Source organism: Leptosomus discolor, chromosome 12, assembly GCF_034619465.1.
Source record: "Leptosomus discolor isolate bLepDis1 chromosome 12, bLepDis1.hap2, whole genome shotgun sequence".
In the NCBI taxonomy this organism is placed as follows: domain Eukaryota; kingdom Metazoa; phylum Chordata; class Aves; order Leptosomiformes; family Leptosomidae; genus Leptosomus; species Leptosomus discolor.
The window spans coordinates 364,281-428,159 of NC_141402.1; the positions used below are offsets into that span (position 1 = coordinate 364,281).

The window sequence follows — 63,879 nt, forward strand, 5'->3', positions numbered from 1 at the left end:
AGAGATAAAGGCATGAGCATTTAACAACATCAAAATCCTGTTAGACATGAAAATCTGTTTAGAATCAAACATACTCCTTTTACAAAGCCATGTCTGAGACCAGCCAGAACAATGACAAGAAGCTGGAGGAAACAAAAGTTATTTGGAAGGTCTGTCTGGAACACCTCAAAGACTCCACCACAGGGCAGCCTGAGAAAGGCATTGAACGAGTCCGTCAACGGTTGTGGGTTTTGTTCTGTAGACCTGGCAGAACAAGCTCAAGTCCCTGCTTTGGACACAAGATAGTAGAGGATGAAGAAAACAACAATCAGTCCCGCTGAAACAGAACAGAGCAACTTGCGATTATCCCTCCCGGACCGCGTCATGGTGGAGAAACGCTTCACGCTGCCGGTCAGCAGGCCAGTCACACTCATAAAGTCTGAATCCTGAATGAGAAAGAAAATGAAGACGGAGGCATTATAAACAGATGAAGATACCCCCGAGGAAGCTCCCACTCCCTGTCTAAGAAACGTCTGCAGAGGAGCAGCACAGTAGCTGCCCATCCTTCCGCACCCATCGCGTCTCTCTCAGAAAGTCCTTCCCCTCCTGCGCTCAGGCTCCAGGAGCAGCACCATTCCCACCGCCCTCAAAACAGGGAAGGAAAAAAGACAGGGGAAGGTCTGCTCCAAACACAAGCCAAACTGCCTCCCCTTTTTTGAAACAGGGTCAAAGCACCCGCTGCCGGACTGTCCCCATGCAGCTCGCTCTGCTGGGAACAGCTGGTTAGCAGCACCCTACGAGTGAAGGCTTCACCCAAAGGAGAGGTCCCCACGCGAGGCTCCTGCCATTAACGCCATTAACGCGCCGGGGCAGGCGCACAGGCACAGAAAAAGGGGCAATTTCTTGCCATTAGGTCTGTTTTTCCATCAGCCTGGGACGGCAGGCGTGCACAACTCCACCAGAGGGTGGCAAACAATTCCCAAATTAGTGCAGTTCAGGCATTTTCGTTTTGACTTCTGGTCTGCCTTCCTTATCCACAAACTACTCGGAGCTTCTGCTCATGTGGCTCCTGAAATGCTTCAAAACCTTCTCTGTAACAGAAGCACAATTTCATGCTGATGGAAGGCTCCTCCTTTAAGGTCTTTTGCCATTGTACCTCTTACTCTGATTCTCCGTTCTCCTGATTTTCGGGCTCAGCAAACACCCGTTTCAGACACTCCAACACTGTCAGGGTACAAGGTTATTAAACTTCCAAGCTGAGCTCACACCTTTGTCTCAACTGGTTTCACCACCACAATTATCTTTTCTCTCGCTGCCACGCACCAGCCCTCCAACATCCGGCACGTGCGGAAAAGCCTCCCCAAGCACCAGCGTTACGGTGCTAATCTCTTTCTCCAGTTTCTGGGCTTGACTCCCTTCCTCTCACAGCTCCATTAACAAACGGCCTTTCTCCCAAAAAGCCTCAGCAGGTAACCCCTCTGCTGCAGGAATGTGCTCCTCTGGCCTTTCCCCAGTGCACTGTGATTTTCCATCAGATTACTCTGGAAAGCGATTTTGGCTTTATCGGGCGTTATGTGTCAGAAAGATGGCAGAACAGGCTCCGAACAACCTGAGTGGACCCAGAGCATCAGCTTCGCTCCTTCCAAAGACATCAGGGCACTACCAAGTCCTGACAGGCAGCCTGTGTTTGGCACAGAAGTAGCCCTGACAGATTTATACAGCAAGACCAACAACCTCAGGAGCAGCTGAGGAACAGGCCCATCTCCCAGCATTAGCCACAGGAGGCAGCTCTTTAATCCTAGGAAGGAGGTAATCTCCAGCTGTATTTCTGAGGTGTGCTGTCCTACATCAGCCTTTCCCGACGCTGGATACCATCCGGGTCACCCATTTGGACAAAGTGATACTAGCAGTAGCTGATGTTTATATACCGAGAAGTCCACTGGAAATGGCTTTCATTACGTTCCCTGGTTTGCCAAACCGACCGCTGGGATCTAACTTTGTCTGCTAACTTTAAACTTTGACGGTTAAGGTAACAGCTGAGAGCCAGCACAAAAGCAGTCGTGCCTTTTACATTTCGTTGGTTCCTTACCATGCCGTCCAGGTAACGGTTCTGTTCGTCAGCGTCTTTGTCGATGTCCAGAGCCAGCTACAGAGGATAAGGGAGGAAACGGGTGTTAATGAGCTACTAATGTAGAGAGAACCTCTAACGCGTCTACTGTTGGTAAAGTCTGAAATGCCCATTAGAAAAGCAAGCCGCTGCTTCCCTGTCTCCTACATAGACAGACACAGGCTTGCTCGGTAGAGGAGCAAGATTCTCACTTCGGTTTCAGGCTGTCGAACTTTTTCAGCTCTGCAGCACTGAAAATAAAGTTTGACATTCGGAAATTGTCATATACAGGACAGGAACATTTAAACACTGGGACACAACAGCAGGAACTCAGAGTCTTCTCTTCTACAAGGCAACTCACTGGCTTCTATTAAGCTCTAAATCAAAGTATTTGATGTTACTAGGAGCAAACTAGCTTTAAGAACACCACTTACATAGAGACATGTGCATTTTTCAAAACTAATTTACCTGCGTTTTTATTGTGACTTTTCCCCGAGGAGGTGCCCTTAGCAATACACCTCTGTGCAGCTTTTATGTTTCTCTCTGTGCCTAAAACTCCTTCCCTGAGTGCTGCAAAACCCACATCATTCCCACGAGATGATGTTACTAAACCTCAAAAGGAAAGTGGAAATTCATAAAGCCAGCCCTACTATTTCACAAGGGAAAGTTGGCCATTGTATCACCAACAACTAAGAGTCATTACTACACAGGAACCACTCCGTATTGACCCCAGGCCTGCATCTCCCGCAAGACCCTGCACACACAACCTCAGTAACTGATGCCCTGTCCCTCCTTCACCGCGGCACCTGACGCGAACTCGGCAACTCACCGACTTCAGCCTGGTGACCTTGTTGGCCAGGCTGTCTGCCATGCGCTTGTTCTCAACATCCAGCATATCCTCCACGGCACTCGGACTCTGACCTGGGGCGGAAAAAGGAGGAGGGTGGTGTTTTATCTGGCCTGGTCCAAGTACCGCTGTATTGGCTCACCCAACGTGGCCGGCAAGGCTGAGTGAGCTTGTTGCCCGACCCGTCTCTGGCTTGCCACGAAGGCCATTACAGCTGCCTCCTCGCACCGCTTAGCGCCACGAGATGCTCCTGAAGTCTTTTTGACACAAACGTACCAAACTTTCCCCAAACGGACGGGGTCAGAAACCCCGACGGGTGCCCCGAGGCGCTGCCACCCGCAGCAGCGCGATGCAGCGCAGGGGCTTCGCCTCCAGCGCTGTCCCAGTAGGGATTTGGGTGAAACCCAGCAAATCCGGGCCACTTCGCCCCTCAGTTCACTTCGGGGCTCTCCTGGCTTTGCCTCCGCCCAGGGGCGCCGGGCGGACGGGCCGCTCCCCTCCCCGGGCCGGGCCGCAGGCCTCAGGAGCTCCCAAATGGCGGCGGGAGCGCCCCGCTCCCCCTCCAGCGGCGGCGGGGACGCTCGCCCAGCCGCCCCCAAACGGCAACGGCGGGGAACCCTCCGCCCGGCCCCGGCGCCCCCCAGCCCCTCACCTCGGCCCCACTCCGCCATGGCGGCCGCCGGCCCCGCCTCGCCGGGCGGAGCCGCGCCGGCCCCCGCCTCCACAAAATGTCCGCCGCCCTCCTCCCCGCTCCCCCCCGGCGGGGCTCCTCGGTCCCTTGCGGGGCGGGGGGGGGCAGCTGCCGTTCTCCCGGGTGGCACCGGGCCCCCTCGGGCCTATCGCACCGGGCCGCGTCCTTCCCCAGGGCCGGGCCCGTCCCCGCTGCCCGGCTCGTCCCCGGGGCCGCCCCCCGGCCAGCCCCGGGCGCAAGGCGGCGGCCTCCTCCGCGGAGCCCCGTCGGGGGAGGGCCGGGGCCAGGAAACGAGGCAGGAAGACGGAGTGGCGGAGAGGAAGGTAACGGCGCTTCCCTCCCCGCCCCAGCTTGGTGACTGCCCCTCTCCCCCACCGGCGGCCCGGCCTGGCCGCCCCCGCTCCCCGGGCCGGCCCTCACCCGCAGGGCTGAGCCTCCCGCCCCGCTGCTGGGGCCGGCGACGCGGGAAGGGCGGCGGCGGGAGGCCCGGGGTACCCCCGCCCAGGCGGGCCGGGGTCGGGCCCAGCCCCGCCGCCCCGGCCCGCTTCGGCCGTCTCCGGGGGTTTACGTGCCGCAGGTACCGGCTGCGCTCTGCCCGGCTCTTTTGGGGCCAAAAAAAGGGCTCGAAGGGGTTTTGAAAGGTGCAAAAAGTGGTAGAGGAAGGAGGTAACAGTGTGAGGAGGCAGCTGGGGAGGGGTATGGAAAGGTGAGGGGGGAATATGATAGATGCTGTGATCTACTCTTGCCGTTCCCCCCGGAGAACGGAGAGGAGGCCGTCTGGTGCCCCGGGCCCTTGGCGCTGGGGGTGCCGTGCCCCCTGCCCCCGGGGAGCTGATCCGTCTGTTCTCGTGGTTTTTCTGGCTTTCGAAATGCAGGACTTGCCCTTGGTCCCCCAAACCCCTCTTTGGCTGCGTTGGGGCAGGAGGGGATGGGTGCCCTGGTGCTCCCCTGTGATCTCCCAAAACCCCAGGGGCTCTGGGCGCAGGGTCCCAGGGTCAGCGCGCTTTCTTGTCCTTGGGTGCGACCAGCGCTTGGCCGTATTGCAGAGCGCGGCGCAGAGCTACACGGAGTCTAAACGGGTGTGTGAGCTCACGTACGTGCTCAGATTTGACAGGTTTTCCACCATTAGGAGTTACTTTCCAACACTGGGGACTCGCGTGGCTCTGCAAGCTGTTAAACTTGTGCCCGTGTCTAAAATAATCTCGTCATCCATGTCTTTATGCGCATCTGCTCGTTTACGTTGTTATCATGAGGCACATTATCTCGTGTAATGGTATGAAGGTTTGAGCTGTGGAAGCCAGCCGTCCCCGGGCTGCGTGTGCGGCGTATCTGCCATAATCTGCTGCGCAGCCGGTCTCGGGCACTGACCGCCCGAAGCAGCGACGGCCACAAAATCCTCATCATCTCTTTCTTTTCACCACCTTAAAAGGTAGTTCCGCCTCAAGCCAGGAGGATGCTTTCCTGTCTGTCTGTCCTTCCTCTCCATCCCTTTTTACTCCACAGGAATGTTTCTGGATATTTTATTTTTTATTCTGCTGTGCAGTAACAGAAATCAGGCCAGCCAAGGGAGGAGGAGGCAGAGAGCTATTTCAGGGAGCTGCTGTTATCTGCTCTGTGTTAATCCCCTGGCTGGGTGGGGGGAAGGTTTTCCCCGAGTGCTTTACTGGGAGGGCATATATTAAACATTGAAAAGCAAAGAGGAGAAGAGGATTAGAGGGAGAGAGAGGAAGCTGGCTGCTGGTTTTACTCGTGTTATCCATCTGCTCTGCGTTTATGGATGCAGTAGCATGAGCAATCTCACTTGGGTTTTTTCTGTTGTTTTTTTTTTTTTCCTTCTTCCTTTCCCCACCCCTTTCTCTCTCCTTCTCAGACATCTGTGTGTCGAGGTCCTTTTGCATCACCGTTATCCAGAGCCCTGGAAGCCCTCTCGCTCCCCTTCCTCCTGGTTTCACCTCCCGCTGTAGCTGAGCTGTGGCAATAATGGAGCTCAGGACTGTGGTAGCCACCGTGGAAAGCGGGGAGCAGGACACAGTTCTCAAGGTGCTTCAGATCTACAACCAGGAGGTGAGTGAGCGCTGAACCTCTGCCTGACACCAGCTGCAGCTGCTTGCTGGCCTGCAGGCAGGTTGGCCATGTTGTGGGGTTTCTGTGCCACCCGCCCAGTCTGTCTCCTCCGAGCGCATCTGTCTGCGCGTTACTGCCATGAAAATGTTACAGACTGCTTCGTCTTTTGCTTGCAGATGGTGTGTTGCTTGATGTTTTGCTAGGAAGCAGCTAAGCAGCCTCTCTTTATCTTGTTTCCTTTGTATACTGGAAGTAAAGCATGTAGAAGGGTTTTTTTTTTTTTTTTTTATTATGATGATTACTATTTGGATCGCAAGTAAAACCTGTTGGGGAAATAAACCTCGGTGTGAGGACTGAGTAGGAGGAGCTTTTATGTTAAGGCAAGGTTTGAAGGTAATAAAGCTGAGGCCTGGGGAGGAGCTGCAGGTGAATTGGTTGTCGTGATTTGCAAGTAAAAGATCGTTAGGGGCGGACAGGGACGGGCTGCTGGAATTTGATACAGGTGCCTGATCTGAAAGCTGGCAATAGGCAGTGAATAACAAATACAGCATATCAAAAAAGAGTGGTTGGGAAGCAGAGACGGAGGTGTTTCTAGCCTTAAAGTGGCAAAAGGTTGTCTGTGGGGGTACATCCCTTTTGAAATAGACTTTGTCAGGGAAATTTCCTTCGGAGTGTTTCCACAGGGTAGGGCTGGCCCTGCAGATCTCCGTGACTCATTCTGCACCATTCTTGAGTAGGTGGGAAACCAGCGGGGAAAACCTGTGAATATTTTGCACGAACGTGCAAGAGGGAGAGCATGCAACTATTTCCAGCCATCGGTTTTGAAACGGGGGAGGTATTGGCTAAGAAGGAGTGGGTCACTGTTAAAGACAGAAGGATTAACATCACCTACAGCGGGTGTAATGCTGGAGAAATCGGGAGTGCAAACAGAGTTTGATGTGTAACCAGCTTGAGGCATCAAACCACAATATTTTCTGTCAAACTCCTCCAGCTGGATCCTTTGTCAGTGTATCAAGCGTAGGAAACTTGTGAGAATGTCAGTGGGTTTGCTAGCCCGTCTAGAAGTGGAGCAATCAAAGAGGATTATGAAACTGCAGATAAACTCGGCAACTTCCTTGCATCATTTTTTACAGTAAAAATTTGTGGTACTGTATCCTTTTCCCACTGTTGCATGCGCAGTTGGTTTTTGATTGCCGGGAATAAACTGCAGCTCAAGCGAAACCAGAGGCATGGCAAAAATGTACACGAAGGAGGCTACAGGAGCCGGCAAAGAGGATGCGATGGGAGAAGGACAAGCGGCGTGGCTGTCTGCAGAGCACGTCGGTGCCGGGGCTGAACCGCCAGCTCCTCCTGACGTGGTGCCACAGCGCTGAGGCACGAGGGGGCAGCCCCTGGCACGGCACCACAGGGCACAGCTCTCCTGCCTCCGCACCTGAGGCTTCTCGAGCGGCATGTCGGCATTGCCTTGCCCGTCGCGGCTGCTTGTCGGCTAGAGAGAGCGCCGCCATCCCTGGGATCTCGGTGACTGTCACACAGTTAATCTGCAAACTGTCCTGCCTAAAATGGCTTTGGCAGCACCTAAAAAGGGCAGTGAATGGCACAGAGGACCGCATTTGCAGAGAGAGGAGGCAGGGAACACCTGCAGTCTCCAAAAACTCAGTGCGGTCTGTCCTGGGCTTTGCTGGGTGGGAAGTCGGGTAGAGCTGGACAACGGACGGCTCGTCAGGTGATCAGTACAGTGGGAGGTGAGCTCAGCTGCTTGGAGCCGTAGATGGGGTATCCATGTATTGTGGTCACTCAAGAGAAGAGTAAGTCCAGAGTATATGAATGATGGATTGTGGTAATGGAGCATTATTGAGCAGCTCCATAAGTGTAAGCAGTGAAACTCAGTAAAAGGTGACAGTGAGCGCTAAGAAAATGAGGGGAGAACTATGATACAGTTATATCTGCACATCTCTCCAAATGTAGCTGTATCTGTGTGTACATAACTAGTGTTTTATAGATTTTAAAGATTTTTGTTCTCAAAGCTTGGACCAGCTGCTCTTGTGAGGATTGCATCGTTCACTGGAAAGTGCTGCTTTTCACCAGGGTGCCTGTGATCTCCTGTACTGTCCTGTTCACTGGAGGCAGGTGTAGCCAGAAGGGCGACTGTCTATCGAAGAACAGCCAGAATAGTGAGAAACACAGAAATGTTTCCTGTGAACAAAGAGCAGGATTGTTTATTGAGGGGAGGGACATGATGGAGGTGTAGAGATCACGTCTCTTGTGTTAAAGAACGTGACCTGAAGAACCGCAAGGATCTGTTTGCAAGTAACAAGGGGACTCTTTTGGTCAGGAGAAGGAACAATAAATATGAAGGGGAGAAATGTGTAGGCACAGCTTGGTGGTGTCACTGAGCAGAGGAATTGCCAGCTATTACAGGATGTTTGGATCGTGATGAATACCTACTTTACTGCTGCCCCATTTAAAAGTAAGTCCGTCCGTCAGACGGGCACAGCTTTGGCCTGTGGCAGTCGGGCTCTGCCATGGAGGGCAACTGATAATATTCATCACAGACAGGCGTTTTTCGAGGATGAAAGAGAAGCAGGGGCCTGCAGAACAGCGGGGACCTCAGTCAAGGAAAAGCCCTTCAGACCTGGTGGCGTGGTCCATCTCTCTTGCTTTTCCCACCAGATTCGTGTCCCCCCCAGTTGTGAAGCACGTAGTTGGAGTTGCCTGGAGGAACGGTGTTGGAAAGAAAAGGCAGGACTGAAGCGAAAACCTCAGTGGCAGAAAAGTTCTCCTTCTGCCCCGTTCCTGGGGAGCTTGTGCCGCTCGTCACAAACCCCACGAACGCCGTGGGCTCTGAGCCCTGGGGCCCTCCTTGCCGTGCCCATTCCCTGCCTCTCTGCCGCGGGGCACTGTTCTTCAGAAGCAGCGCTTGCTTCTGCAGTATGTTTTTAGCCCTGCTGCTTTCCAGCTGAACAGCCCTCCCCTGCCTGGGGGAAACTGTTTTGTGGGGTTTTTAACATATTACTTATTTTGATTGCTTTTGTTTTGCCCCCACAGAAATCTCAGTGCTTCACCTTTGACGATGAGGAGCGGGAAGAGAGGAAGGTAGGCACACTCTTTTCTCTTCCTCTAGTTGGATGTGTAAATCTGCTGCTCTGTGCTTGTGTCCAGCAGGGCTTGGTGGTGGCAGCTCCTGCAGGGAAAGAAATGAGTGGTTTTTCATTAACTTGGTTAGGGAATGGTGTGCTCAGAGTGTCTGGTTCCATCTTTTCCATCAGTAGTTGCTGGTTTAGGATAAAGGTCAGCATCCTTCCAGCGTTAGCCAGCTCTTTGGGTTGTGTGACGTGTATAGTCTCAGCCATGGGTGTATAAGATCGTGATCCTTTGTGTTTGTGGCACGAGCCTGCTAGGCAGAGGTCGTAGCAACACGCAGGGCTCTAGAAGGTCGGTGTTTCTGCTGTGAGCCAGCTGCAGGATTTGGCCGAGGCTGCACGTTCACAGATCCTTTAAGCTGGAGTAATCTGGCGCTCGATGGAAAGAAACACTCCTGCCTGTTCATGCCAGGGCAGACCTTGGCATGGCTGCACGTGGTTGGTGGGCTGATCTGCCTAAAGAATAACTTTTTTTTTTTCTGGATAATCTTCCAGCTGGATCAGTTTTGTGGTCCAGCACGTTGGTTGATTGTGCTAACGCCTGTTGTTAGCACAGCGAGTGTGGACCAGGCAGCCTGGGTAGAGGATGAGGCCTCTGTGGTCTGTGCCATTGCCAGCTAACGCTAGCATGGAGTTTTCCCAGAGGCGTGGGACTGACTCTCATGAGATCTGAGCTCTTTGCCTTGCACTGACTCGCTGTTTGAGCTGGGACAGTCACACAGGCTGTGAGTTCAAGCACAGCCTTCGGGTGCTCACTTCTGGGGTGTGTCATGAAATATGAAGTGAGCATCACTATCTAGTTCCTGGTGCTCAGTTCTTTGGCAGGTTTAGCACTGGGCACATGCTCTGAGACCTCTTTAACCTGAGTCAGTCGGAGGCTTTGGTTACTTTTGACTGTATCTTTGACTCCTGTCTCTGTCTCCTCATGTGGAAGGAGAAGAGGAATGACTGTGCTCCCTCACTTCCCAAGGACGTGACCGTGGGGCATACTTCATGAGCTAAAGCTTGTTCAGTTCTGCTAGCCTCACATTAAGGACTAAAATTGATTGTTTTCTTCATTCCTTCCCTCAATCCTTTTCTCACTAAGACGTACAACTGGTTAGGCTGTGTTAAGCCAGTTACACAGCATGGTAGCAAACCTTGCACCCTTGGATTCCTTCGCTCTTGTAACAAGCATGGAAAGCTGCGTGCTCCGACACAGCGTTAGGTTAGAGAGATCTGGTGAGAGCGTAGCTCACCAAGGTGCGATTGTTTGGGCTGTGGATGACTGGTGTAACGTGAAGTGCTGCTGTGCACGGTTCAAACGCCGCTGCTCTGGGCGGCGTGAAGCATTACCTTTGCTCTTGCGGCCTCGCGTGGCTCGCTGACATGTGCGATGCTGTTACCCACAAGGCTTAGATCTGCAGCTCTGTGAATTGGTGTTAGTGGAGCTCTGCCAGTCTGTACCTACTGAGGATCTGGGCTAGTAGGTCTCCAGACAGCACTGAGGTTTAGGGAGATACTACTTATTTGAATCTCCTGAGGTCTTTTCACCTCCTTTCCTGGGGCATCACGTGCTCTTCTCGCCTCGCTGGGGTCCTTTTACCCTCCCTTGGTGATTTTCTGACGCATCTCTCAACCTTCTCAGTCTGTTTCTGGAGCACCTGAAGCAGATGCCTCCTTAATCTTAAGGCTCTCGGAGGAAGCAGAGAACTGCTGTTGAGTTGGGGCTTGCTCCTCAGTGAAGCCATAAGGCACGTTTTTGCCCTGCCCTCTCTTTGCTTGCAGCTGTCAAGTAAACCGTGTCAGCCTGGACCACCCTGACAGTGGGTGAAGCTAAAACAGGCGATAGTGGCATTGCCTGGTCATACTCTCCCCGTTGTTGTTTGTTTCTTGTCGGGTGTCCTTGCTCGAACCAGGCCAGGATGAGATGCCGGAGCCAAACGCTTCCCGAGTGCTGTGGAGCGCACACCCGAGCCGGAGCCGTTAGCAGGCCCGTCTCGAGATGACGCTCGCGTCTTCCACGGCAGAGCATTACGGGGCTGGGGGGAGCGCGGGGAAGTGTCAGTGTGTGAGGCAGGACTTGTTTCCAACTGCGCAGAAAATGGCCCAGCTGCTGATCAAGTTCCTGGAAAGAGAGCTGCAGCCGTCCTGCCAGGTCGCCTGTTTGGAGAGCATCCGCATCCTGTCCCGGGACAAGTACTGCCTTGACCCTTTCACCACCAGGGAAGGCCTGAAGACCCTCTCCAGGCACGCTGGCATTGATTACTCGGAGGAGCTCATCCGGGAGGTCCCAGACTTGGACGTAATCCTGGAGTCCCTCAAATGTCTCTGCAACATTGTCTTCAGCAGCCCGAGGGCGCAGGAGCTGACAGCTGAAGCCCGGCTGGTGGTGGGCCTGGCCGAGCGCATCAAGCTGTACAACGAGAGGAGCCTGCCTCACGAGGTCAAGTTCTTTGACCTGCGTCTCCTGTTCCTGCTGACGGCGCTGAGGGTGGACGTCCGGCAGCAGCTAGCCCAGGAGCTCAGGGGCGTCAGCCTGATGACAAACACTCTGGAGCTGACCCTTGGTGTGAAGTGGATGGACCCCTACGAAGTGGCCACCGAGGAGGGCCTTCTCCCACCTTTGCCTCGGCAGGAGACGGAGCGAGCTATGGAGATCCTGAAAGTGCTCTTCAATATCACCTTTGATTCCAGCAAGAGAGAGGTGGATGAGGTGAGCTCCTCAGGGGTCCCACCCCACTGCATTCGCGTGTCTCCGGGCGGTGGGTTGGCTACTGGTTTTGTCATCTGCTTGTCTTTCCTCCTGTTACACGCTGGTCCTTGTGCAGCCCGCGGGTGTGTGTCAGGGCAGCAAGAGACTTGTGTCCGGACCTTCCTCCCTAGAGCACTGCCTCTATCCAGGGCATTATTAAGCCTTAAGACTTCTAGAGCATTGCAATTTAAAAGTTGGGTGGTTTTCCTTCAGGATAATGTGGTTTGTAGCACAAGTGGGAGAGCGGAGTCCCCCGATAACTCACTTCTGAGTGTGGCCTGGTACTCTTTCACCTTCTGGCCAAGGTTGAAGGAAGGTGTGGTGGAGAACATCTCCGACTAATCCGTGGGCCTGTTTTGGGGCCTTTTCCATCCCTTGACTCAGTGTTGTAGAGTGAGGGGGAAGGTATTGGGCAGCAGGAAGAGTGTGTGTTGACATCAAAAAGAGGGTTAGGAGGCTGCTCCACCCTGCTGTCAGCCCTGCTGGAGGGAGGGACGGGGCTGTGGGCTGCGGGGGCAGCAGCCTCTGTGGTGTGGAGGATCCTCTTTCCTGATCAAGGTTTTCGTTTTCTGTTTTGGGACCAGGAAGATGCTGCTCTGTACCGGCACTTGGGTGCCCTCCTGCGCCACTGCCTCATGATCTCTGCGGATGGAGAGGACCGGACAGAGGAGTTCCACAGGTCTGTTAGATAACTGGGCTGTGACCTTCACTGGGAACAGGGCTCCCCCAGGCAAGTCCTGCCTGGCCTCGGCATTGACATCCCCTGCTTGTCCGCTAACGCTCAAGCAGGCGTCTTCGGTTTGGCCTGCAGGTTCCTCGCGCTGCGAGGACTCAGAAGTGGCCCTGCCCTTCCTGCGGCCGAACGAGACGTGCCAGTGCCGCCCCTCCCGGCCTGCCCGCGGGAGCAGGGGTCTCTCCACGCCTGCCCGGCCCCCACGGCCATGTTCAGTATCCCGTGTCAGGCCTCCTCAGCAGTGCCGCCTGCTTCAGCGGGCGACTTGCCAGAGCAGATGTTTGGTACTTTAATTAAAGAGTTCGTGGGGTGGCCTTAATTAACTGTCTGTCTCTTGAACCATGCTGAGAAATTGCCTGTGTCACATTGCTGAGCATTATTGGTTGAGGGGTGGCAGCTTTAAGGAGGTGACACCATCCTGTCCCCCAGAAAACTATAGTCAGAGGATTCCTAAGCAATGCACTGCATCGACCATCAAGGTGAGAAGGACTGATGCCGCAGGAGACCCTAGAGAAAGACCTTTGACCACCCAGATTGGTCCCACTTGGCCTCTGTGTGAAGATCCATGGTTTCTCAATTGTCACTGAAGTCTCTTTGGACTCCCAGCAAATAGTTCAGCTACCCAAAAAGCGGTTTAATTTATTCCCTTTTAGTGGTGTGAGGAGCTTGGCATGCAGACAGCTTGGGTCTTGGGGTCCTCACGCTCCTGGAGGATCGTAACAACGTTCATGTCTGGATAGCTGAAGAACTCCTGCAAGCAGAGATCCATGACTGTGTGTTCACTTCCCTTTTATATGTTCAGTCATACAGTTAACCTTTTGGGCAACCTGCCCCTGAAATGTCTGGATGTCCTTCTGACCCCGAAAGTCCGGCCAGGCTCGCTCGAGTACATGGGTGTCAACATGGACGCAGTCAACATCCTGCTGGATTTCCTAGAGCGGCGCCTTGACAGGGTAAGCTGTGTGGCTGCTGTGTGAGTTTGTCACCGCTCGTTTCCCCGTGGTCACTGCAGGGCACCTCTTCCTCCAGCCCGGTGCCGGCACCCCAGGAGCACCAGCGAGGCACGGTTGTTTGGAAATATCCCGTTACAGAAGGGGCGGTTTTTAGCAGAGGGAACTGTTACAGGTGGTAGGACTAAAACAACATCTGTCGACTGGGAGGGTGACTGCGTCATTGCTCTGTGAGCTGCAGGGAGGGAGGCTGGCTGAACAGGGGGTGGTTCGCCGGGTGGTGGAAAGGCCGGTGCTCTGTTTCACTCAACTCAGTAGTGGTCGGGTGGGCAGCTTCAGGGAACCTGAATTTGCCTTGTTTTCAGGCTGGCTGTGGTTTCGGGTCTCGGGAGTTATTCCAAAGGGTCTCCAAATGTTACCGCTGCACTTCTTTACTCTGGCTGCCCTGCGCAAGCATTTCTAGCGCTGCCATGCCACAGAGCAGGGCTTGGGAAGCCGTGTGGTTTGAGGAGGGATGAAGCACTGAAGCGCCTGTAGCAGAGGCTGGAAAGCTTCGGTGTCCGTCTGTTTCCCTGAGGGTGTGCGCTCATGTTCTCCCCTGCAAGCCAGACAAGTTGAGCTCAGCGTGACTAACGTGTTGGTGGTTTTGTGGACGCTTCTGCAGGGACACAAGCTGAAGGAGAGTTTGACCCCTGTGCTGAACCTGCTGACTGAGAGTGCCCGAGTCCACCGCCAGACGAGGAAGTTCCTGAAGGCAAAGGTACGCCGTGGTTCAGCCACAAGTGGAATGATGCTGTGCTGAGGAGAGAGGAGAACAGCGAACTGCCTGATCATGGCCATCCTCCAGGCAGTCCTCCCCTGTCTCTTTACTAGGTTCTGTTGTATGGGTGGTTGGGGTCTTTGGTGCCCACAGTGTTTTTTTCCACATCTCCCGCACTCTGTGGATTTGTTAGAGCTGATTTGTAAAATGCACGTGTATTTTCCTGTCTGACCTGCCGTTACTGCTCCAGCTCTACTGATCACTCCTCGCTGTCACCTTGTAGGTGCTGCCTCCGCTCCGGGACGTGAGGAATCGGCCAGAGGTGGGGAACTTGCTGCGGAACAAGCTGGTGCGTCTGATGACCCACATCGACACCGACGTGAAGCACTGCGCGGCGGAGTTCCTCTTTGTGCTCTGCAAGGAGAGCGGTGAGTTGCAGGGGCTTCTTGTGGGCTTTGGTGGCCGGCAGTCCTGGAGCTTGGCCTCTGGGCAGGCCAGGGAGCGTGGGATGGGTGACCCCCTGCAGCCAACAGGAACTTCTGCCTTCCCTTGGGCCAGACGCTCTCCGCTTGTCCCTACTCGGTGTACCCGAGTGCTCGGTGGGAAGGAGCTGCTGCCTCTCGTGGCAGCGGTGAGTGAAGAGCTCTGCTGGAGGACACCCCAACACCCTGCAGACAACCTGGCCAGCGTTCAGGCCCCCACCCCGTGGGTGTTGTCCCTGCCGCTCCTGGTGGCAGTGTGGGAGCCGTGCTCCCTGCCAGAGCTCGAAGAGGCGTTGGCGTTTCTGGGTCTCCGTGGCCTTGCACCGATCTTGCTGTTGCGGGGCACAGGAGCAGACGGGGCTGGAGAGGCGGGAGGGGAAGCACAGGGTGGTCTCTCTCCCCTTCTCCCGGCAGTGTCGCGGTTTGTGAAGTACACGGGCTACGGGAATGCAGCTGGGCTCCTGGCAGCACGAGGCCTCATGGCTGGCGGTCGGGAAGAGGGAGAGTACTCGGAAGACGAAGACACAGACACTGAGGAGTACAAAGAGGCAAAGCCCAAGTAAAGAAGCCTGCTCCCCCTCTATAGCGCTCTCTTCCTACGCCTTCTTCCCACTCCATCTGCCTCCCTGCCGTCTCCCTTGTCCCGCTCTCAACGTGCGTGTTTCCTTCCGCATTACTGAGCAGTCTCACCCTGACCTCGGGTGTCCCGTTCCACCCTCTCTGCCTGTTCCTCGGGTGAAATGCCTCCATGGCCGAGCTGCTCACGTGCGGGTGGTCGCCAGGGTGTATATGCAGTCCCTGCAGCTGGGCACAGGCTCTACAGCAAAGTGGGTTCCTTCAGCTGGAGCCCGTTCTGCCCCAGTCCTGTTCGTGGTGGGCACGTGGCAGTTCATCTCTCTCCAATCCATGTCTTACACCCTTCTTGGGCGTCTGCAAATCCCAGTACGGTGGCAGGCTCTCACTGTGCGCTGTGGTAAGGGTGCTCCCTTCTTGGGGCAGGCTGGAAGTGCCAGTTACTCCTCTCCGTCTCCAGAGCCCTGTGCTGGAGTGAGCTGGTGGTTTGGGTTTTTTGTTTGCTTTTTTTTTTTTTCTTTGCCTGCTAGAGGGTGGTGGTAACTTGAGGGTGAGGGGTGTGCAGGGAGAGCTCCAGGCCTGTGCTCAGCTGTGGGTCCCATACTTTCTAGCATCCTCTCCAATGTGGTCTACAGGTTGGGGTTTTTCCTGTGTTAGCTTTTTGCCTCCTGACTTAAGGGAAGAGAGGGAAGAAGTGTCGTCTGCCTTTGTGTGCCTGGTTTAAAACTGCACCGTGGAAGTGGCAGGATGGGGGTGTTGCTCACACCAGAGAAATGGGAGGGATTTGTAAGGGGGTCACACCTGTGTGTGGGACGTACAGGAAGAGGTCGGAAGCACCACATTGCACTGCGATAGCACTTGGGGCTAATGAGACGAGCAGCAATGATGACCAGCCCTGCCGTTGCGTTCCTCTGCTCAGCAGAGGTGAAAGAGGTTTTTAAACAGCCCTTTTGTCAGTCCTCTGCTTTACCTCCCTCCTTCACCCCAGCCTCGCTGTTCTTCTTGCAGCATTAACCCTGTGACGGGACGTGTCGAGGAGAAACTACCCAACCCCATGGAAGGGATGACTGAAGAGCAGAAGGAGTATGAAGCCATGAAGTTAGTCAACATGTTTGACAAATTGTCCAGGTACTAGAAGATGGTGTGTGCTCACGTCTGCGCTAGCACCTGCACATCTGTGACTTAGATTACTCACAGACCTTTCTTTGAGGGTGTTCCCAAGGCCACTGCTGATTGAAGGGGTGCGAGAGAGAGTGGGGAGGTGTGTGTGGAAATACTGCCTTAAGCTGCGTCCTGTCGTGTGGAGAGGAAGGCACTGCAAGCCCCCCCCGCCCTTTGGCATGATGGCCACTGCGAAATTCCTCTGCGTGCCTGTGCTGTGTTTCCAGGCACCTGCTGCCTCGCCGGGCTTGGCCAGGAGCTCCGTCAGAACAGCAGCGCTGTCCTGGCAAGGCTGCTCAGTAGGAAACGGCGTTTTGGGGCCAGATGGCAGCCAGTGCCACCAAGCCCTTTCCCTGCAGGAGTGCTTTCTTCAGTCAGCTGTCATCTGTCATTAATAGGTGCCATAGGGGATCCCAGAGGCTGGCAGCTGCATTCAGACCACCCCCAAGGGTGGGAGGGGAAAGGGCAGCGCGTTTATGCCTGTATTTCTATCGCGTGTTGGTGGGAGAGGAACACTGATGCCAGCGCTGTTTTCCTCTGGCAATCCTGTACCACGCAGAGCAGGACCCCAAAACTGAGCCCGTTCCAGGAACCCGAGAGCAACCACGCCTGTGGATTGTGCTTCCAGCCATCGCCTCACCGCGCTGGAGGCTTTATGGCTAGAACTGCCCCCCGCTTCGAGAAGGGGATTTCTGGTGGCGGCCTGGGGTTGTTCTGGGCTGCCTCCGGGCAGGTTCCCTGAGCCCCCCGTTTCTGCTGCGGTACTAGTCTGTTCTGTGTCTGCCGCAAATCTGTGTTACCTTCCCCCCTCTCCTGCCTGTTGCAGAGAGCAAGTCATCCAGCCCATGGGCATCACGCCGAGCGGCAACCTGGCCCCCATGGAGAACGCCATCCGCGACATGGCTGACGAGAGGTCGTCGTCCGACTCGGACCTGGGGCTGGACTGATCCAGACCTCTCGCCCCAGCCTCGGAGAGCTGGGGAGCCTCCATCCCCTCTCCCTCCAGAACTGGTGCTGCACCCAGGCTAGTTCTGGGCCAGGACTCTCCCTGTGGGATCCAGATCCGGCCTGGACCCCTCACAGTCCGCACCAAGGAACACCTCCTGCCTCCTTCCTGGCTCCGTACCACCTCTCCTTCCAGAGGGTCATCTTGGCCTGGCTCCACCTTGGTCTCCCCTGTCAGCACCCTTGAGGATTTCACACTCCACATTGCTTCCAGGACTTTCCAGTAGGATTTTTTTTTTTTTTCAAATACATGAAGTTTGGGAAGAAGGGGTGGGGGGAGGATCTTTGTCCCACCGTCAGAGCATCACGTGTATGTGCCGGCGCTCGTGCGGCCGCTTGTCCCCGGGGAAGTGGGACTGCGGGAGAGGGGCGTGAGCGGCTGTGGGGGCAGGTCTGGGGGAGCGGTGTCTGCGGGGTGTCCCGGCGTGGTGCAGCCGTTCCGCCAGCCGGTAGCTGTACCTGTGTGTGTGCGGTGTGCGGCTGCGGGTGTGACGGCGGCTGTGCAAGAACAGGAGTGTGTGGACGGAGGAGTGCGTAGGTGAGCGCGGAGGGAGCAGCAGCGTGTGCGCTGCGGGGGCGAGCGAAGCCTTTGGGCGAAGCTTCCAGCGTTCCCAATGTGCAGGTGAGTGCCAGGAGCCCTCTGCCGGGCAGCCTCTGGCGCCGCGCAGCGTTCCTGTCGCCACAGAGTGTAGTTTTCGGCATTAGCCTTTCCCCATCTCACGCTTTCCAAATGAAAGGCCAAAACCTGTGCTTTGTCTGCTGCCTCCTCGTCTGCCTTGGCTTTCCCACGGGTCCACCGCTGTTTGCACCCGGGGCTGGCGTTGGTCCTGTCCTTCACTGTGGCTTAGATTTGTGTCTCTCTTTCTGTTTTGTTTTTTTCTTTTTAAAGAAAACTGTTTTAAAGAAAATCTCCCAGTCTGTCTCATGTACCAGAGTTCCAAAACTTACTATCACAAGTAGGAATGCAAAAGTGATGCTAGAATAAAGAAAACCTGACAAAAATGGCAGTGATTGATCGAACGTGACAGCTCTGAGCAAGTAAGGAAATACCTTTGGCTTTTTCTGACTAGCACGTGGTTCTACTCCGATCACCCTGAACTTCACCTTTCATTTGGGAGCTAAAATTGTAGCATTAAGCTGGGGCGAAGCCAGAACCTTTCCCTGCACCACGACCAGCGAGTATAACCAGGCGGAGCATCCCAAAGTTAAAGCGAGCACCGGAGCTTGAGGATTGCAAAACGATCCTCGCCCGCCCCCTCGGGCCCCGCAGCACGCAGTTGTTTGCAGGACTGCTCCTCGTTTCCTTCACAAGCGCTCCGTAGCGGCTGCAAACTGCACACCAGCTCTGGATCTGTCTGTGCGGGCGGCGTTGCTGCTCGGCCTTGGCAGGGCGCGGGCCAGCCGCGATGATCGCTTGGCTGCGTGGGTCTGCTGAGGTGTGACTCCCCACGAGGCAGCGAGCGGGGCTGGGGCTGGGGCTGGGGCTCTGGTGGGGAGGCAGGACGGGCCGGCGGGGCTCCGCAGCGGGGCACCGTGTCGGGCACCCGGGAGGTCTCGGTCCAGGGAGGCCGCAGGTGCGCGGCGGGGGCGAGCGGGGGGTTGCCGGCCTTCCTGGTGTTCCCGCCTGGGTGCTTTGAGGAGTTGGCGCTTGTTTTCTGGAGATGGTCTCTGTGACGTGACAAGCTGACGGAATGCTTCACCCAGTTCAGTTCTTCAGTGATTAAGAATTTTTGTAGTGGCTGTGATTAAAGTGCCAGGCTCCCCCAGGGGTCTACAATATTTATGTAAAGCTGACCCACTGACAGGCGAACAGCTCCGGTGCGTCGCAGTTGGAGTTTTTAGGCCAACTGCACCTCTCGTTTATCTTTTTTTTTAGTAACTATTGAAAAAACCCCACCGCAGACCTGTGTGAAAGTGCAGACCTCGGGTCTCTTTCCAGCTGTTACAGCTCGGGGAACCTTTCCAAGGGGAGGTGTATTTCTAATGCAAAAGGAAAAGGGGGGGGTGTATTTCGAATGCAATGCTTCTGATATTGTTGTATTCGGACTCTCCATCGTGCTTGAAACCCTGGCTTGTGACTGACAGGCCCTGCTTCGAAGAGCCCCGGAGCAGGGGCTGAAGGAGGCACAGGCACTGCTGCAGTCGGGGTTTATAAGCAGGGTACGGTTTAAAAACAACGCGCCGCCATCATTTTCGGTGTGACGCGATCTGCCACAAGGCTCCTGGTGCTCTGCGAAGCGGGAGGACAACCCTCCTGCTTCTCCCGAGGCGCCCGCCGGGCCGGGCGCCAGGGGGAACACGCCGCTGTGCGGGACTGTGCGTTTGGGTGAGCGTCCGCCCGCCTGCACGGGAACGTGCTCAAACCTTCCTTCAGGGAAGCCGCTGGGACACCAGCGCCGAGCTGCTGTGTGGCGTCAGCGGTAGATGGGCCAGGCTCCTGCGGGGTCCCTAGAGCTAGGCTGAGCTACGGCAGAGGAGCGTTGGGTCCGACCGCCGCTAGCTATGCAGAGCGCGAGCCCTAAGGCTGCCCGAGGCGCTGGCTCTGCCCTGGGGAGAGCTCTTAGGCACAGGGTCAGTAACAACGTGCCGGGGTTGTGTCGGTGAGGCCCAGCCGTGTGCTCAAATCCTTTGATTCCCTTCCCTTGGTGTTTTTTTTTTTTGCAGTTTAGCGTTACCCATGACAAAGTGGTGGCACACAATGCTTTGTGTGTTGCTGTGGTGGTTTAGAGATTGCCTCCACAGCAGTTGCTGTGATCAACAGCCGGGTCCGCCAGGGCTGCCCGGGTGCAGCTGCCATCCCCATGGCCGGGTGTGGGTGATGGACTCGTGCTGTGCTGCAGGGAAGAGGCTCTGCTGCACCTGTGATATCCCAAGTACCTGCCCGGGCACCTTTGGGAAAGAGCAGGACATCCTGCAGTGCCCTGCCACTGCCTCTCCTTGGGATGGCACTTATGGGGAGGGAAGGCACTGCGCAAGGTTAAAAAGGAGGAAAAAACCCCAAAAAGGCGGGTGAGAGGAGTGGTGATGGGGACAGAATGTGTTTGGACACTAGGGAAGGTGTGAAGTTTACAGAAGAACTCTCAGGTGCCATCAGTGAAAGAATTAGAACTCTCTTTATTATTAAATAATTAACACCACACTGATTCAGAACTCTCCCAGCAGCTGGAGGTGGCGTTCCTGAACAGGACTGGGGGACGGGCGCCCCCCAGACATCATTTGTCCCCTGATTAGCAGAGATTTAATCCTAGGAATAAACACCAAGTCTGCAGCAGCTGAAAGATCGTGACTGAGAAGAGGATCTGAGGAGGAGCTGTGGAAGGAGTTGGTGGATGCTCAGGCTGGTGGGGGGAGCTGGAAAACTCACTCTGGCCTGTCCCGCCTTACGGCCTGACCTTCCCGGCGTTTTCAACCTCGGCTCCTTGCAAACCTGGCCCTCCGCGGGGCTCCGAGGTGGGACAGCTCGGAAGGAGGGAGACCCGAGGGGCAGCTGCAGACGCACGGCTCGTCTGGCGCGCTGGCACCAGCCCACGAGCTCCCGGCCGCGCTCCGGCGAAGCTGTCGTGGCCGGACGTCATCAGACGGCGTGTGGATGGGTGACAGCCAGAGCCACGGCGGAGGAACAGCTCTCCGAGGGGGTGCTGAAATGAGGCAAGGCGAGGTGGGAGCCGTGCTCGGTGGCTGCATCGACTGTTCCGAAGTCTCGGGCGGGAAAGCCGTCCTGTGCAGAACCAGTTTGCAGTGTGGCGTTGGGGCTTCGCTCCCTTCAGCTTCCCGTCAGGGGCGAGGGCCTCTCCGCTTCCAGGCTGGCTGGACCGAGCCACCAGATCCCCTCCTCCAGTGCCAGTCCCGCGGGGGTTTGCTGCTGCGGAGCCGGACGGCCTCTTCCACCGCTCCCGGCCCACCTGGCCACGACAACGTCTCCTCCTCCCGGTGAACACCGCTCTCCCGCAGGAGCCAGCTGTCCTATTTGTCTTCTGCGTCCAGCTAAAACCAGAAAGACCACACAGCGTTCGCCAGGGTGTTCAGACCTTCCAGCCCCGCTGGCTCAGCCAGCAGTGCTCCCCACCACCGCAATCCCCCAGCCGGGAGGAGCTGGGTTTTTCATGCTCTACACACTTACATCAGCTTTATCCCTCGGTGATTTAGAGCAGCGCGAGCGTTAAACCGAGGGCTGGCTGATCTCATGCAAATGCAAAAGGGCTTGTAGTGACACATCAAAAACCTGACCCAAAGGCTATTAATTCCTGTTCATTCTTACCCCGTAATCTGATGAAAGTAAGAACAACCTGAATGCTAAAATTGGAATTTTGAAGCCAGCTTTTCTCTTGGGTCAAAAGTCACGTAGGGACAGAGTGTCTGTTAAAAACACAACGGGCTTGCTAGGGCCCTGCTGCAGCCAGCGGAGCTGTGCCTGTTTACACAAGCGGAGGAGCTGGCCCAGCTCACAAGTTACAACTTCTGCCTGAATTTAAAAAAAAAACAAAAACAAGAACCAGTTTAAAAAGCATTTGATGCCAAATGTGGAAAAATCTTCCCCGTGGGTCTAAAGTAACGTAACAACATTAGCACTAAACTCGAGTAATTAAGAACTTGCTTTCCTACAGTTTCTCGCTTCTGAAGATCTCAGATGACAGATGTAAGAAGAATGGCACAGGGAAATAAACGGTCAGCGGGGGAAGAAAGTCGAGCCTTTAGTTAACAATTCGGCACTGTCAGCGGGAGTCCCTCGCTCCCGCCCGCTGTGTGCTGTGGTCGCACGTCTGGCCGCTGCAGCGCCTCCGTCGGGCTCACACAGCGCCCTCGGAGCCTCCCTTTCGTTACCGCCATTACTTCTGTCTCACAATGACCAGAAAAGCCACTAGAAATGAGCCCAGAGCAATTAAGCGAATGCACAGAAAGAGGAAAGCTCCGCTCAGGTGGTGCTCGGCTCGGCTCCTGGTTCAGTTCAGCAGTGACTCACGTTAACGTGCCAGTAACGGCGTCGCAGGCTCGAGCAGTGCAAAACCCGACGCCTGAGCAGCAGCAGCTGCGTGCCTGCACACGCAGTGCTCTCCTGTCTCCTCGGGCACAGCCGAGGGAAGCGCTGCCGGAGAAGGGAACGCCCGTGTCCGGTGCTCAGTGCAGAGGTGAGGCCTGTGCTGAGGTTGGGGCTGTGCTGCATGGATCTGACACGGGGGACAGGGGACTTTCTGGTCGCTCACTTCCAGCTCCAGGGAACTGTCCCTTCACCCACGGGGCTCTGCCAGCGTTTGGGAACAAATCGGACAAGCAGATGAAATGGACAGAAAGCTGCTCAGCAACTAGCGGCTCACTGCGTGAAGGAGCCCCGAAGTGCTCCCGTTCAACCCAAAGCCTGGCCGCCTTCATATTCTTCCTGTCTCACTGGAGGCTGGCAGATCCGCGTCCTCCCTTCTGTGCCATGAAACGTTCACCAGCTCGGCACTCTGCTCTGTGGCACCTTCACTGTGAGACAGCACTGAGGTGCAGGTTTGGTTTGGCTTTTTTTTAAGCCTTTTTGCACTTTCCTGTGGTCCTTCGCATGCAGACTGCGAGCGTGGCAGTGTCTGTGGTGCAAGTCCAACCCCAGCGAGTGCAAACCTGCTCCCCCCAGCATGACCCCAGCACCGGGAACGAAGAGGCCGAGGGAGGGAGGCAGGGCTGGGAGCCCCTTCCCACCTTTTCTTTTTCCTTCCGAATGAGTGTTCGCATCTCTTCAGTCCAGTCCAGCAGCTCCACCAGCTTCTCGACCCCGCTGACCACGTCCCCCAGCTGGGCCACGTCGCTGCAGCGCTGCTGCCAGGCGAAGGGTCCTACGAGATCTCGGTTGATCAGGACTCGGGGGACGGAGCTGCGAACGGCTCCTGCCAGGCTGGCAAAGGGCTCCACCTGAAGGGAGGCAACCCGAAGGAGCAGAGTCACCCCGCGGAGGGGCACGGCGGCCACGGGCACACGGCACGCTGAGCGCGCCACCGCTGCGTCTAAGGGTTGTCCCAGCGTGGGCTGAGCTGCCCCAGCTTTGGAACGGTTACGGGTGTCACCGGCTGTCTGGCAGCTTTCCTCAGCTGCAAAACTCATCCCTTGCTCTCCAGGTGCCCACCTTTACCAGGGGGCTTTCAGAGGGTCTCTCAGAGTGCATGCGCCCTATTTCTTACCCCACCGCCTCGAGTTTACCTCGAGAACCCCATCCTCGCCTCCTCCGCTCAACCCTCTCTCTCCCCCAGAGTCCCCTCGGCCCTGTTTTCTGTGTGCCTTGTCCTTGTGAGCGGGGGGTCCCCTTAGCCCCAGACCTCCAGGGACGTCCCGATGACGAAAAGCAGGTCTGCCATGGGGAAGTCCGTCACGTGCAGGAGGAAGCGCTGCGGGAGCTCCTCGCCAAAGAACACAATGTCGGGCTTGACGACTCCAGTGCAGACGGGACAGTGAGGGACCTTGTCTGCCATGACGTCCCCCTGCAGCAAGAGCACCCAACACCGCTCGTTACAGGGCAGCGCCTGCCTGCGCAAGCTGGGTCAGAACCACCGCGCATCCCTACGGCAAGACCCAGCCCCAAGCCTGGTCCCCTCCAATAAAACCTCCTGGCCCTGAGGGCAAAACAACAGGCCACAACAGGTTCTCCTCCTTGCCTTAGTTTATGGTTGACGCCCAGCTGGGACCACTCACCCTGAAGTCCTCTCCTGGGAACTTCCTTCGACAGACTGTGCAGGTGGCGGTGGCGAAGGTGCCGTGGGCTTCCACCAGCCTGTCGGGAGGGATCCCAGCAACTGCAACACAGCGCGCGGGAGAGGGCCGGCTCAGCGTGAGGGGACTGAACCAGAAACTCCATGTTCGCTGGGCATTTCCCCAGTCCTGCCTCCTATTCTGCTCCTCACCCTCTTCTCTTCCCGGCGCTCTGCTGCTGAGAGGCAGGGAAGAGGAAACTCACCTCTCTCCAGCCCGTCGATGTTCTGGGTGTAGAGGCGCAGGAGGAGCCCTTTGTCGTGCAGGAGCCTCAGGAAATAGTGGGCGTAGTTGGGTCTGTAGTTGCCAGGGTAGAGCTCCTTGGCCAAAGTGAAAAAGGGCTTAGGGTTGACAAAGAAATACATCAGCTCGAAGATGGCTTCTGGGTAAGGGATGTTGTACTGCTCGAGGTTACTGTAGAGGCCGCTCCCCGGGGACCTGCAAAGAGAGGAGAGCGCGGCTGGCAGCCGGAGCAGGGAGAGATGCCGCCCGCCGCAGAGCCAGACCGAGACGCGACGGAGCAGAGCGCCAGGTCCTCGGGTTCTCTCTGGGTGCTTTGTGCTGTCCATTGTGCGTTGAGAGAGCAGCCGAAACTGCCTCTGCGCGGGAGGAGAACCTGCCTTGCATCCCTGCCCTGCTGCCAGCCCGCGTGCTCCCGGCTGCCGAGGTGTGCGCGCAGCCGGAGGAGGGAAGGCCCGTGCTCTCTCCCGGCTGGGGCGCCTCGAGCCTGCACCACGGCCACATTGGCTCTGCTCTGGTGGCCAAGGTGGTGCGTGAGCGCGGCCACAGAATCAAGCAGCGGGTGTGACTTCACCGCCTGGAAGGCCTGGGCCGAGGGCCAGCCCAAAGCCCGGCCGGTGACACGCGCCTGCCTTCGGCCAGAGACGGATGGTCGGGCACGGAAACTGCTGTGCCTGGTCTCGCTTGGCACCGATAAGCAAAATGGAGGGTGAGAGGAGCAGCAGGCAGCGGCGTTGCCTGAGCTGAAGACCCCTGCACTGGAAAAGGACAAAGGAAGCGAGGGAGGCGTTACCTGAAGTCCGGGATGCCGCTGGGGGTGCTGATCCCAGCGCCAGCCATCACCACCACGCGGCGACACTCCTTCTTCCGAATTAGCTCTGCCACATCCCGCAGGGTGAGCTGCTGCTTCCCGCCGTCGCTGCCCCACCTGCCCGTTCCTAGAACGGCTCTGGCAGCGGCAGCCAGAGAGAAGGGCCTGGTCCCCGGGATCCTGCTCGGAACAGAGAGGAAGCACAAGTAGCAGCGTACCGACAGCGACTTCAGCTGAAAACTGCTCGGGGGAGAAAACCACCCCCAGAACTTTGCAGAAAGCTCTTCGATCGGCAGGACTGTGCTAGTACTTGACAAGGAGAAAGCTGAACCGTTAGTCTAATCCGTACCCCAGGAGCAGATACGTTCCGTTGCACTTTCTTACACATATCCAAAATACCCAATTGTGGTACCCCTGTGAGAGGGCTTTTTTGGACAGGGGGTGGACACGGGGCTGTGGGAACAGCAGCACCCAAGTCTCACGGTCAATTTACACTGCTCTTGGGATTCGGAAGACTCTTTTCTATGTCCTGGGTTTCAAGACGTTTCTAACAGGGTGGTGGGGTCACCCTGGGACAGCGCTGCCCAGGTTGGCGCAGACATTTTCATTTCTGGATTTCCTCCAAGGGCTCTGCCTTGAGAGAGCTCCATGTGTGGATGGCAGACGCCTAAAGGCGTCACGGGTCAGCACAGTGTACAGAGGGGGCTGCAACAGTCATTGCCATCCCAAGGAACAGCTCCTCCCCAAGCAATCAGTGCTTGCTGCTGCGGGACAGGACGAGCAGCCCAGGGAAGGAGCCAGGAGAGACCTGCTGGATGCTGGCAACCCGCGCACAGCAGTTACCGAGCTCCAGGTGTCGACTGCGGCCTCTTGGCCGACACTGTCTTCGCAAGGCCATGGCTCTGCCTCGTCAGAGCGGGCTCCTGCGGAGCTGAGCTCGCACTGTGGCACAGCCCCGTGTTTCTCGGGTAAATCGCTCTACTCTTGGAGCTCCCAGGCCAGCCCTGGCTTACAGAGCGGGCGACCCATCTGCCTGTTCAGACAGGGGAGGTGATGTCCTCCATCCCCTGCTTTCATCGTGACAGCATCGGTCCCCTCCCTTCGGCATCCCGGTGGGCATCAGGCAGCAGCACCGGCCGGGGGGCGCGGGCAGGCGGACAGCCCTACCTCCGTGCTCCGGAGCCAGCCGCCCCCTCGCTGTCCCCGGGGCTAAGGCAGAGCCGGGACAGGCCCCCCGCGCCGCCGCCTCCGCCGTCTCTGCGGCCGCGCTCCCACAGGCTCCTCCACGCTGCGAGAGAGCAGAGAGACGGTGAACGGGCGTGGGGGTAGAACCGGAGCGCGGCCGCGGGCGGGTGACCGCGGGGTCTGCCCTCGGGGCCCTTCCCCGCGCCCGGCCGCCGGCCTCAGCCCCCCCTCACGGCCCGCTCCCGCCCCCAGCCCCCCTCACGGCCCGCTCCCGCCCCCAGCCCCCTCCCCGGCCCTCACCCGCCGCCAGCAGCCCGCCGCCGCGCCGCGCCCCCCGCTCCATGGCCGGGCCGGCGGCCGCGCTCCCCGCCGGGCACCCGCCGCGGCGCTACCGCAATGCCCCGAGTAGGCGCGCCCGCCTCTCCGGCCGCCGCCCGGCCTCACCGCTCTCCTCCCCCCGCCCCCGCTCCGGTTTGGGTCCTTTCGGGGATTTTGGGGCGTTCGTTTGCAGGGAGAAGGCCGCGGGCAGGGCGTTGCCATGGCTACCGCGGTGGCGGCGGCGGCGGCGGGGGGGGGGGGGGAGGCGGTCGCCGCGGGGGCCTTACGGTACCCAGCGTGCCCCGCGCGGCGCCGGAAGTGAGTGTGCATTTCCGGCGGGCGCCAGCGCGGGGGCGGGCGGCTGTCGGGGTCGGTGCCTGCTCGCTCGCTCCTTCCCGCCGCCATGAAGGACGTGCCGGGCTTCCTGCAGCAGAGCCAGAGCTCGGGGCCGGGGCAGGCCGCCGTGTGGCACCGCCTGGAGGAGCTCTACAACAAGAAGTGAGGGGGGGGCGGGAGCGCCTGCGGCGGGGAGGGGGCTGCTGCCCTCGGCCGGGACGGGACGGGCCGGGCCCGACCGGGCCTCGCCCGCGCGTCCTGGGGCGCTGCTGTGGGGCCGTGCCGCTCCGCGGGGCCGAGGGTGCGCTGGCCTGGCCCGGCCCGGCCCATGGCGAGAGGGGGTCCGGGCTGGCGAGCCCGCCCTGGGTGGGCGCGGGCCGCTCCCGGTGTCCTCGTCCGCACTCGGTAGCCGTTTAACCGGCGTGTGCCTGGCTGCGGAAAACCAGGGAGCTGATTTCCGCGTTATTCTCCTTGGGGTCGCTTTATGTCAGCGCCCGGGGCGGGGGGGAATGTGTCTCTGCCGCCGGTGTTCGCTTCTTGTTTGTCTCCGTCGACGCAGGGGGCTCCACAGACCCCGGGTGGGAAGCACAGGCCGTGGCACGAGTTGGGGGGGCTGGTGTCATGCGTGAGCTCACGGACCGACTCTCTTCTTTCTTAAGGCTCTGGCACCAGCTGACCCTGCAGGTTTTGGACTTTGTTCAGGACCCCTGCTTTGCCCAAGGAGATGGACTCATCAAGGTGCGTGCGTGGCTGTTCCCCAGGGTTTTGGCTTTCCGTGGTGAAGACAAGCGACTGTGTCTTTGTACTGGTGGCAAATAAGCAGCCTGTGGCTTGTTTCTGGAGAGTCATTAAACTGGGTGAATTTGGTTTTTGGGGGTTTATGCGCTGGGTGTGAGTGTGTGGGATTTGGCTGGTGCATGAAAATGCAGCTCAAATCAAATGCATCAATTTTAGACGCTTCAAAACGATTCTTTATTTTCATTCACTTAAGACTTTGGAGGGCACAGGGGAAGTGTTTTTCTTTCCCTTTTGTAACAAGGGGTTTGCAGCTGGAAGCATAGGATGGATTGTCAGGTGTTCACAAATGCTTCCAAGTGTTGGGGGGGTTATTTCACCCACTGACTGGGGACGTATTCTGTTTCTGAACGGCCTGCTCGGTCCAGAGTCACATGTTCTCTGTATCCTACAAGTAGTTGTGTACGTTCCTTCTTGTGTTTTTAGGCTAAAACTTGGTTTCCCAGCAGGTGGTTGTCTCCACGGTAGCGAGCTGTGGGTTTCTAGAGCCAGTCTCTGCCCCAAATGCGTGCCGAGAGCGATTGGGAAGCTTTAGGCCTGTGCTCGTACAGCGACGACTGAGGACACGCACCAGGGCAGCCCACAGCAGGGGGCCTCGTGCTGTGTCTTGAGTCACTCCTTGCGGTGGGAAGAGATAGAATTGCCTAAAATGGGCAGTTTTTGGCACCTGGGTTTTGTGCAGCGTAGGCATTTCTGTAGTGGATGCCCACTGCTGTGTTGTGTTGGGAGAGTGAGCTGGGTGCAGGGAGGAGCGACTGTCGTCGCTGAGACGAGAGACCCTTTGGCCCTGACTGTCGCTGTCTTTGTGCCCGCAGCTTTACGAGAACTTCATCAGCGAGTTTGAGCACAGGTGAGTGTTTGCCCCGAGGTTTTTGGGTGACCTGCTGTTGAGTGGGGCTGTTCTGACAGTGGGTTTTTGTTGCAGGGTGAACCCCTTGTCCCTGGTAGAGATCATTCTTCACGTAGTCAGACAGATGACAGGTGAGTGTCCTTGCCTGCTGCGGCCTTTTCAGCAGCTGCTGCCCGCGCCGTCGGGCCAGCCAACAGCACCAGCTAAGCCTCCAGCGTCGAGCTGTCGTCGTCCTGCTGGGTTGGGAAGGGGAAGCGCAAACGCCAAGAGCTTAAACAGCCGCTGCGCTGCGGAGTGGCCAGGCTGCCGCTCCGCCAGAGACACGGCTGCTGAGCCCGCAGCCCGGGCGGCGACTGCAGCACCTTCCGCGGGCCGAGCGGCCCCCTGTAGAAAACCCCTGCCCCGGTCTTCATGGGCGCAGCGAAAGGATGTGTTTGTAGGTTGAGGTTTAGTGCCACGGGGATTCCTGATGTTGCTGCCTTTTTTTTTTTCCTCCAGATCCCACCGTGGCCCTGACTTTTCTGGAAAAGACTCGAGAAAAGGTACTCTTGCAATTGCTTTGTCTGGTAGTCCACCTGCAGGTATCGTTTAGTGCCTGCACGTACATGGTGTAGCTGAAGAGGCAGATCTGTGGAAACCTCTGCGGGAGAAGGCCCACTCCTGTTCCCAGTGAACAGCCTTGTGTTTAGTGCAGGAGCGTGGGAGCAGATGAAGCGTGCCCAGCCCCGTCTGGCCCTCGAGAGCCTGCCTGGCTGCAGGGGTCACGCTCCCTCAACACGTGTCTTGGTGTAACCGCAGGTGAAGAGCAGCGACGAAGCCGTCATTTTGTGTAAAACGGCCATCGGGGCGCTGAAGCTGAACATCGGGGACCTGCAGGTCACCAAGGTGAGCTGGTGACTTGGGGGGTTCGGGGTCTCGCAGCCCTGGGACGCGCTTTGGCAGTTGTTACAGCACAGACGTGCCCGCGCTTCGGTTTGGAACGGGAAAGTGATAATTTGTGGCTCCTGGGATCCCCGGGAAGGCGGCGGTTCTGGCTTAGGCCGCAGAGGTGCGTGGGTGCCGCTGGCCCAGTCCCCGAGGCTTTGTGGGATTCTGATGTGCGTCACCTTGGAGGTGCCTGTTGTTGGCCCGTAGCTGATCCCTGCGGCTGTTGGCGAGCGCAGCTCGGAAGAGAGGGGGGAAACACCCCGGTGGGCTCAGCTCAGAGGGTCCCTGGGCCGCGCAGCGCGTGCGCCGCTCGCTGGTGGGCTGCTCACGGGGACTGAGCTCCTGTGGTGCCTTTTGTCTCTCGGCTCTTCGAGCTGCCTCTCAGGCCTGAGGTGAGGGGTTTCCGTGCTGAAATGCGCGCGTTTGTCTCGGGCCAAGTACGAAGTTCGGTGGCTCCGGTGGGTGTAAGTGCACATGAAGCGTGTGTGTGCGCAGCTGCGGGGTTGGTTTGGGGGGGGGTTGGGTTGTCTCCTTTACCTAACTGCACACAGGGACAGGGAGAACGGCGCTGCTTTGTTTTCAGTGCCGGGGTAGTGGCTTTGGCCGTGGCCTCGCCCGCTCTCCTGCTGCCTGGAAATTCCTTCTGGGCCACACACGGAGACCGTGGCCCTCGCTGTGGCAATCGAGGAGGCTGGGGGCACGGGAGCGTAGGGGGTGCCCCTTCGCCTCTGACAAACGGGCTCCCACCCTCCTCCAGGAGACCATCGAGGAGGTGGAGGAGATGCTGAACAACCTCCCTGGGGTGACGTCGGTTCACAGCCGCTTCTACGACCTCTCCAGCAAGTACTACCAGACGATCGGCAACCACGCCTCTTACTACAAGGACGCCCTGCGGTTCCTGGGGTGCATTGACGTCAAAGACCTGCCGGGTAACTCGGGCCGCAGGAGGCCCCGCTGCTCCTTCTCCGCTCCATCGCTTCCCTCTAAAAGCACGGGCAGGGGACAGGTTTTCTCAGCGGGGCGTGGGATCTGCCGTAGCTGGGCCGGGATCTGGCTGGCAAGAGGAGGGACCCACAGGATGAGGGGCCGAGCAGGATTCTGCCCCCGGGCGGCGCCGGGGTGATGGGAGGGGGGAGGTGCTCCCAACGGAAGGGGTTGTTTGTTCTAGTGCCTCAAAATCTTCGCGTTCAGGAAGTGCCCCTTTCGTGCCACTGCTGTGGTTCCCGCAGGCTTCTGCATTTCGGGCTTGGGGGAGGGAGTGGTTCAATCCAGGCCCCGAGACGAGGGTGAGGGAGGGGTTGATGGGGCTTAGGCTGCTGCTTCATCCACACGATTTGTGTTGGGTTGGGGTTGTTTTTCAGTGTCGGAGCAGCAGGAGAGAGCCTTTACCCTGGGACTGGCAGGGCTCTTGGGAGAAGGCGTTTATAACTTTGGGGAGCTGGTAAGTTGACGCTGCGCTGCCTCGGCTGTTGGGCGTCGGGAGGTGGGTTTTACCCCGCCGACGCCGCCCTGCCTGGTTTCTGCAGCTCATGCACCCCGTGCTGGAGTCCCTGAGGAGCACCGATCGGCAGTGGCTCATTGACACGCTTTATGCCTTCAACAGCGGGAATGTGGAGACGTTTCAGGCTTTGAAGTCAGCGTGGGGTCAGCAGGTGAGCGAGGGACTTGCTGTGTTGCTTAAGGCCTGGGCTCAGTACGTACAGAGGACACTGATTCCGTGGACCTTTACCTTAAGAATTCCTGAGTCTGCTGTGATTTTAGTCGTAGTGTAGTAGTTTCTTTTGTCTTCACTTGCATTCTTAGTTTTGGCTTTGCTCTGTGTCTGGTTGGTTGAGGGAAGTAAAGAGGAATCTCTTGTGATCCAAGGGCAAAGCACGCACAAACAACACGCAGCCCTGCACAGGAAGATAATCTCTGATTTGGTTTCCGTGGCACTGGTCGCTCCCAGTATTGAACGGCTTCCCCAGTAAAACAGTGTTTTCCCGGGTGTGCTGGGAAGTTTGGGGAAAAGGGAGTTGGGTGTTAATTACACTGGCTGTACCAGAGGTGACTGACGGAGCAGCGATGCGCAGGCTGACCTGTGTGTCCGCTCGCACGAGGCTGAGCCTTTGCTCAGGGGCTGCCCGCCCCGTGAAGCGCCGCGTTTCGGGCACTTCTTGCGGTTCCTTGCGGGGAACACGCGAGGCGGCGGGTGGCTGGAACGGCCTCCTCCCCGGTGCTCGGGGGTGGTGGGTCCCCGAGAGGCTTCCTCCTGGTTCCACCCCGGGGGCGGGGGGAAGAGGTAATGAACTTGTCCCCTTTTATCCTCTTTACAGCCCGATTTGGCCGCGAATGAAGCGCTGCTGCTGCAGAAGATTCAGCTGTTGTGTCTTATGGAGGTGAGCCGGGAGGTGCGGCGCGTGAGGGAATGGAAAGGGGCTGCTCCAGGTGCCCGTCGGTGGGGCAGCTCTCCCGGATCCTCTGCTCTCCGCCGTGCCTTCGTTCCCTCCGCAGACACCCGCGGGTGTAAACAGCCGAGTGCGAATTTTGCCTCTAGATGGTGCCAGAAGGCGAGGGCTGGGGGAGAGGGAGCGGGCGGAGTGCGGTGCTTTGTGTGCTGCCTCGGGCAGGACGGGGAGGTGCGGACGAAAAGAGCAGGCCTCGTGTCTTGGGGGTGGCGGCTGAAGTGGTACTGAGTGTGTTGTAGCGTAGCCGAGGCTTCTGCAGCGCAGTTAAACTCCTGGTTTCCTGAGGACTGAAAATCCTTTCCCTGGTAGGCAACCCTAACCCTTTCAGCCGTTTCTTTCCTGGCACTGGAAGGCTTTGGCTCTGTTGTTACCAAATAATACTGGTGTGTGAACCCCAGCGGCCCTGGATCTTCCTCAAGAACTGAACTGTTGGGTTACCTGAAGCGCAGTGTGTGTTCACACGCAGCCCCGCGCGGTGTGTGTCAGGTTATCGTGTCTGTGTGTGCCGCTTGTAGCGTGTTACTGTGTGTGAGTTCGGCCGCCCGTGGGCACTGGGTGGTGTCGGGGCTCTCGTACGCCCGGGGGTGCCTGAGCACGGGCTGATCCGCCGCGTTCGGAGCGGCGTTGCTGCCCGGGCCCGCTGCTTCGGGCAGCCCGGCGGGTGGGAGGGAGGGGCGCCGCTCCTTTCTGCGGGGGTAAGTGCCTTTTTCTTTGGAGTGTTTTGGTTAAACAGGAGAAATCAGTTGCTGCTGCAGATGGAGAGCTCAGCAGGGCAGGGCGAGGGCAGCTGTGCGCGCTGTTGGAAAAACTAGAGCTGTGGGATTTATTGTTTTGTTTTCTTTACTTGAATTCAGATGACTTTCACCCGGCCGGCCAACCACAGGCAGCTCACTTTCGAGGAGATTGCCAAGAGTGCCAAAGTCACTGTGAACGAGGTGAGTGCAGGTTTAGACAAACGTGAGTTGTGGCGCTCTGGGAGCCGGGATAGCCCTGCTCCCGCCGGCGAATTCTAGGAAAAAAGGTTCTCGCTGTTCCCGTGCCTCTGGAGAGTGTTTTTGAGGAAGGGATTAGCTGCGTGGTGCTCCTCCTTCTTGGTACATAAATTTTTTGGAGATTCTTAGTCATAGCGTTGAGCTGGAAGGGGGCTGTGTAGGTCGTCTGTCCCCATCTGCTGTTGAAAGCAGGCCTTTGGCTTCGTTACCCAGGGCCCTGCCAAGCTCTCTGAGTACTTCCAGCGAGGGGAAATGTCACTGATGTTTAACTTTTCTCACGGTGAGGAACTTTCTTCTGCTCTCCAGATGGAATCCCCGCTAAAGCAGATCCTGCCTGCGGTCTCGTGTCCTTTCACGGCACATCCTGTGAAAGCGGTACCTCTTACCTTCCCGGCACGGGAGGGCTGTGCTGAGGGGTCCCCAGGCTGCCTCTTACCCAGGCTGGGCAAATAAAATTCCTCCACGATGTCACGTTCTCAGCCGCCTAACGTTGGTGGCCCCTTGCTAGACTCTCTCCCATTTTGCAGTGCGCCCCTTCAACTGGAACGGGGGATGCGGAACGCCGCGGCGCTGCGGGTGTGCTCCAACACGTGCTGCGGGGACAACCGCCGCCCTCGCTCTGCTGGCTGTGTTCTGCCAGGGCAGGGCTCCCCCGGGGGCGCACCCCGGGCTCCTGCACGCTTGCTGTCCCCCCAGACGCTGCCCCTTCCCGTCACGGTCTCCTCTGCCCAGTGCAGGCGGAGTGTCCCGCGGCCCCTCGGAGCTCCCCGGCTGTGCTGCTGCTGGGGTTGTTCCGCCTCTTCGTGGTGGCTCTTAGTTCCAGCACATCTGCCCCTCCCTGCCAGTCTGGTGTCAGGGCTGCCTTGAAGATGAGATGAGGAATAGCCCCAGGGCTGGTCCTGGCCCCCAGCAGCGCTGCCCGTGCCCAGCCGCTTCCAGTCACTAACCACTACCCTCCGAGCTCGGTAGCCCCGCGGGTTTTCCACTCGTCTTGTGGTCCTTCTGTCGCTCACCAGCGTGTCGACAGGGACGTGGCGGGAGGTCTTGTTGAGCCCTTTGCTAAACGAAAGGTACAGGGCACCAGCGGCGCGCTCTGCCGCCACCGAGCAAGTTATTGCATTTACGAAGGCGGGCGTGTGGGTCGGGCACATCTCACCGTGGTAAATCCCTGCTGACCTTTTCCAATTGCCGCCTTCTTTCTGGAGTTCCTGAGAAAGGGAAGGAAATTGCTCTTAGGGAAAAGAAGTCCCTCCTGTATATTTAGCTGTCGATTCTCAAGGCAGAATTAAAAGCTAAGAGAGGGCGGGTGCGAGAGGGGCTGCAGCTGCTCCCGGCTGTGGCGTGTGTAGTAACGTCTTCCACAAGCCGGTGCCGTTGAAAGGTTTTGTTCATCCTGGGGGAAACTGGGTCATTCTCGATTGTTTCCTCGAACGATGTCGTTTTTATCTTTAGGTGGAACTGCTGGTGATGAAGGCGCTCTCGGTGGGCCTGGTGAAGGGCAGCATTGACGAAGTCGATAAGAGGGTGCACATGACGTGGGTACAGCCACGGGTGCTGGATTTACAGCAGGTAACGACCAGCCCGAGCGTCGCGGCAGTGCTGACCTGCTTTGTGTGTGGTGACCTGCAAATAACAGCTGGGAAGGGTCCCTGCCTGGGAATTGGTGACCGCGGTGCTTCTCGAGGGTGCTCGGGGGAGGAGGACGTAAAGCAGCTCTTCCTCGCTCGTTTTGACATTGCTGCCTTTAGCTCTTACCTTGGGTATGTGGCGCGTCTTGTCCGTGGGCTGCCGTGGGTGGTTAAACCTGTCGGCAGAGGGAGCAGGACTTGGGTGGCGCTGCTCTTCCAAAAGCCACACGAACCACCTCAAAACACGAGTGCTATGACTGCGCTTTCCAGAAGGGCGCAGACGTCTGCGTGGCTGCTCCCAGCCTGAACGTGTGAAATGAAGTGGGGGAGTTTCTGGGTCGTAGGGGGCACTCGTGTCTTGGGAGGAGGGAGGTTCAGGGTGATGAAGGTGCTGAGCTTCTCGAGTTCATCCTCGTAACATTTTAGGAGACTGCGTTGGGTGCCTTTACCTCTAAAAACCATAGTAATCGGTACGTGGAACCCAAGCTGCAAACCGTCCCTTTTGTGCATCCCCATTAAACGTTGCCGTTTTGGCGGTAAGAGATGTGCAGCAGCATCTTTTCTAGATGTCTGGGGCTTTGGGAAGCTGTCTGGGACTCGAGCGTGCGTCCTTAACGGTGAGTGTTGGTATTTCCAGTAGTCGAGGCCGTAAAGTTCTTGCGGGCTTGCCTTGCAGATCAAAGGGATGAAAGACCGCCTGGAGTTCTGGTGCACGGACGTGAGGAGCATGGAGATGCTGGTGGAGCACCAAGCTCACGACATCCTCACATAGAGGACCTGGCGCTGCCCCGGGGAGAGTACCTTCTGCTGCCGCCGCCGCCGCCAGCAGCACTCGGACCACTGACTCTGTACCGCATCTATTGCAGGGGGGCGGGTGGGCAGAGGGGAGAGCAGCTTTCTGACGCTTGTTCGAGGAGTACGTGGCCTTTTGCTGTGTGACCCTTTGGTGCTTGGAGTCAAGACTTCCCTGTGCGCGAACGCGAGTGGCCCCGGCCGCGGGGGCTCCCGTCCCGCTCCGGGGCAGGGCAGGAGGACGAAGGCTCCGCCGCGGCTGGTTTGTCGCCTGGTCATCGGGCTGGTGTCGGAGGACGTGGTGCCGGTTGCGTCTTGCGGGAGCGGGGGCCGTTTGCGGGTGAAGGGGCAGCGGAGGCTCCTCCGCGGAACCGTGCTGGGGTGCCCGACCGTCCCCCGTGGTGTTACCTGGGGGTGTTGGCCTTCGAGGGCACCGCCATCCCCGGGGACCTCTCCCCTGCCCCTGCAGCGGCCCAGCGGCAGCATTGCTGAAACCATCGTTCTCCGTTTGCCCTCTGTCTCCACAACCCCTCCTCACCTGCAGCAGAGGGAGGGTTTACTCCATCAAAGGGTTTTTTCCGGGATTGCCGTTTCGTGGACGTGTTTTTATCTACTTTTGGGGGCGGTTGTCATTTACAACACTTTGTGCTGAAGTGAGGTGCAGCAGTACTGCTGGAATAAACTCCTCTGCCTTCCCTTTTCCGTAGTTCTGTCTGTGTCGTCTCATAACTTGGCGTTGAGCCCCTGATCCGTTTAAAAATACGCTTCCTTTCAGGTTTCACGTGACAGAACCCCTCTGTCCAGGAACAACACGGGTCTAAACGGTCTGTTAGTCACCGGTGGCATCGGTAGGTAACTTACTGAGCACCTTGGTAATTTGCTGTGGCACCTTCGTACGTGCTTTCTTGTCGAGATCCTTTCTGTGGTGGGAAGCTGGTGCCTCTTCTCGGGCTGGGTGAGCCTTACTGATTGAGAAAGCCTAAACAAGGCCTGAGCCAAGTTTTTGTTCTGCTTTCGCCTCTCAACAACCGCTGCTCGGAAGCTCCGTGACGCAATCGATGGAAGGTGATTGTGCACATCGAGAACTGGAAACGCGGCGCTGAGCTGGGGCTGCCTCCAAGTGCCCCTTTGGACGGGTAAAGCTCCTGATTCCGGGGCAGGAACAGCAAATTCCGGGGCAGGAACAGCAAACTGCAGCAAGGGACTTGACGCCGAACGGAGTCAGGGCCGCGTGCCTGGCCAAGTCCTCGGCGTGCGGGTGGATTTTCAAAGGCTGCTGCCAACGTGCCCGTGGTCAGCGCTTGCCTCACCGCCCGGTTTGGTTCCTGCTGCGATTCCAGAGCTCCAGGTACCAGTTTGATTCTCTGGCGTCACTCACAAACTGTGCTGCCGGGATTTTTATACTTCGTGTGACTCTTCTAGCTTGCTGTCTTGGCTCTGAGGGTTTAATGCAGCAACAGAAAAAAGAAAGCCCTTGGCTGACGCCAGACTGCTCTGCAGGTGCCAAGGCCTCGGTAAGGGAGACTTGAGGTTTTTAAAAACAAAAACCTCAAAAGTTTGGACCCTCTACCTGGTCACCCTCCACCCTTCTCCTCCCTGACTGGTTCTGGCCAAAATCTCTGGCTGGTTTGGAGTTGTGCGGTTCTGCCTGCCCCCTCCCGGGCCAGCCCACGGGTTCGATCGCTGCGCTCGGCCGTTCAGCTGGTGGAGCGTGCCTGAGCCGCGTTTCCCCTTCCTGTGTGGGGCAGCTTGACTTTCCCCCGTTCGTCTCGTCTGCCAAAGCTCACTCCTGACGTCGCTTTTACTGACTTCAGAAGAGCACGCAGAGGAGATGAGAGAGGGAAAACGTTTAGTTCACAGCTAAGGACAGGAAAAAGGCTTTGAGAAGCGCGATCGCCTCGGTGCTGTCACGTCACTGCGTGTTAGGGGTAAGCGAAGCGCCGACCGTGCGGCAGAGCCAACGTGTCGTGGGGCTGCTGTCGCTTCAGGCGAGCACCGGAGTCCTGACGGCTGCTGCTGAGAGGCACCGAGTGTCCGACACCCCCTTGTGCTGTGGGGAGTGGGGGCACGTTCCTGAGCGGTGCAGCGCCGCGAGCGAGCGGACCTGCAGCCTGAGGGTTACGGCAGTTGCTCCCGAGGTTTTTCTGCGATACCTGGAGGTATCGGCCAGTTCCCGTGCGGCAAATGCAGGAAGCGTTGGCTTCCTCTGTGGGAAGCGAGTGCTGGCTGCCCACTTCCCCGCCAGCCTGGCCACTTAGGAAATGGGGGGTGTGTTTGGGGGCGGGAGAGGTTCTTCGTGCAGGAAGCAGCCTTTGGGGATTTTCCTGCCAGGAGTTTAACCTGATTCTGCTTCCTGGCTGGTGGTGCCTTGGTGTCTGCCCTACACTTTGCCGCAACCGTACAGAGTAAAAGCTTTGGAGTGGGAAATCTACCTCCCTGCTGCGGCCTCACGGAGGGATGCTGCCGTCGGACAGCGTGCTGCCCAGCAGAGCAGGGTTACGGATCCATCCCCCTCCGAACGAGCATGTGGGCGAAGCAAAACCAACACACGGTTACACTGAACACTAACGGGAACTTTAATGAACAAACTCGGAGGGTTCCCTCCCGGCAACGGTCTGTTCCGTGGCTTTGTCCTCACTCGTGGGCTTCAGCTCTTGAGGGGGTGCAGGCGGCTCTTGCCCGTTCCTAATCCGACCTGCTCTTGTAGTGCTCCACGTGCGCCAGGATCCAGGCCGTGGGCAGCAGCAAGCACGTGGACATCACGGCCAACGCGATGGCTTGCTCCTGCCGGCAGGAGAAGAAGGAGAAGAATTAGTGGGGTGGTGGGGTGGCTGCACCATGGCCGCGTCGGTGGGGTGCCACGTCTAATGCGATGGATCAAGTGCCCTTGTCCGCGCTCCTCGCTCTTGCCAGCCCCGCGGCTGTCGGACGGACACACCTTGGGGCTGTGGGAGGGAGATTTGGGTCAGCACAGCAGCTTCCACGACAGCAGACCAAGCTGGTTGCTCTCTGGGTTTGTTTCCATCGCTCGGTGTTTCTCTGTCGTGATAGTCACCGGGAAACCAGAGCAGCTTGTGACCTTCAGTCAGCTGCCAGGCTTGGGCTCGCGGTGCTCCAGCAGCAGCTGTGCCTGACTTTCAAATGCCTTTGAGGTGTGAATTGCAGCCAGCAGCGGCCTCTTATATTTTGGGTGCACCAGGGCAGCACTTAACCCCTTGCACCTTTATTTCTTTTTTAATTTGGCCAGAAAAAGAGTCTGCAGGCTCTTGAAGTGCTTTGTTGCAGAGCTTGGAAAGTCAGCGGGGGGTAACACCACAAGCAAGGGGTGGAGGTGAAATTCGGCCAGGATTTCTGGTGGAAAACCTTTTTCCAAGCTCATTTCACCCAGCCCAAGAGGGTCTCCGCAGCTGGAGCGGCTCCTGTTTTGGTGGGGAGGAGGAGGAACAACGGAGGGACCCGCATGCTCTGGCTCTGCGATGACTCTTGCCCACGGGGGCACCTGCTTTGGGGTGAGTGTCCCATGAAGGGAGGGGGGACGCAGGGACCAGGTCTGCCCCGCTCTGTGAGGGACTGCCAGTGCCACTGCTGCCTCCTCCCTGAGCTCCTTGGGCTGCCCCATGGCTGAGCTTCCCTGCGGGGCACCCGGGGCTGCAGGGGACCCTCAGCAGGTTCCCTGACCCTCAAAGGTTAAAAAAGGGGCTGAAAGGGTGGCATAAAATAGAAGCAGGACCCTGAAGGGGGGGACCAGGGCATGTACCCACCGTGGGGGTGCCAGTCAGGAGCTTGCACTGCTCTGGGGGCACCTTTCCTCCTTTCCTCCCCTTCCCCTTTTGCTGTCGCTCCCAACGACAACAATTTGGCCCCAATGCAGGGGGGGTTTGTGCCCCTCTGACCAAGGCGTCCCCTGGGAGCAGGAGGCTCTACCCCCCTCTCCTTCAGCCCCCCACAAGCTACTCACAGCAGCAGAGAGCGGGTGTTCGGGTGGCTTGGAGCGGATCTGCGCCCGGGGGACCCATGAGGTCCGCAGCACGGTGGCCAGCAGCCGGGAGCCCCGCTGGAAGCCCCCCATGGCGGCAGCAGGGCGAGCACGCTGCCCTTCTCGCTCGGCGGGGCTGCAGCTGCCCAGCCTGTCACTGCTGCCACCGCCCCCGCTGCCACCCCTCGGCACGGGGCCTGCTGCTCTCCAAGGGCACGGCAGCAGAAACCCCTTAAACGGCAAGATTCGCCCTAGTTGCTCACAACTTAATTTTTTCTTTTCTTCCCTTAAGCATTTTTTTCCCCCCCTCAGCAGCACCGAACTCCCCACACCTCTGGGGTCAAAACTCGGCCAGCGAGGTGGGACCTTTCTGCGATGCTGTGCCGGAGAGCAGACCTCCTCTTCTCTCGGGCTTGTTAACATTTATAACACTCAAAGCACAATACACTTTTTTTTTTTTTATAGGCTGTTGCAGACGTGGTGCCTGATCTCTGATCGCAGCGAGCAGGACCTTGCTCATCCCGTCCGTGGCCGTGGCTTCTCCATCCTCCTTTGCGGCTCAGTGTGAGCAGAGGTTCCTCCTTGCCTGGGGTGTCGGCCCAGCAAGCCCCTCAGCCACGGGCCGTCTAAGGCGCTGACAGATCTGTCGCCGGTGTTTGATCAAGCCGGGGGGGAGTTTCCAAAAGGAACTTCCAACTTGTCCCGACCTGAGAGCGGGAGCAGCTGAAAGCCTCGAGCCTGGGTCTTTTTCCTCCGGCGTGTGGGTGCCCGTCAGCAGAAATAATGCCCTCGTGACTTCATCGCATCCCTGCTTCGCTGAGCGACCCAGCTGTGACCCCTCCAGCCCCGCGGGAGGCTGCCGGGATTTGTGCGGGCCTGCTCAGAGCTCTCCTTCCCGGAGGTGGGAATGCCGCCTTCCCCCCAACTCCTTGCAGCTCCTGGGGCTGCACGGTCGCAGCAGGTTCTTCTGCGGGTTGAAATGGGGTCTTGTCTCTAGAAGGAGGTCAGAGCTCTTTTCCCAGGACAACTCGGGAAGGTGCAGGTTTTTCGCTTAAAAATGGCACGATGGGCTGCAAGGGCCGTGCCTGGTCAAGCACATGTTTGTGGATGAAAGATGACTGCTGGAATTTAAAAGCGGCAGCAGAATCCTCTTACCCTGTATCTGCTGCTTGCAGCTGGCTCTCCAGAGGATTTCCCTTTGGTTCCCTCTCATCAGAGCTGTTTCCAACCAGTTGACAGCCAGTAATCTCGCTGGGCAGCCGACACAAAGCTGGGGGAGCGGCGGAGCCTTCGAGGGTAAAAATTTTTCTTTTGAGCAGTGTCTCGAAACATCTGCCTCTGTGAGACAAAGGGAAGTGACCTCCAGGAACGCCTGCAGATGACATCTCACACAGATCTACTTCCCCCTTAGCCTTAGCTGATTTTCTAGAGCAAACCCATTTCCCCCTGTGCCTCTTTATGCTGCTTTTAGTGGTAGAAATACTGGCCCGCGTGTCATTGGGAGCAGCTCTTCTTTCTCCTCCTTGTCGGGAAGAAGCATCCCGGCAGCAACCACCACCTCCCTCCCTGCCTTGCCCAGCTGCCTGGGGGCTGGGAGCGGTTCCAGCTCTGTCTCTGTAACGATAAGGACGGACCTGCCTACTCAAACAAGAACCGCAGCGCCTGGCCGCTCCGCGCTGCCCTTCGCGAGCACCCAACGGGCATCTGGGATCCCCTCTTGCCACCAGCCCTCACGTGTTCAGCATTGTAGGGTGTGAAGGGGGGCGCGTTCCTGTTCCTTTCCTGAAATCCTGCCTAGAACCCTCCTTTTGCTCCTGTGGATCCATCTTGTCTGTGGCAAACGCTCGTGCTGCGGAGCGTTGCTGGGATGAACAGGGTGGCGGCAGGAGTGGCCGCGTTGATCCCGGGCAGCTGCCAGTGCCTCGGTTTGTGTTTTCTGTGAAGAGCTGGAGAATAATCTCGTTGTTGAGGAGTAAAGCCTTGCAAATTTTGTTTTGAACAGGAGCTAAAGAAAAGGACCAATTAAAATCCTTGAGAAGCTGGAGAAACAGCTGGTGGTAAAGGACAGACGTGGTTAATGGATTTCCCCTGAAATCCTTAGAGAAACGTGTCTGTGCCCTGACTTATCCAGGAGAAAATGATACTGTGTGGATGAGTAAGGGAAAAAAAGCCTTCAGAAACCCTCTGTTCTGGTCACAGCAAGATCGGCTACTCTGGAAAAAGCTGCGGCAGAGTTCGAGGGGGTTTTGGCCTCTGTGAGAAAGGGCTGTTCTGAACGAGGGCGTCTCCGTGTTCCGTTCACACAGCGAAGGCAGCAGCGTGGGTGCCTCGGCTGGGGGAGTGCGATGCTCTTCCCCTGTGCGCTGGCGGCTGCCGGAGGTCGTTCTCGCTCCCCAGAGCCTCGATGGGGTCCCTGCTCTGGAGGGCTCGGGGAGCCCGCCCGCTCTGGGGGGGTGAGGTGTACCTGCCTCTGCCGCAGACCCAGCCCTGGCCCGGACCAGCTGGCGGTCACGAAGGCTAAAGGCAAGACTGAACTAAACTTGCTGCGGTGAGGTAGGAGTTTAGATCCTCGAATACGAAAGGAGTCGAGCTGGGAGCAAATATTAACGCTTGGGCTCTGCCCTTCGCTGCTCCCAGGGTTTCTCCCGGGTACCTGCGGCGACAGGACTGACCCTGCCAGGCTCTGCTGTGCTGGGAGCATCTGCCTCTTCGGCTGCTCTCCTGCTGGATGTGGGAAGCTGGTGAGCAGGGCACCAGGAGCAGCCGCCGCAGGAGAGCTCTTTGGCCCTTTGCACCGCTTCTTGTGGCGAGGAAGGCGCACAGCAGCTTGCTTGCTTCACCCGGGCGCCCTTGCTGCTCCTCCACGTTTTCCTGCGTTTCCTCCCTGGGTACGTTCTGGCAGCGTTGATGGAGGGTTGCAATCACGACAAACTTGCCTACACGGTTGCAGAGAAGCGCTTCTTTATTGCAGTGCTGGGAGGCACGGGGGATAGCTCCTCCTGACGTGCTTCAGAGTTACGTTAAAAATTCAACATTTTATATCCTTTTTTCTGCAAAGTCATGATCTTTAACCCATTGTAACACAAGCATGCATGTTATGCCTGCTATTAATTTTGACACAATGATTGGTCCACCCTATTAAATAACTTCATTAATATTCCTATACTAATATAACCATTGGTTATTTTACTGATCAAAATCTCTGATATATAAATTAGGATGGGGAGGATGTGAGGGTCTTCACCTTAACATTCCTTCGTTTCTATGGTTTCATCACATAAGGTAAGAAAACATGCTAAGAATGTGCACTTTCACTCCCTGTACCTGTCTCCCTGTTCTGTGTTTTGGACAATTTCACACCCCACAGCAGCTTTAGCTTTGACCACCTTCGTAAGGCCTGCAGCTGCCTCTGAGCATGAGTGAGGTTTTGGATATTTCTTACCATAATGTAAACTGATCAGGAAATTAATACAAAATGTTAGTTATTCATTAAAGCAATTAAGTTGTTCATTAAAAGTAATTAGTTATCAATGAAAAGTAATTATCTATTCAAAATCTAAACCTGATTATAACAGCAGGAAGGCTGCTCTGGGACATGTTACCACGTGTGCCCAGGGAAAACCCTCCCTTTGGTCCTGTCTAGCACGGCTGGACCCGGAGGCAAGTCAAACAACGCTGCCTTTGTCTGTGCCCCCCAGCCTCTTCCCTCCAAGCTCGTGCCATGTTTCCAGTGCGGTGTCTGCCCTCATGTTCCTCCTGACGCGGTCAATGGTTGTATCTGTTCTCTTTGCGGCTGGCAGCGGTGGCCTTGAGGCTAAATCTGCAGTATCTAGTCCCACCTCGCTCAGGAGGAAGTGGTGAGGAGTTCCACCTTCCCCAGGCAGCAGCTGGCAGACACATGGAGTTGTTTGCTGCTGCTGGGCCAAGGAAACGTATTTTCACTTCCCTAACACCGATGGCAGCTTTGCTCGAGTCAGACATTGGCTTTTCTGTGGGTTTACAGGGAGGAGAACAGCTGTGTAATTTCTATCCTGTAAATGCTGGGCTGCTCAATCAGATAATCCTCCTCTCTGGGTGCAGGGCAGAGGCAGCAGGGCGCTGGGAGAGGCGCGGCGCCCGGCTGCGGTGCTCTCCGGGTCTCCCCTCTTCCACGGGGACAGGACCGTGGGTCCTCCTGCTCAGGGGGGTTTGTTTCTGCCAGGGCCAAGCGTGCTGCTCGGGGCGGGACAGGGAAACGGCTGCCGTGGTGCCCCCCTGACCGGCTGGGGGCACGGGCGGCGCCTGGGGGGCTGCGTAGGGACCCTCGGAGACGCTCCCACTGCAGGAGCGTGACGGCCGCCGAGTAAACGCTGGGGCTGCGCTCGGAGTGGTCTTGTAGCGCGGGGAAGGGAGTTGGAGAGGCGCCGAGGTGGAAGAGACGTCGAATCCAGCAACAGGTTGATCTGGGAGCCTCCGTCTTCCAGCGAGCGCTGACCAGCGAGCTGGAGGCACGCCCGGGACCCGGGGGGAGCGCCCTGCAGACCCACGGCAGTTTGCCCTCCCCTCGGCCCCCCGAGCCCGGGGTTGTGGGGCAGCCCTGCCGCGCTGGCCCGCGCTTGCCGTGTTTGTTTGATGGGGAGAGAAAGCGTCTGCGGAGGGGCCGTGGCCTCCCTCGGCTGAGGGGCACGACGAGGGGTGGGTTTTGGCCGTCGCGTCCGGCACTTACGGGATCTGCGCTTTGGCTCGCCCGCGGCACGAGGCAGCGGGAGCTCCGCCAGCTCCGGAGAGGTCTGCGGGATGCGGATCGCCGGAGCCTTTGCCACGGCCAGGGATGTGCGTGTCGCTGCCTCGAGGGCTCGCACCGGCCAAACCCTGTCACGGGCTTTTTGGGGGAACCGCGTCGCAGCAAGGCGGGAGCCGGGGCGAAGAGCCTGCCGGGGACACGTGCCGCGTCCGCGACGGGTGGCCCTGCTGCGTGGCGGGGCTCAGCCCGGGAAGGACGGGCGTGTTCTTGGGCGGCGGCAGGAGACACGGCTCTCTTCGGGCACAGCTGGGTAGAACCCTGCCGCGTCTGTAACGGGGCTCGAGCAGCGGCAGGAGATGCTGGGGCTGGGGGAAGCGGGGCCGGGTGCCAGCGGTGCCCCCGCGGGGCAGGAGGTCAGGGCGGGCGCTCGCTGGCACCAGTGCCGTGCCTGGACAAGCGTCCTGCGGCGCGGGCAGAGGGGTCACGGGGAGGAAGCTGGGATGAGCCTGCTGAAGTCTGGATCTGTCCCCTCCGAAAGCGGGCGAGGAGAAGGGTTGGAGCGGGGCTGGGGGCAACGTCGGGCATCACTCGTGGGTCCTGCTGAGGAGCGGAGGGTGCTGCTCCCCCGCGCCCTGGCCAGAGAGCAGTTGCAGCTCTCTGGGGCCGTGGCTGCGTTTCTCAGGCTGCCTTTAGATGATGAATTGTTGAAGACAGGTTTTTCTCTCTTAGTTCCTCCTTTCCCAGAGCACAGGGCAGCTCCGGCACCTTCCTGCTGTAGGCAATGAGCTCACTGGGCAAACACCTGCATGTCAAGATTTATTTGTAATCGTTATTATTTTTTTAAGGAAGGAGAAAAAAAAAAAGTGATTTCCTTCCTTCTTTCTCTGTTCGGTAACTTCCGTCCTTCCCCTGTGCGGAAGCCCCACGGCAGCAGCCTCCGCCTGCACGGCCAGAGTTCACGCTCAGTCCCAGACCGAAGGCAAGCTCTGACCTCCTGTACCCCTTTTGTTTTGAGTTGTTTTTAACTTTCTCGAAGGCAGGAGGAGGATTTTTCTCCCAATTTAATCTCGGGCACTGCCTGGTACAAGGAAACCGAGCCGACCCCGAGAGCAGCCAGCGGCTGGCTGCTGTTGGGGAGGGACTGAGGGACTGCTGGCCTGGGCTGGGCACGCTCTCGCTTCTCTTGTGACACCTCGGCCGGCTTCCCAGCTCTGCTGGGAGGGTCTCTCGGTGCCTCACTGCATCGTTTCTGTATTATTGTTGTGCTTAGCCTTGCCAGGCACCAGCTACAGCTCCCTGTTGTAAGGTGCTATTTGTATGTGTCTGTGTATCTTTAATATATACTCGTATTTATTTCTATATTATATATAAATACATCTTTTTATATATTTACATGTATCAATGAATTAAAAGGCTCCTTACCAGCAGGCCAGTAACTGAAGCTGAGCTGGGGATGCAAGAGTGAGGGGGAGCACGGGGGTGCGGTGAGCTGGGAGATGGGGAGCCGCTGGAGCCACAGAGGAGGGTTTGACAGCATCACGGAATAGCCTTGGGAGGAAGAGGGTGAGAGAAGAGGAAGGTGACTGCGTTGTACTGGGAGTAACTGGTGAGATCCTGTCACGGAGAGGGCAGCAGAAGAGGAAGAGGGGGGGAAGTTGGGGAAGCGATGAAGCCAACGAGTCGGTGAGGTCTGGGTGAGCAGGAGGAGCCTCGCCTGGCTGGAGCGAAGGGGGAGCGAGGGAAGCTGCGAGGGAGAGAAGGAGCCCGGGTGGGGGAGACCTGCCCCAGGCGCTGGGACGGAGGAAAACCACTGGTGGTGACCAGGAGGGAGACTAAAAGAGAAGGAGGCCCCAGGAACGCAACGAGGCTGGAGGCCACGGGCGGCCGGCTCTGCCGGTGAGCGGGGCGCTGCGGGGGGCAGCGGTTCGCAGCCCCCAAACACGGCCACGCTCAGCCTGCCCCGACTCTGTCCGTTCAGCCCTCCCGCCTGACTCTGCGGTTGTCGTTCTGCAGCTCGGGTTGGTAAAAATGGCCGACGGCAAAGAGGACCCCGCCGTGTTCTCCTCCGCTTCTCTGCCCTCAGACCCACGGCTGCTGCCTACGGTGACGAACGCTTACCTGGGCACCCGGGTGTACCGGGACATCCTCCACGTCAACGGCGTGTACAACGGGGCGGTGGGAGACACGCACCGCGCCGACATCCCCAGCCCGCTCAACGTGAGGATGACGGTGCCCGGTGCGGGCAGCCTGGCTGAGACCTTCACCCTGAACACCCGGACAGGTAAACAGCAGAATCTCCCTGTCCCGCTGCCTTCTTTCAGCTCTTCATCCTGGGCACCCAGCGCTCTTTCCCTCTAGCTGCTGGTGACCCTCTTCTAGAAGTCAAAAGTCTTCTCGCCTGTGTTGCCTCTTCTACAAGGTCACGTCTTTCTGCTCCCCATGCTCCGTTCATCTGTGGGATGTTGTTCTTCTGAAGTTGTGTTGGAGCAAGAGGAAAATTCTCATTTCTTGTGAGAGTAAAAGCAGTTTTCAGACTGTATCTCAGTCCCTGCTGGAGCCAGGCTTGGTAAATGCTGTTTAATCATGAAGCCTGTTAAAATGTTTTATAGCACAAATCATTCCTCGGCGGCTTGGCCAGATTCGGTGTGTTAATGGTGCTGTCCACTCAAAAGCTGTGTTTGGACCTGGACCTAGTTGGTTCCTTTGTCATCAGGAATGAGTGGATAGGGCAGAAACGGGAGTCTTGGAGCAGAATATCAGGACCTGATGGTCTAAAAGGCTGATGGGTCTCGTTGTGCTTACAGGAACCTTCAGCCACGTGCTTCAGTCAACTGATTATGCAGCCGCCCATCAGATCTACGCTCACCATTCCCTTGTCCACTTGATGGCCTTCAGCATCACCATCCAGCGATCAACTCGCACCACCCAACCCATCACGGTCCAGCTCCAGACTCCTTTTGTGCCGAAGAGCCAGGACTTGGACTTGAACCAAGGACCAGACTTCCAAGGAGCACAGTGAGTTTGGTTCATGGGGCGACCTTGTCCTGGGTACATCTCTTGTGGGCTGTTGCACGCTGCCGTGCTCGCTGTTAGGAAATGAATTGCAAAAATAAGGCTGGAGCTAGACTGGAAAGTAGCATGGAGGCTTGTGCAAGTCTGCTTCTTCCTGGCAGGTATATGAAAAAAAACCCCACAACAAATTAAGTATAGAAATATTTTTATTAGTTGCAACTCCAGAATTATTACTTACACGTAAAAGGACAACGAAGGCCACGGGGACTAGAAGCGGTTACAAAGAAATGAGTGTGGGGAAGACAGTGAGTTTGGAGGAGATGACCCATAAAAATGGCTTTCTGGGATTGGGGCCAGTCGTAACACAGGTCGGTCGCCTGCACTTTGGGGTGGGATGGCAGCTGAGCTGGAGCGTGGGGACAAGGGAGCCTCCATCCTCGGTGGGCACGGGAGCCTGATGCTCAGCTGCTGGGGGAGGTCCCCCCTGTGTGGGTGGGCGTGCACGGGGCCTCCCCTGCTCTGCTCTCCCTTTCCCCATCGCTTGATGCCTCCCACAGCTACATCTACGGGAAGACGCTGGTTCCGGAGGTGGAGGGGGGACCCCGTCCCACGGTTCACGTGCTCTGGACTCCCGTCCCGCAAGCCTTGACCCTGCGCGGGGAGGAGCGGGAGCGATCCTGGGAGTTCCTGACGGCCGTGGCTGAGAGCGAAGAGGAGGTGAAGAGGAGCTACAGCGAAGGGCTGGCCCTCGCCGCCGCCGGCTCCCTGCACTCCTCCCACGCCCACGCCTGGGCCGCGCTGTGGCGAGGCTGCTGCGTAGACCTGGACGGACCTCTGCCGCTGAGGCAGGCCCTGCACGGGGGTCTCTACTACCTGCTGAGCTCCATCCCGCCCCAGCGGAACCCGGGCTTCCTCTTCCACGGCATCAGCCCTGGCGGCTTGTCCAACGGCACTCAGGGCGAGGACTACTGGGGGCACATCTTCTGGGACCAGGTGGGTGGAGGCCACGCTAGCTGGTGACCTGGGGGCTTTGCACAGCGACTGGGATGGAGAAGACCCAGCAGGAGGCTGCTGGGAGGCAGCACCTGTATAGGGGCACCTCGGCACCTTGCTGGAGAGCATCCTCCTGCTCCTTCTGTCCCAGCTCCCCAGACCCAGCGTGATCCCTGGAGTTACTCATCGGGGTCGTCTTCTGCCTCAAAAGCAACTTGCCTAAACTGAAGATAGATGCCTGGGGCTGCTGCATAGCCAGTGGGGGCGAGGGGCCTGGAGAGACCCCACTGCAGGGCAGACCCCTTCCCCAGCAGAGGTCTGGGGCTAGGATAGTCCAGGTTGCTCACCCAAGGGAACTTCAGTGACGAGCTTAGAGCATGGCCACCAACTTCTAGCCGTTTAAAAGGAAGCAAGTTGAGACCTACCCTTCTCCTCCCAGCTTTGGTGGCACTGGCGAGCCCTGTTTTGCCCGAACCACTGAAAGACCAGGGCGTTTTCTGTGATGGGCACGTTCAGCTCTGAAACGCAGGTTCGGTGTGTACTCAACGAGCCGGCTGGGCTGGGTGGCTCAGCCCCAGCCAGAGCCTTAGTTCTGCTCTCGGAGAAGCAGCGCTGGATGGGTGTACAGCTCTGTCCCTGAATAACGACGGCATGGGGTGAGCAGGAGACGCTGCTGGGTGCTGCTGAGGCTCCTGTGCTAAACCAAGCCTGGTCTCTCAGTGGGCAAGGGCTTTTCGGTCTCCTGGACCTTGTGCGGTTTTGACCCTCTCCAGCACCTCCTGCCTCCCTTCTCTCGCGTGATGGAGGTCCTGCTGGGATCATCCTGGTGAGGCACCAGAGAGCAGCAGGCACGGGCAGAAACAATCCCTTGTGGGTTTGTCCCTTTCAACGAGCCCACGGTTCAGCACCTTTAAGTAGTAGCGAAATCACGGTCAGAGCATTCAGGGTGGAGGCAGACTTGACGGGTGAAACTGGTGGGAGCGTTCGGGTGCCCCACCAGCCTGTCCCACCAACCTGCCTCGCTTGGACGTTTCCAGGACACCTGGATGTTCCCAAACATCCTGCTGTTTTACCCCGAGGCTGCCCGAGCCATCCTGGAGTACCGGATCCGCATGCTGGAAGGAGCCTTGCGCAACGCGCAGGAGCGAGGCTACCAGGTGAGGATGGAGGTGTCGGGCTGAGGGCAATGCAACCCAGCCACCGCCACCCGGGAGGGCGGCTGGGCTTTGCTCCTCCTCGTTTTGGCCAGGAGCTGCGCGCGGGGCACGTCCCGCGGGTGGTGGCCGGGGGGAGCATCTCGAGGTGTTGTGCTCAGCTGCCCCGTGGATGTCTTCTCCCGGCAGGGTGCTCAGTTCCCGTGGGAGAGCGCAGCCACGGGCCGGGAAGTCTGCCCCGAGGAGATCTACGGAGCCCAAGAAATCCACGTCACCGGGGATGTTTTGATGGCCTTCGAGCAGTACTACTGCACCACGCAGGTAAAGGGAGTGTGTGCCGCCCGGACGGCCCGGTGGCCAGGCCTGCGGGGCATCTGGTGACTGTCACTGTCCCTTCCCAGAGGAACTCAGCTGCCGTCTGCTCCCATCAGAATTGCCGGTAGCACCCCAGGGTCCCTTCTTCAGCTCTGCCTCCTCTGTCCTTGCTCCTCGTGGGCGGCTCAGCATCCTGTTGGCTCAATCCAGGCCAGTTTTCTGACCTCTCCTCCTGTCTGTCACCTTAGAGCTCCTGTCCTCCTGCTGAGTTTGGGTCTGGCGGAGTCCCCCTCATGTCCCTGTTTTTCTCTGGCTTCTCTCCAGGACCAGAAGCTGTTCAGGGAGGACGGAGGCTGGGAGCTGGTGCGTGCCGTGGCTCAGTACTGGTGCAGCAGGATGGTGTGGAGTGAGGAGGAGCAATGCTACCACATCAAAGGTGCTTTGGTAACGGCCAGACCTCTTTGTAGGGAAGGGGCTTGTGAGCAGTGTCTCGGAGACCCTCCAGCCGGGCCTGGATGGGGGTGCACGGGCTTTTCAGACTCCTGCCCTCTGGAATATCTCACAGATAATGTTTGTGGCTGTGCAAACATAGAATCATTAGGTTGGAACAGACCTCTAGGATCATCAAGTCCAACCGTTGACCTAATGCCACCCACCAAACCGTGTCTAGAAGCGCTACATCAACACGTTTTTTGAACGCCTCCAGGGACGCGAGGCAACAGCTCACCTGGGCAGGCACCGGGCATCGCCGCAGCAGGAGGGGTTCCCTTTCTCGTGCCGCTTCCCTGGGGACGGGCACAAAGCCATGCCGAGCCTCCGGCGTGCCGAGCTGTGGCGTGAAGTGTCCCCTTCCTCTTCCTCCAGGTGTCATGCCCCCAGATGAGTACCATCACCGGGTTGATAACTCCGCGTACACCAACGCCGTGGCCCAGCGGAGGTAACGCTCGTGCCTTGTCGAAGCGCTGGCCCGTTTCTCTGCTTTTCTGCCTGGCAATCTGGCAGGGGCAGGAGGCACCAGGGCTCCTGTGTGAGATACACCTTTCCTCTCTTCCCGTATCTCTGTCTGAGCTGCTCTCCTTCGCCTGCCTTTACAGTCAGCAGAAAGAAGTGGGTGGTCCCATGGTGGTTCATCTGACCTCTTTCAGGTGTCCGCGTGAGACTGAGAAGGATTTCACTTCACAGGAGGGTTTTTCTCCCTGCATTTTACAAGATGTCTCTACAATTAGCCAGCTGGAAACATCTAAAGCTGGAGGAACGGACTCCCCACTCCCGTGATGAAAGCTGCTACCCCAAGCTTAAACTCTGACCCGTGTTCTTTCGGAGTAGCTGTTTCTTTGCAGTTACGGCTCAATCAGTTCTTTCTGTTCCCTTTCTTCTCTTCCTTCCTCCGAGGGGGTCACAGGCACCCATGCCTGACACACAGCATTGTTCCTCGCTTCTTTTCAGCTTAAATTTTGCAGCTGATGTTGCTCGGGACTTCTTGATCCCTGTGCCAGAGGAGTGGGTGGACTGTGCCAAGAAAGTCAAAGTGCCCTTTGATGCGGAGAAGAAATACCATCCCGAGTACGACGGTTACAGCCCAGGTGAGCGGAGAGGCAGCAGCAGACCTTTGGGGTGGCCCCTGCGTTTCCTTTGTAAGCCTGCAAGAAGTGGGGACGCTGAATAGTTGGCTGAGGGAAGAATCTCCAGCGTTGCTCTCCGCGTGCAGCGTTTGGGTTGCCAGTGTGGCGAGCTTGGCTTGTAGGGGTTTCTTCTGCCTCTGGGCAGATCGTTTCTCATTAGTGGGCTCATAAAACTCAGAAATTTGGGAATGCAGAGAGTAGGAAGAGACTGTTAGTACTGGGCTGCAGATGACGTGGTGGCTGTGAACCCATAGCTGACAGGTCTGTCTTTCCAAGGTCAAGCGCACATCGTCCTTCCAGCAACCCCCGGCCCTCTGGAAGCAAAGGGGCTGGTTCCACTGGAAATGCACGCCCAGTTTAGTGCCCCTCTTCTCACAGTTAGGGGCAGGGTAATCCGGGTGTGCAGGGTTGTGGGAGCTGTTCCTTTGCACCTGAAGTGTAGGTGGCACCAGTCCAGGTACCATCATGTGCCAGAGCCCTGCCTCGGCAGAGCTTCCAGCAAGCGCAGCACCAAGGACAAACCATAAGCTGCTGTTCTGGTCTGCCTCTAGCGTGACGGCAACGAGTTGTCCGCCCCGCAGCTCCACTACCTTCCCCCTGTTAATGTGGTGTCTATTGTTCTAAGTTTATGATTCAGTGTGAGTCAGGTGTGTTCCCCTCACGAGTAAATAGACAACCAGCCTGCCGGTTGTTCCCAGCTGGTGTACGTGCTCTGACCGACTCCTTTCCCCAGGTGAGCCCGTGAAACAAGCTGACGTTGTCTTGCTTGGATTCCCACTGATGCACCCCATGAGCCCTGAAGTTCGGAGAAATGACCTGGAGATGTATGAACCTGTCACGGAGCTGGACGGGCCAGCCATGACCTGGGTAAGGAGAGGGGCAGAGCCTGAGGTGGGATTCATCCACGAGGTGGGTGTTTCCATCCGAGTCAGTCGCTGCCAGCAGGAACAATCCATCAGACCTGCTTGAACTCTAGGGGAGGGTGGGCAGCGCAGGGCTAGAGATGTGCGCTGAAGGCGCCTGCTCTGGGCGAGCAGGATGCCCGTGGCGGTGCCGCTCTGAAGCTTTTGCTGCGCTGTCACCCGGGGGCAGGGAGCAGCTGGTGAAAGGCCATTCTTCTCGCCTGCAGAGCATGTTTGCCGTGGGCTGGCTGGAGCTGAAGGAGGTGCAGAGGGCCCAGAGCCAACTGAACAAGTGTTTTAGCAACATCACGGAGCCCTTCAAGGTTAGCTGTGTGGGGTGGGTGCTTCCCTGTGACAAACGCCTCTGGTTTCTGCCTTGCCTGCTCCCAAGTAGGTCACGTCACACTGAGAGACGTCCCTTGGACTGCAGCCTGTGCTGGCTGCCCCCCTGGTCACCAGGTTATTGTTGTGTGGAGCTCGGTGTCACACACCCGCTCTTCTCCACGTGCTCCCGAAGAGCAGTAAGGAGGCATCTGCTTCCTACCGGGCAATACCAAGCCGCGGGTCGGTATCATGCTCGCCCAGGCTTCCTTCTACCTGACAGGGGTGGGGAAGGGAATGAACATGGTGGTATTTAGAGATGCATCAGACCCACCACCTCATGCCAGACGGGCAGCAGGGCATGGCCATTGCAACACCCCAGATATGTGACGGTGATAAGTGTCTTCAAACCCACGGAACTGTATGGGGAGCACGTGTACGCACAGAGTCCCAGTGCAACTGCTGAGTCATTTCTTTCTCTTGCTGGAGCAGATCTGGGTGGAGAACTCGGACGGGTCAGGAGCTGTGAACTTCTTGACAGGGATGGGTGGATTCTTGCAAGCTGTCCTCTTTGGCTACACAGGGTTCAGGTGAGACCTATGTTAGGTTGCATTTGATTTCTAAGCAACTAAATGTTGCTTGAAACCATGCTGTTCAGCTGGAGCAATGCGTTTTTACTCATGGAAAAGGAAGGAACCTGCAGTGTCCGGAATATCCTCCAGAGCTCCCAGCAGGTAGCTAACAAACAGCAACATTAATGGTCCCAGGTGAAATGTGGATACTGAGAAGTTAGTCACTGGTGGAGAACACGGTGGAGTTATGGGAAATTAGCAGCTTTCATCCATTTCTCCTCAAGCTGCATTAGAGCCTTCAAAAGGAGTCAAAACTAGGCCAGCGCTGAGCTCTTCAACACCACCTGACACCCCCAGATGAAGAAGGGATATCTCTGCACGATCTCAGGATCGTGGCTAACACGTGTGTAAGAAGCACATCCAGACCTGCCCACTCCATCGGTGGTTGAGGCTTTGGTTTCTTCACTAAGTGTGGATGAAGCTTAAAGACTATGATCCACCAGTTACATCGGCCTTTTGGTTAACTAATGGAAGCGAAAGTCCGTACGACCACCTTGCAGGCAAAGACAAGACTGCTTCTTCTTACACCTTATACACTGTGGCCTTTCTAAGGGGACCTTTGTACCTGGAGGCTGCAGTCCTCTACCACCGCACTGGGCTGCTGTAGGCCTATTCCCACTTTAGAGACTGGGAACAGATTGGGAACAGGCAAGAGACTCTCTCCACGTCACTTGATGAGTCAGTTGCACATTTGGGAAGATAAATACCATTCCCTTAGTGTCCTCTGGCTTGGCTACAGCGCCACCTCCTTTGGATGTGGTGTGGAAAGACCTTCTGCAGCCCCTCTGGAGCAGTCTGCCATCTGCACATGTGTGGCTCTGCCAGCCTCCGTGGAGGAAAGGGCTCAGCTGGCATCGCCACAGCATCAAAATATCTTAGAGAAACATTGAGCCGTTCATGTCACTTCAAAGCTGTGTCTCGTATCCAAAGCAGCCCGGTGGTTTCAAGCCTGAAGCAACGGTCTCCTGAGCGTATTCTTAGTTTAACTGAGGACGGAACAAACTGACAAGCCTTTTGATTTCCAGCGAAACCATCTAGCTCTAACTATGTGTTTTTACTCTGTGTGTGTGGCCAGAAGCTGCTGAGAAACCCACGAGTTTCTTTGTGGAGCTGGGTGTGAGCTACTGTATTCCCAGCCGAAAACCTTAATCTCAGCTTTTGTGAAGCTCGAAGGTCTTCAGATGCTCCGTGTGTGTCAGGTTGGGCCCCTCTCGGCACAAGGTCAAGCCACAGGCTTTGGGGCTCCAGCCAAATTTCCACAGATGCCGAGATGACACTTGTGCAGCCCTCGAGGCCGCACTCCTGCCTTGCCCGCCGTAAGCCACGGACCTTGACTGGTGTGTTGGCCTGACGCTGGGGCTCCCCAGTCTCTTGAGCCTCTCTCGAGTCCCCTCCAGTCCGTGGAGCCCTCTCAGCAGGCTGGAGATGGTGGTCAAGAGCTCCCACGTGTCAAGATTTGAGTAGGAGGTAACAGCGACCTTTGCCTTTTCTCATCCAAAGCCGAAACACACAAACGGGCTCTGTTTGACTTTGAGTCAGGGCTTGGAGAAAGGATTTGAACTGCTGGCTTGATTTTTATCTTTCGGTGCGAGAGCACATGTAGTGGTGCCGCATCAAAGCCCGTCAAACTGGCGGGAGCGGGAGCCAACGTGGGTTTCTGAAGGTCGCCTTGCTGACCCGCTGCGGCCACAGCCCGGCGGGGAAGTGAAAACCGAGCTGTGGGGGCGCGTCTCCACTGGGACGGTCCATGACGGAGGAGAGGGGCAGCGCTGGCGGTCAGGCCTGTCTCGGGCTTTGATGGAGCGGCGCTGCCAGGAGCATCTCCACCAGGCGCGAGAGGAGCTCCCACCATCTCCTCACCAGCGTCGCGCAGCTTTCGGAGTGGTGGTGGGTGAGAGCAGGCGCTTGCTGCAGGGTGTTTGGGCTGAAGCTGGACCTGCGTCCTGAAAATCCCATCCGCGGCCGTCTCCCGAGCTCCTCACGTGGCGGGAGTTCAGTCAGTGCCGGTACCCGGCCCAGAGCCTGCGCCCTGTGACCCGGTTTCATGGCAATTCCTGCTCGGGGTCCATGGCCACCTCTGCTCGCTCCGGTGCCCCGCTCCCCTCCCCATCTCGGAGCAGGGCATTCCTGAGGTTTTGCCAGCGTAGCTGCTGCTCAAACTGATCGCTGGAGTGGGGAACTGAGCTGCCTTGGGAGAAAAAAAATACTTTGTTTCCTCTTTTTTTTTTTTTTTTTTAAATTCAAAAAACCCCAAACAAACTAAGCCAAAACCAACCTAATGGAAACCACAGACCCCAGCTGAGGAACTGGAAGGGGGGGCAGCAACACCTTAGAGTGCTGGGCCCCAAGTAGATCTTCACTGGGTGCTTCATCGGAGTGTTTGGGGTTTGCCTGGAGACTCTTGGGATACACCGAGGGCTCTTTCTGCCCGCAGACGCACAGAGTAAGGGGAGCGGCCTCCGAGCTGCGCGGGGCTCCGCTCTCTGGGGAGGTGGCCAACCCCACAAAGCTGCTTTCTTTTGTGGCCACCCTTTGATCTCGCCGCTGACGTGCTCCTGCCTTTCCAGGATCACAAGGTCCAGCCTCCGCTTCGACCCTGTGGTTCCCGATGACATCAACAAGTTGAAAGTCGACGGCGTTGCCTACTTCGGGAACAAACTGAAGTTCACCATCACCAAAGGAGAGATCGGGATCCAAGTGACTGAGTCTTGCCAAGACCCTCCGGCATCTCCCCTGGAAGCTGTGCTGGAGGAGTCAGGACAGCGGTTTCCCCTGTGTGAAGGTACGGCGTCATCGCCTGGGTCTGCTTCCTAAAACAGAGGCAATTTGGGAAGAAACTGTTCCCCTATCTCATGCGTGTTGGTTCTCGTTGTAGGGCAGAGCGTCTCTTTCCCCACGGCACCCGGCTGGATTCAGAGGTTGTCCCCCGGGACGTTTTAAACCTCGGCTGATCAGGATTTTACCCACCAAAGCAGCAGAAACGAGCTGAAGAGCGGATGTGGGCAGAGGGGGAAGGTAAAGGTGGGGTGGAAGGTGGGGGGTCCTGGGCTGTGCCACAGACCTGCTGCCCCCACGGGACTGTGCACGCTGTTTGTCTCCATGGCCCCAGGGAGGGGTGATGGACTCAGAGTTCTCACCATGGCTGGGGGGGGTTGGGCAGCAGCTCCCCAAGCGTCCCTGTCTGTGCCGGGGGGCTCTGAGCCCCCGACTCCTGTTTGCATGCTTTCAACATCGCTCATTTAGCAGAAGAGATGAAATCAAGTCTGATTTAAACGAGTTTTCTAAACACCCATGCCTTGTTTATGCCTTCAAGTTCTGCACTGATACGGATGCCCCCAGCTGAATGGATCTGTGTTTAGTCCAGCCCGTACGGGCGCTGACTCCAGGCTCCTCCAGCACCTCCTGGCTTGGTCCTCGCCTTCTCCGGCCGCTCACGCTGCTCCGGGGGCTCAAAGGGCTGTGGAGGCTCAGCCGCTGCAGCTTCCCCACGGCTCCTCTGCTTGGCAGCCAGCAAAACGAGGAGAAGCTCTGCGAAGGCAGGACGGGGCAGCAGGCAGGGCCGACAGGAATAAGGCTGGAGCTGAGCGTTGGTTTAGCCCTAATAGTCACGAAATACGCAGCCAAAAGCATTTTAGCCCCGTTTGGGCAGCACGCAGCTCCTTTCCTTTGGAGTTATTCAGTGTATAACATCCCTATCATGTGTTTGAGCCCTTATCTACATTATCATCTCTCTTTTCAAGCGGTTTTGGAGTTAAAGCCCTTCTAACTTGATGTTTAAAGAGCTCTAGAAAGCCCAGGCATCAGTTGCTGTTAGTATTATGTCATGTGAGGACAAGCGCAGCATTTTTCTGGGGTCTGAGCAGAGTCCTCCCCCAGTGAAGTGGCCTCAGGGCAAGCAAAGACCTGCTGTGTACTTGCTTAAGCCATTTTCAGTGTCCTAGACAGCCCTGAGGGAGAGGAGGAGAAGGGCTGTGCCTGTGTATGGGTGCAAACTGGGGGCCCGATACCCTCAAACCCAGCTCTGCCCCTCGCAGCGCCCTCCCCTCCTGCACCCCCCTTCCTGGGGTGGTTTTGGTGCCTCGTTTCCCAGCCCTACGCCTTTGCTGGAGCAGACATGGGGCAAAGCGAGGGGCTGTCGGAGGCGTGCCCTGCCCCGACGGGGTCCGTCCTCTCTGAACAAACCCCAGGAATCTTGGCTGAATCCCGAGGAGTTTATAAAAAGCCCTGCGGCCACTGCCTGCTGCAGGCAGCATGTGGGAACGCTTAGGGAAGGAGGCGAAGCGACTCCCCCGCCTTATAATTAGGCTGGCGCTCCATCAGGCCTCGTCAGAAGACACCCAGCCGCTAATTAGCAGCAGCTCTCGTCGGCAGGGCAGGACAAACAGACCCCCGTCCCCTCGCCCCCCCGTAACAGCCCCGCGGGCTGCACCTGGATTGGGGTTTTGATGGGGCTGGGGGTAAAGCCCAGCTCTGAGCCAGCTCTCGGGTGGCAATAAAAGGGGTGCCCGTCCCCAAAAAAGGGGACCACATCCCCAAAAAAGGCGTCTTTTTAGTTCAGTTGCCAAAGTGAGGTGGCTCTGGCCCGCGGAGGGCGACGGGGAGCGATAGCACAGAGCAGCGGGGTTGCAGCCTGTGCTCATCCCCTCTGTCCTTGCCCAGGGACCTGCTGGGGGATGTCTGCTTTACTGCAATGAGTTTGCAAGTCTCGGCTCCCCTCAGGGGGGTGCCAGCCCATTTGCTTGGGCGTGTGCACACGGGGATGAGAAATTTCTCTGCTTCTTTCCCCTCCTCGGTCACAGGGTGGCTCTATGGGGCACGGAGATGATCGCTTCTGACTGCGAAGAGCACGATCGGAGCGGAAAAGTCACATTTGTATTGTCCCTTTAGCACCCACCCTGCATTACACACGCGTGCAGGAGACTCGCAATGTGTGAAATGGTTTAATGATTTAAATAGTAATCACCGAGGCTGGAGGGATGCTGTGCTCCGCACAGGGTAAAGGGAGTTAAAAACCAAAAATAATCAAGCTGCCCCAAGAAGTGTGGCCAGGACCCAGGCCAGACACCGCGGGGCTGGGGGTGCTGGACCAGGCGGGGGAGGGCGAGGGGAGATGGGAGATGCAGTGGGGTGGGAGAAGCTTGTGGGGCTGCTGCCCCCCCGGCCACAGGCTGCCCGGCGGGTGCGAAAGCTTGCGGAGGTGGCCCTGGGTGGCAGGGGTGGGTGGTGGCTGGGCTGCGCTGGACCAGAGGTCTTTTTTTTGGGGGGGGTGGGCTGCCAGCGATGCGAAGGAGTTCCTACAAGCCCTTCGCGCACCGGTCACTTGTCCTCGTCGTCGCTCCCGCTGAGCTGGTAGGTGAAGAAGCCGACGGACTCCTGGGCCAGCTTGGAGAGGTGGAGGACGCCCGTGACGACCAGGGCGGCCAGCAGCAGCGGCAGCACCACGCTCCCTGCCGTGGCCAGGCCGTTGTAGCACCTGGCCTTGGAGCTGAAGCGCCGAGCGGCTTCCACGTCCCCGGCCACTTTCCTGTCCCGTGCCTGCAACACGGAGAGACGGGGCAGCAGTGCCCGGGCTGCCTGCAGCTCCCTCCCGCGCGCCCTCCCAGCCTTCCCACGCGGCTTTGACCCCTCACAGCTCGCAATTTAGCCCCCCGGGCGGTGCCAGGAGCGTGGCTGTCCACCCACCCCAGGCTGCCGGCCGGCTCCCCTCCAGTCTTTGCCGCTGGGGTTTTCCCTCCTGCTCTTTTCAGAGCCTACTGGCTCCAGCCCTTGCTTGTCCCCGTCTTTCCAGCCTGGTCCAGTCCAGCTGGAGCTGTTGCTGCCAGAGGGCAGCTGCAGGGGCCAGGGGCATCACGGAGCCCCCACCCAGCACCTTCTAGGAGGAAGCAGTCGGTCCTTGGGTGGCGGCAGGAGGCGGTGGTTACCCAGGGGGTCTCACAGCCTCTTTAATAGGTGCAAGAAAAGTGTGGGGGCTTCACCAGGCAACGGTGCCACCTGCCACCAGCCTGTTGAGCATGTTGGGCTCTCATCCCCCACCCCAGCCCGCCTAGGCAGCTATTTCAGACGCTCTGTGTCTCCTTGGGAAGTCCATCCCCTGGCGTCAGCACAGGGAGGGCTCCCAGGTGACCCCCCCAGCGTTGGGTCTCCCATCCCGTGGGGCACCCGTACCTTGACGGAGAAGGCGAGGGCCACGAAGCCGAGACAGCAGAAGTTCATGTAGATGGTGTTGAAGATGGACCAGACGAGGTGGTCGCGGGGCGGCCGGGAGACGAGGACGGTGGGAGATGGCTCCCGCTTGTGGGACGGCGCGGGCAGGTAGTCCTCCCGCGGGTAGGAGGTGTCCATGGCCACAGAGAGGGGCACCCCGCGGCTCTCCTGCTCCACCAGCCTGGCTGGGGGAGCAGGGCCGGGCAGCCCCTTTATATAGTCCCCGTCTCCGGCACAGCCTCATCTGCTCTATATATAAATCCAAGAAATTACAGCCCTCCCTGGGCTGTGGTTATCAGAAAGGCTTGGCTGGGAGCTAGGAGAAACAAATTTGGTTTTTTGAGCCTACGGGCTTTTTATATCCAGCTCTCCTCCCGCAGTGAGGAGCACAGACGGCTCCAGCGTGACCGAGGGAGAGGCCGAGAGCTCGGGGAGGACCGCTGAGATGGAGCCATGGGATGACTTTGAAACCAAGTGACCGTCACCCCGAGGGGACAATACGAGACAGACCCTCGGTGCCAGGATCACTCGCTGCGCTGGCTCACGTCAATGCCTTCAGCCCAACCCCTCCAAGTGGTCTTGGCCAGGAAGACCCCTTGTTTCCAGCGTGTTTAGGCTGCCGGATGCATCAAATGGGAACTTAATACCAAAATGTGGAAGAGCTACTTCTACGGGGTTCCCTGGAGGCGGGAGATGGGGCTGTGTGGCACGGTGGGGTGTGTACAGCCAGAAAGAAAAACATTTATTTCTTTTTTTTCTTTTTCTTCTTCTATTTTTCTTTCCTTCTTCTGCTGTGCCTAAGCTTTTAGGAAGAAACTTATCTGGGATCTGGGCTGGAAGTGCTCTACACCATGACGGGGATGGAGGCAGAGAGCTGTGGACCTGGCATCAGGAGGAGGAGGAGGAGGAGGCTGCCCCGAAGATGCGCGAGGACCCTCTTCTCCTTCCCCACTGTGAATAAGGTGACAGACGAGGGGGTTTGGCAGGACGAGCTTTATTTGCGGCAAGAGTAACCAACACCCGTGTCACAGCTCTCGGGAAGCCCAGCAGCTCCCTGCCGAGGCGCACAAGCGGACAAAAGCAGGGGGCTGTCCCCCGCACCCCAGCCTGGCCCAGCCACCCCCTTCCATGTGGCGGCTGTGCTGGGACACCCGGGGGGTGCGGGCACGAGGGGACAGGGCTTTGCTTCCCTTCGCCCTGTGCCAAAAGCGGGGACGTTTTAGGAGGAGGAAGAGGAGGGAGGAGAAGCACCCGCGTGGTGGCAGCAAGCAGGTCAGCGGCCGAGCGGCGGTCAGGTTGTATTCTGCGTGAGGGTGACAATGAAAACGGTGACGATGACCGCTATGGCGACGACCATCAGGAGGGTGCAGATGATGTTCAGCACCTTGGCACGTCTGCCATGCCGCCGGGCACCCTCCATGTCCCCCAGCACCTTGCAGTCACGGGCCTGTGGTGGTAAATGGGGGGCTCAGTGGGGGGGCGGGGGGGGAACGGGGATCCGGTTGGGGGCTTGGGGGTGGCTGCAAGGTGGTGCTGGGACCCCAGGGGGTGGGCAGGTTCGGCGTGACACGACTGCATCGGGGCGGGGGGGTCCCAGGGCAGGGTGGCACCAGGGGGATCTGGGATGGTAGATCGGATCTAGGTCGGAGAGGGGGGGACAGGATCGAGGGGGTCCCGACGAAGAAACGGTCCGGGTGGGGGGTCCCGGGCGGGGAAAGGGTCGGGGGGGGGGGGGGGGGGAGAGGGTGACTCAGTGCAGGGCTGGCGTCGGCGGGGGCTGGGTCGGGGGGATCTCGGGCGGGGGGGTGGGATGTCCCGGGTCGGGGCTGCCGGGCTGGGCTGGCTCGGGGCGTTCCGGGAGGCACTGGCTGCGAGGCTGGTTCGGGTGTCCCGGGACAGCTTGGCCGGTTCGAGGGAACCGATCCGGGCTGGAGCGGGAGGGGCGGGGGCGGGGGTCCCTGGCCGCCCCGGCTCTCACCTTGATGGAGAAGACGAGGGCGGGGAAGCAGAGGCAGCCCAGGTAGACCAGCGTGTAGCCCGCCAGGACGTTGAAGAGGGACCAGACCACGTAGTCCCGGGGCTGCCCGTCGGGGCCGGCGGCGGGGGTCGCCTCCAGCCCGGGGGGCTGCAGCGGGATGGAGACCTCCGCCCGCCGGGACTTCATGGCCGCGACCAGCCGGCGGCCGAGGGGACGGAGCGCTGGGGAAATGAAACCGGGCCCGCCCGGGGAGGGGAGGGGGCGGCCCCGCACCGCCCCCCCAGCGCGGGCGGAGCGGCCGGGCAGCCACCCCCCACCCCCCCCACCCGGGGGGGCACCGGGGCTGAGCCGGGATCGGGCCCCGTGTCCCTGCGGTGGCCGGCGGCTGCGGGGCAGCTGGGGGGCGGGGAGGGGGGGGGGGCGGGCTCTGGGGACTCCCAGGGGACTTCGGGGGGCTCAAGAGCCAGCTTTCCCCTTTGGAAGAGGGGCTTTTCCCTTTCTCCTCGGGGAGGCGGCACCGAGGTGGGGCAGGGAGGGGGGTGGGCTTGGCGAGTGGTTTCGGGGTGCTGAAGTGGGGGGGCAGGAGGGCACAAGGAAAGGTGGAACCCCCCCAGCTCCCCCCGCTGAGTCCTGAGCAGGGGCTGCAGAGCCCGGCAGCCCCCTCCCCGGCGGCGGAGATAACGCGGGTCGGGAGACCCCCAGGAGCCTGGGGAGGGGATGTTTCTGGTTAACTAATTTAACTAAAAAACTCTGTTTAACGAACAGCACCTGCCCGGCACCCCCTTTCCAAGCCCCTTTCCTGCTGCGCTTCCTCGCTCAGCCCGGCCTCTCCACTCCTCTGAGTTATGGGGGGGGGGATGCCTGGGGGAGGCGGGAATAATGCCTCCCCAAACCCAAAAACATGACATGGCCGAGGAGAAGGGTGAGGAAGGAGCTTTATTTGCTGTGAGCTCACCCCAGGGGTTTGTGCTGAAGAGGGTTCTCTCAGTCAGGGTGCACCGAGGACACTCCCTTGTGCAGTGGGAGTGGGGCAAAAGGTCCCACAGAAGCCCCACGTTTCCCTCGTGAGTGAGACAGGTGGGTTTCGGGTGGGCAGGGCGGAGGAGTTATTAGGGTGCCCATTAAAAATTATTCACTTTCAAGGTAATAAAGGGAAAGTGAGCAGGGAGCAGCTGACTCTTATCTCGGGTAGGGGCGAAGCCTCGCAGCGGTTTCGGGAGGGAGCTGGGAGCTGGCTGCCCACCTCACCCCCCTGCAGGAGATGGTTCAGGGCTCAGTCGGGTCTGCGGGAGGAGAGATGGACCCACCGCGCTGCCCGGGTACCCCTTTCCCAAAGCACTGCAGGAGGATGGGCGGCCCTTGGACGGTGGCTTTGCCGGGGACGTTGGGTGTGGAGCAGCTTGGTGGGGCTGGATGCGGCGGGAGGGAGTGGGGGGACATCTTGTGGGGGGGGTGGGAAGGATGGGGACTGAGCTGGGGCTGGGGCAGTTTGGGGCAAGCTGGGGCAGGGGGGACAAGATGGGACAGGATGGGCTTCGGTGGACTGGGACAAGGTGGGACAGGGCGAGATGGGATTAGGGAGCCCTGGCGTGGGGACAGGCAGCAGGCGGGACCCCCGAGGCGGGCAGGGGAGTGGTGGGATGGGGGTGGCTTTCCCCTCACCTTGATGGAGAAGACAAGCGCGATGAAGCCCAGGCAGCAGAAGTTGCTGAACATGGTGTTGAAGAAGGACCAGAGCACAAAGTCCCGGGGGCTGGGAACGGGCTCCAGCTGAACAAAAGGGGTGACGGTGGGGCCGAAGGCGGTGGCCGGGGAACCTGCCCAGTTCCTGCTGTGGGGCTGCATGGTGATGCTGACGGGCTGGGGGTGGTTCTCCATGGCAGCCTGGCGCCGGCGAGGAGCAGGGACACGGGTGCCTGGGGTAGTTATAGGCGAGAGGAAGGGTTTGCCGGGTGGGTCCACCCCACCTGACGCCACGCAGGGCACTGGGGCGGGTGCGCTGGGTCTCTTTGGGGACGGGCTGTGGTGGGCTCCCCGGGCGGGCTGGGGGCTTAGGGCCAGGCTGGGAGGACAGCCGCAGCCCCGGGCACAGTCTGGGGGCAGGTGGAGGGGGCTGCCCGTGGGCTGGGCGATGGCGCGGGGCACGCACCTCGTCCTTGCCTCTGCTTTTTGCTCTTTCGGGCTGATAAGCGACTTCTGCCCTGGGCGAGTCAGGGCAGAGCCATGCCGCTGGGGTTACCCACGTCGCAGCAGCGATGTGTGGCACAGGAGAACAGCGGGGACATGCCACTGCTGGGGGGGCAGCCACAGAGCCCTCCAAAACCCCTTCCTCAGCTGGAAACCACCGCTGAGGGCTCGATCCCCATCTCGCTTTGGTCGGCATCCGTGACAAGGTCTTGCAGCCGTGATGAGGCCTTGTGGCTGCCAAAAAGAGGTTGAGGAGTGGAAAAAAAGAAAGAAGAAATCTTCAAGAAAGCAGCAGGGAGGCAAAAGCCAACTGACTCAAAAACCCACGAAGGCACAGAGCTACAAACCATGTGGGTTTTGGAAACAACAGCATCCTTCCTGCTCAGTGACCAGCTCTTGTGAGAGGCTGGTAAGGGGAAATCCAGCCCTGAGATCTTTCTGAGAAATGGGTTTTTCCCACCCAAGAATAGTGGATGGTTTGCGCCAGGAGGAGGGTGAAAGTGTTCATCATGTGCGCTCGCTGCCGTGTGGGTTTTCTGCCACCTGGGTAAGTCGGGTGCGGATCCGAAAGCCCTGGCCCCTGGCGTCACTTG

General features: G+C 58.3%; 7 protein-coding genes across 10 annotated transcripts; 3 read left to right on the top strand and 4 right to left on the bottom strand.

Moving 5' to 3' along the window:
• Positions 1–226: 226 nt before the first annotated feature.
• BET1L (Bet1 golgi vesicular membrane trafficking protein like) lies at positions 227–3,610 on the bottom strand. 2 transcript variants are annotated; one of them, XM_086472236.1, is made up of 4 exons: positions 3,586–3,610; positions 2,916–3,007; positions 2,069–2,125; positions 227–425 (listed from the first exon to the last, which is right to left on the bottom strand). In XM_086472236.1, the coding sequence occupies exons 1-4, from the start codon at positions 3,602–3,604 to the stop codon at positions 258–260; spliced, it is 336 nt and encodes a 111-aa protein (XP_086328362.1). In that variant the 5' UTR covers positions 3,605–3,610; the 3' UTR covers positions 227–257. The 2 variants fall into 2 exon arrangements, with proteins under 2 accessions (XP_086328362.1, XP_086328361.1); XM_086472235.1 differs by having other exon boundaries at positions 2,916–3,002; positions 3,551–3,604.
• A 296-nt stretch (positions 3,611–3,906) lies between these two features.
• On the top strand, positions 3,907–17,600 carry RIC8A (RIC8 guanine nucleotide exchange factor A). 2 transcript variants are annotated; one of them, XM_086471987.1, is made up of 11 exons: positions 3,907–3,947; positions 5,495–5,688; positions 8,737–8,784; positions 10,912–11,526; positions 12,150–12,244; positions 13,101–13,251; positions 13,913–14,008; positions 14,292–14,436; positions 14,905–15,049; positions 16,072–16,191; positions 17,051–17,600. In XM_086471987.1, the coding sequence occupies exons 2-11, from the start codon at positions 5,605–5,607 to the stop codon at positions 17,169–17,171; spliced, it is 1,620 nt and encodes a 539-aa protein (XP_086328113.1). In that variant the 5' UTR covers positions 3,907–3,947; positions 5,495–5,604; the 3' UTR covers positions 17,172–17,600. The 2 variants fall into 2 exon arrangements, with proteins under 2 accessions (XP_086328113.1, XP_086328114.1); XM_086471988.1 differs by lacking the exon at positions 8,737–8,784.
• Positions 17,601–20,729: 3,129 nt separating this feature from the next.
• SIRT3 (sirtuin 3) lies at positions 20,730–26,525 on the bottom strand. The gene is made up of 8 exons (XM_086472110.1): positions 26,483–26,525; positions 26,165–26,285; positions 24,980–25,180; positions 24,152–24,384; positions 23,890–23,990; positions 23,517–23,678; positions 22,906–23,115; positions 20,730–21,213 (listed from the first exon to the last, which is right to left on the bottom strand). Exons 1-8 carry the CDS (start codon positions 26,523–26,525, stop codon positions 21,193–21,195), a joined length of 1,092 nt encoding a protein of 363 aa, XP_086328236.1. The 3' UTR covers positions 20,730–21,192.
• A 342-nt stretch (positions 26,526–26,867) lies between these two features.
• PSMD13 (proteasome 26S subunit, non-ATPase 13) lies at positions 26,868–35,973 on the top strand. Of its 2 annotated transcripts, XM_086472142.1 has the most exons (13): positions 26,868–26,998; positions 27,496–27,574; positions 28,447–28,481; positions 28,557–28,612; positions 28,980–29,023; positions 29,280–29,366; positions 30,166–30,337; positions 30,770–30,849; positions 30,935–31,060; positions 31,724–31,786; positions 32,710–32,790; positions 34,300–34,416; positions 35,152–35,973. In XM_086472142.1, the coding sequence occupies exons 1-13, from the start codon at positions 26,904–26,906 to the stop codon at positions 35,245–35,247; spliced, it is 1,131 nt and encodes a 376-aa protein (XP_086328268.1). In that variant the 5' UTR covers positions 26,868–26,903; the 3' UTR covers positions 35,248–35,973. The 2 variants fall into 2 exon arrangements, with proteins under 2 accessions (XP_086328268.1, XP_086328269.1); XM_086472143.1 differs by lacking the exon at positions 27,496–27,574 and having other exon boundaries at positions 28,447–28,499; positions 28,541–28,612.
• A 10,021-nt stretch (positions 35,974–45,994) lies between these two features.
• On the top strand, positions 45,995–57,184 carry PGGHG (protein-glucosylgalactosylhydroxylysine glucosidase). The gene is made up of 15 exons (XM_009958295.2): positions 45,995–46,247; positions 46,771–46,981; positions 47,536–47,971; positions 49,009–49,128; positions 49,315–49,446; positions 49,765–49,876; positions 50,305–50,377; positions 50,887–51,023; positions 51,796–51,929; positions 52,192–52,287; positions 52,778–52,875; positions 55,485–55,699; positions 55,793–55,835; positions 56,425–56,503; positions 57,008–57,184. Exons 1-15 carry the CDS (start codon positions 45,995–45,997, stop codon positions 57,182–57,184), a joined length of 2,316 nt encoding a protein of 771 aa, XP_009956597.2.
• A 1,049-nt stretch (positions 57,185–58,233) lies between these two features.
• Positions 58,234–59,259, bottom strand: LOC104354621 (interferon-induced transmembrane protein 5). The gene is made up of 2 exons (XM_086472324.1): positions 59,083–59,259; positions 58,234–58,452 (listed from the first exon to the last, which is right to left on the bottom strand). Exons 1-2 carry the CDS (start codon positions 59,257–59,259, stop codon positions 58,234–58,236), a joined length of 396 nt encoding a protein of 131 aa, XP_086328450.1.
• Positions 59,260–60,401: 1,142 nt separating this feature from the next.
• LOC147414560 (dispanin subfamily A member 2b-like) lies at positions 60,402–61,285 on the bottom strand. The gene is made up of 2 exons (XM_086472198.1): positions 61,100–61,285; positions 60,402–60,568 (listed from the first exon to the last, which is right to left on the bottom strand). The coding sequence occupies exons 1-2, from the start codon at positions 61,283–61,285 to the stop codon at positions 60,413–60,415; spliced, it is 342 nt and encodes a 113-aa protein (XP_086328324.1). The 3' UTR covers positions 60,402–60,412.
• Positions 61,286–63,879: the final 2,594 nt, after the last annotated feature.

What these genes read in the sequence shown, in the direction of transcription:
- BET1L (XM_086472235.1), bottom strand. Translation starts at nt 3,604, where the DNA reads ATGGCGGAGTGGGGCCGAGGTGAGGGGCTGGGGGGCGCCGGGGCCGGG. An exon ending in GCGCCGGGGCCGGGCGGAGG is followed by an intron (nt 3,003 to 3,550) that starts GTTCCCCGCCGT and finishes GCCCCAGGTCAG; the next exon opens with AGTCCGAGTGCCGTGGAGGA. An exon ending in ACCGTTACCTGGACGGCATG is followed by an intron (nt 426 to 2,068) that starts GTAAGGAACCAA and finishes TTTCTCATTCAG; the next exon opens with GATTCAGACTTTATGAGTGT.
- RIC8A (XM_086471987.1), top strand. Translation starts at nt 5,605, where the DNA reads ATGGAGCTCAGGACTGTGGTAGCCACCGTGGAAAGCGGGGAGCAGGAC. An exon ending in TACAAAGAGGCAAAGCCCAA is followed by an intron (nt 15,050 to 16,071) that starts GTAAAGAAGCCT and finishes TTCTTCTTGCAG; the next exon opens with CATTAACCCTGTGACGGGAC. An exon ending in ATGTTTGACAAATTGTCCAG is followed by an intron (nt 16,192 to 17,050) that starts GTACTAGAAGAT and finishes TGCCTGTTGCAG; the next exon opens with AGAGCAAGTCATCCAGCCCA.
- SIRT3 (XM_086472110.1), bottom strand. Translation starts at nt 26,525, where the DNA reads ATGGAGCGGGGGGCGCGGCGCGGCGGCGGGCTGCTGGCGGCGG. An exon ending in CATCGACGGGCTGGAGAGAG is followed by an intron (nt 23,991 to 24,151) that starts GTGAGTTTCCTC and finishes GCTGTGTTGCAG; the next exon opens with TTGCTGGGATCCCTCCCGAC. An exon ending in TCCCAGGAGAGGACTTCAGG is followed by an intron (nt 23,679 to 23,889) that starts GTGAGTGGTCCC and finishes CTCTTGCTGCAG; the next exon opens with GGGGACGTCATGGCAGACAA.
- PSMD13 (XM_086472142.1), top strand. Translation starts at nt 26,904, where the DNA reads ATGAAGGACGTGCCGGGCTTCCTGCAGCAGAGCCAGAGCTCGGGGCCG. An exon ending in AAGGAGATGGACTCATCAAG is followed by an intron (nt 27,575 to 28,446) that starts GTGCGTGCGTGG and finishes TTGTGCCCGCAG; the next exon opens with CTTTACGAGAACTTCATCAG. An exon ending in CCAAAGTCACTGTGAACGAG is followed by an intron (nt 32,791 to 34,299) that starts GTGAGTGCAGGT and finishes TTTTATCTTTAG; the next exon opens with GTGGAACTGCTGGTGATGAA.
- PGGHG (XM_009958295.2), top strand. Translation starts at nt 45,995, where the DNA reads ATGGCCGACGGCAAAGAGGACCCCGCCGTGTTCTCCTCCGCTTCTCTG. An exon ending in CCAGACTTCCAAGGAGCACA is followed by an intron (nt 46,982 to 47,535) that starts GTGAGTTTGGTT and finishes TGCCTCCCACAG; the next exon opens with CTACATCTACGGGAAGACGC. An exon ending in ACATCACGGAGCCCTTCAAG is followed by an intron (nt 52,288 to 52,777) that starts GTTAGCTGTGTG and finishes TTGCTGGAGCAG; the next exon opens with ATCTGGGTGGAGAACTCGGA.
- LOC104354621 (XM_086472324.1), bottom strand. Translation starts at nt 59,259, where the DNA reads ATGGACACCTCCTACCCGCGGGAGGACTACCTGCCCGCGCCGTCCCAC. An exon ending in CCCTCGCCTTCTCCGTCAAG is followed by an intron (nt 58,453 to 59,082) that starts GTACGGGTGCCC and finishes TCCGTGTTGCAG; the next exon opens with GCACGGGACAGGAAAGTGGC.
- LOC147414560 (XM_086472198.1), bottom strand. Translation starts at nt 61,285, where the DNA reads ATGAAGTCCCGGCGGGCGGAGGTCTCCATCCCGCTGCAGCCCCCCGGG. An exon ending in CCCTCGTCTTCTCCATCAAG is followed by an intron (nt 60,569 to 61,099) that starts GTGAGAGCCGGG and finishes TTACCACCACAG; the next exon opens with GCCCGTGACTGCAAGGTGCT.